This window comes from Oncorhynchus keta, chromosome 3 (assembly GCF_023373465.1).
Source record: "Oncorhynchus keta strain PuntledgeMale-10-30-2019 chromosome 3, Oket_V2, whole genome shotgun sequence".
Taxonomy (NCBI): Eukaryota; Metazoa; Chordata; class Actinopteri; order Salmoniformes; family Salmonidae; genus Oncorhynchus; species Oncorhynchus keta.
Genome location: NC_068423.1, coordinates 10,438,062 through 10,499,009, shown reverse-complemented (window position 1 = coordinate 10,499,009; position 60,948 = coordinate 10,438,062). Strand labels below are relative to the sequence as shown.

Sequence of the window (60,948 nt, the reverse complement as noted above, 5' to 3'; positions counted from 1 at the left end):
TTTTATCTCCCATAAGAAATAGTGTCGAACTTGTATGTATCTGTAAAAATCTTGTTTATCCAAGCCATGGTCTTTACTTAGGTCCTGGAAGTTATCTAGTTTCCCATTCCTTATAATTGTACTGAATGATGTGATGCCTTTCTGCGTCCATAGTTTAAACCTGCTGTCCTGAGTTGCAGGGATGAAGCTGGGGTCGTATGTAGGCCAACTCAGCCTCTAGGCTATGTTTGAGCTATTTGACCAAGAAGCAGGGTGATGGAGTGCCGCATCAGATGACCTGGCCTCTACAATCACCGACATCAACCCAATATATATGGTTTGGGATGAGTTGGACCACAGAGTGAAGGAAAAGCAGCCAACAAGTGCTCATCATATGTGGGAACTCCATCAAGACTGTTGGAAAAGCATTCCAGGTGAAGCTGGTTAAGAGAAATCCAAGAGTGTGCAAAGCTGTCAAGGCAAAGGGTGGCTACTTTGAAGAATCTCATATAAAATATATTTTGATTTGTTTAACACTTTTATTTCATAGTTTTACTACTTTCTACATTGTACAATAAAAACAAAAGAAAAAACCCTTGAATTTGTAGATGTGTCCAAACTTTTGACTGGTACTTTGTAAGTGTGTACACATGTACATGCATACATATAGACACACACACCCATTCAAAAGTTTGGGGTCACTTAGAAATGCCCTTGCTTTTGAAAGAAAAGCAAAAATTTTTGTCAATTAAAATGACATCAAATTGATCAGAAAGTGTAGACATCGTTAATGTTATAAATGACTATTTTATCTGGAAACAGCTGATTTTCTATGGAATATCTACATAGGCCCATTGTTAGCAACCATCACTTCTGCGTTCCAATGACATGTTGTGTTAGCTAATCCAAGTGTATCATTTTAAAAGGCTAATTGATCATTAGAAAACCCTTTTGCAATTGTTAGCACAGCTGAAAACGGTTGTTCTTATTAAAGAAGCAATAACCTCCAAACGAGCTTCAATGCCATACAACACTCCTTCCGTGGCCTCCAACTGTTTTTAAATGCAAAACTAAGTGCATGCTCTTCAACCAATTGTTACCCACACCCTCCCGCCCGACTATTATCACTACTCTGGACGGTTCTGACTTAGAATATGTGGACAACTACAAATACCTAGGTGTCTGGATAGACTGTAAACTCTCCTTCCAGACTCACATTAAGCATCTCTAAATAGCACACCCAACTATTTTGCCTCTATGACCTTACCTCCCTACTCTTCTACATGTGCACACACTGTAAAGATTTTTCTATTGTGTTATTGACTGTACGTTTGTTTGTGTAACTCTTGTTTTTGGTCGCACTGCTTTGCTTTATCTTGGCCAGGTCGCAGTTGTAAATGAGAACTTGTTCTCAACTGGCCTACCTGGTTAAATAAAGGTGAAATAAAAAGTAAAACTGGCCTTTTTTAGAATAGTTGAGCATCAGCATTTCTGGGTTCGATTACAGGCTCAAAAAGGCCAGAAACAAATACCTTTCTTCTGAAAATCATCAGTCTATTCTTGTTCTGAGAAATGAAGGCTATTCCATGCGAGATCCCGTATGACGCTGTATACTACTCCCTTCACAGAACCGCGTAAACGGGCTTTAACCAGAATAGAAAGAGGAGTGGGAGGCCCCGGTGCACAACTGAACAAGAGGACAAGAACATTAGTGTCTACTTTGAGAAAGACGCCTCACAAGTCCTCAACTGGCAGCTTCATTAAATAGTACCCGCAAAACAGAAGTCTCAACGTCAACAGTGAAGAGGCGACTCCGGGATGCTGGCCTTCTAAGCAGAGTTCCTCTGTCCAGTGTCTGTTCTTTTGCCCATCTTAATGTTTTCTTTTTATTGGCCAGTCTGAGATATGGCTTTTTCTTTGCAACTCTGCTGAGAAACTTGGATTAGCTAACACAACGTGCCATTGGAACACAGGAATGATGGTTGCTGATAATGGGCCTCTGTACACCTATGTAGATATTCCATTAAAAATCTGCCGTTTCCAGCTACAATAGTCATTTACAACATTAATGTCTACAGTGTATTTATTCTCAATTTTATGTTCTTTTAATGGAAAAAAAGTGTGCATTTCTTTCAAAAACAAGGGCATTTCTAAGTGATCCCAAACTTTTGAACGGTAGTGTATGTATATGTATATATATATATATAAAATCACACACACTATTTCATTCATGCTTGAGTTAATAACAAAATGTACTAGTGCAATGTGCTACAAAATACTAGTGTGTTTAGCACTTTGCACTATTATTTTTTTGTTATTCTTTATGGTGCACCGGCTACAATCCATTGAAGCCTGAGTGCAGACCCTCACACTGGCTTTCAACATTATATCAATCACATAATTGTCAGGTCTTGTTAAGTGCTCTTTGAGGCCTAAGAAACAGTAGGAGGTCCATTTAAAAGAAATTACAGCTGCAGGTATGAGTGCAGAAGGTGAAGCACCACTTTGATCATACAGACCCATTCATTTTGTCCCTTAAAAGTGGCACTCCAGTCTCCTTTTCACCTAATTTAACACCTGATTTACTTAATAAAAAGGCACATCTCAGTGGTCCATGTATGTCATGACATAGCAGGGTGGCCTTTTGTTCTCCATTGCTCCTCAAGCATTCAGTCCTCGATTGCCCTTCTCCTTGGAGTTTGCACTTGTGTCTAAAAGACACTATCTTGCTAAAAACATTTTTTTACCCTTTCGGGTGTGTTCTTCACTGTTTATACTAGGGGTTTTGCTTTTCAACAGTAAAAGTTCAAAATACGCTTGAGTCCACTCCAACCCCTTTAACAGGAACATGAAAGGAGGGAAGCAGAGGGAGAGGAAAGCGGGGAGATGGGTTTGTTGACCGATAGTAGAATACGAATAGAAAAGGAAATACAGACAAGATGTTCATACATCTAAAGAAATATCAATTTATTTGAATACAAACTTAGCTACATGGCATGAAAAAATATATCTACCAAAGTGCATTCAATTGAAATGTACTAACACGATTACGAGGTTTAAAAAGAGCAATAAAATGACAAAAAAATGACATTCTTCAAATTCCCTTTACATGAAGTATTGATCTAGATTCATTTGGCCATAAAAACAAAAACAATGAGACATTTCAAAGCAGTTTAACAATTATTTTGATAGCAAAGCCACAAACGGTTCTATTATTTTATAAAGAGCAAATCCAGGGCAAAAACAAGGCTGTGCTATGACCACTAAACTTTAAAGAACTGGAGTGATTGTGTTGTATAGGGCAGTCCTTAAATCGTTGAAAACCACCGTCTTACGCTATTCCATGGCAAGGAGCTGATCAAAGTTAATTTGCTTCCAGCAGATTGAAAATAATATAATTGAATACAAAAGGGGACAGCCTGGTATTTGCTCTGAATTTGATCATGAACATTTCGGCAAACCTATATTTACTTCCAATTGTGTCTTTAACAGTAAATACCCCTTTTCATATGATTGGTTGTATTTATGGTTGCTTCTACAGTTCAGTTCCCCCTGAGAACATTTAAAACAAATTTACACACAAGGCTCTCACAGACATTGCTATAGTTCTTCTCTACAAAATACTCATCAGATCAGGCCTTTTTGACCTCATATAAAAGTAAAAAGGCACAATAGCAGTTTGCAAGCCAGCTAAAATACAAACGGTTTCAAATTAATACAGACCAATTTTTCCAATAATGAAAATACTATTCTTATTAAATTATAATTTCTAACAGTTTTGTGGGGGGTGGTATCATAAAATAGCTTTGTGCTTATAAAGTACTCCATAGCTCCAGGAGAGGAGAGACTCCATATGGTCTTTCATATTCCTTTTCTTCTATTCCTCAACTAATAGAATGTAAATAACATATATTCTGCCAAATGTAATAAAAAAAAATATTTAAAAAAAAAGATGGTTACAGACTGTAATCACTGGTTCATCACAAGCATTCACATTTTAACCAAACAAATCAACAGAACTTTCAGTACCGGTAACTCATGATTGCTTTTTAGATTTGTAGTCTTGTTACTTCATACACTTTCAGATAGATTTAATAAAAATAGAATATGAAGGAGAAAAAAAATGTAGGCACGAGACAGTGAAACCATGATTATGACATAGTAGTAAAACTAGTGCAACATTTACTGGGAATTATGATGTAGGGAATGTAAAAGCATGGCAATTCGTAACACATTTACAAAAATGGTGCTGGTCCCTTATCTAGTGGGAGATCCCCATTCAAAAACACAGACAAAAGAACACAATGTCTGAAAAAAGACAGGCAGGACAACTTCCCTTCACTCACCAGCGTTAAAGAATGCTCCTTCACACGCACACACACACACACACACACACACACACACACACACACACACACACACACACACACACACACACACACACACACACACACACACACACACACACACACACACACACACTTAAAGTTCAGAAAGTCCCTCTCCATGCTCATTCAACTCCATGGAGTAATAGTCCAGTGGTCGCCTAAGGACAAAAAGCATCCACAGGTTTTGACAACTGCTACAACGGCACAATTATTAAGTGAATAAACTGAAGTATATTGTTTTCTCAGAAGGGTTGAGGCAAGATAATGATAGCGAATCATGTTTCTATTCACATTGGCGTAAAAGGGCCATCTGTGTAACTATTATGTACAGCTGCATACAGTGAAATGAGGCCTCTTCACTTAACCACTGAGGCAGGATGTGTGCGTACATAAGCACGTCTGAGTATGTATGCACATTGGAGACTGTGCGTGTGTGGCTTGAATGTGTGTTTGTGTATGGTCTCACCTCTTTTTGTAGAGGTAGGTAAAGAGGGCTGCCCCCAGTCCCAGTAGCAGTAGAGCTCCAAGCACCAGGCCAATATGAAGGCCCAGGGCAGACTCTGAAAAGAACCAAAAGCATCAGTCAGCTAAGCCTAAAAAGCCATTTAAATGGAGATTCTCTAAGCTTACAGAGAAGGCTTAGTCTGTGTCTAGGAAACCAGCCCATAGGAAATAAACCTGCACACTGAACTATGCTCCCAAAATGAGCACATTCGACTCACATTGTCAGCCATGCTTATCTTAAAAATAAAAAAAAAACACCAGGAGAGCTCTGTGCATGCTAGGGTCCATGAACTCATATCTGAAGTCTCCAATATCTGGTATGACCATTGGCTATGTCTAAATCTGTACAAAGATCGCCACCTTCTGGACAATAATGGTCATGTGAGTTAAGAATCTGTCCTTCATGGGAAAACCTTTGCACATATTTCCACAGTTAATAACTGAAATACTCAATCTTGACATAGCAGCTACAGATAATCTATCCGACTGGACTGAGTAAAGGGTACAGATGATCTGTAAAAATACAGTGTAATGCTGGAGGACTAAACTAAATGCCTCCAGCGCTGTCCTGTGGGTTGGTTTGTTTTCATTCCATCCAATATCCTTGTCTTTGATTGGCTCTTCACCAATATCTTTAGTCTTCATTTGTTGTTAGTTGAGTTGTAGAAGGCCTAAGTACAAATTAACACTAGTGGTCAGTGTGTGGTGTGTTCTCCGGGGGTATTTTCCTTAGTCGATGAGTGTAGCAAAACATTTTGCACCGTAGCAAAAAGCTTTACTCCAAATGGAAACAATTTTGGTCCGAAAACTACATTATCTATTGGACAAATTCAGGAAGGTCCCTCCCTGTTTCTGTCCGTTTAGTTATGTTTGCTTACTCGTGAATATACCCATGTTAAGGCAATGAGATATTTCCTCCAACCAACGTTTGCTCACACATATCAAGAGGATCAACTGAACTTTATATATGGTTGCAAGAGATTGCCTTTCTGTTGTGAGTCTCTCATACACAATCAATCTTAAACTTCTATTCTAAACTTTTATATAAATGTAGATTTTGTTTAAACTATTTCAAAAAATGTTCTGTCTATAGGTATTCAATAAAGCTTTATAAGTGTGGTGTGTTCAGGCGGTTTGAGTATGCCGGGTTAAGACCAGGGTTGTGTTCAATAGGGAAAACTGTAGCAAAACATTTCAGGACGCTGTGCAGCCAAAAATGAAAACTTAGGTACATTAACCTGAAGAAAATAAATAAAAAGACCCTGGGCAGGCTAAGGGCAGTCACATAGGGAGGTTAAGGGCAGTCACATAGGGAGGCTAAGGGCAGTCACATAGGGAGGTTAAGGGCAGTCACATAGGGAGGTTAAGGGCAGTCACATAGGGAGGTTAAGGGCAGTCACATAGGGAGGTTAAGGGCAGTCACATAGGGAGGTTAAGGGCAGTCACATAGGGAGGTTAAGGGCAGTCACATAGGGAGGTTAAGGGCAGTCACATAGGGAGGTTAAGGGCAGTCACATAGGGAGGTTAAGGGCAGTCACACAGGGAGGTTAAGGGCAGTCACACAGGGAGGTTAAGGGCAGTCACACAGGGAGGCTAAAGGCAGGGAGGTTAAGGGCAGTCACACAGGGAGGTTAAGGGCAGTCACACAGGGAGGTTAAGGGCAGTCACACAGGGAGGTTAAGGGCAGTCACATAGGGAGGTTAAGGGCAGTCACATAGGGAGGTTAAGGGCAGTCACACAGGGAGGTTAAGGGCAGTCACACAGGGAGGTTAAGGGCAGTCACACAGGGAGGCTAAGGGCAGTCACACAGGGAGGCTAAAGGCAGTCACACGGGGAGGTTAAGGGCAGTCACACGGGAGGTTAAGGGCAGTCACACAGGGAGGTTAAGGGCAGTCACACAGGGAGGTTAAGGGCAGTCACATAGGGAGGTTAAGGGCAGTCACATAGGGAGGTTAAGGGCAGTCACATAGGGAGGTTAAGGGCAGTCACATAGGGAGGTTAAGGGCAGTCACACAGGGAGGTTAAGGGCAGTCACACAGGGAGGTTAATGGCAGTCACACAGGGAGGTTAAGGGCAGTCACATAGGGAGGTTAAGGGCAGTCACATAGGGAGGCTAAGGGCAGTCACATAGGGAGGTTAAGGGCAGTCACATAGGGAGGTTAAGGGCAGTCACATAGGGAGGTTAAGGGCAGTCACATAGGGAGGTTAAGGGCAGTCACATAGGGAGGTTAAGGGCAGTCACATAGGGAGGCTAAGGGCAGTCACATAGGGAGGCTAAGGGCAGTCACATAGGGAGGTTAAGGGCAGTCACATAGGGAGGTTAAGGGCAGTCACATAGGGAGGTTAAGGGCAGTCACATAGGGAGGTTAAGGGCAGTAGTAAAACCAAAGATGGACGAATATTACATCTCCAGTCTTTTCAGCGGCTAGTACAGTGCCTATAGAGTTGCGTTCCAACGTGGGATTGAAATAGATGTTATTGTAATTTTGTCATTGATCTAAAATACTCCATAATGTCAAAGTGAAAAGAAAATTCCACAAATTAACACAAATGTAATCATTTCTAATTGTATAAAGACAATTATTTGGTTGCAATTTTGTAATATTTTATATCAAGGGCGGTCAAACATCCTCCAGGAGAGCTACTGGATGTACAGGCTTTTGTTCAAGCCCCGCTCTAACGCACCTCATTGTAGCCTAAACATCAGCTGCTCAACAGGGCCTTGATAAGCAGACTCGGGTGTGTGTTAGGGCTAGATCTAAAGCCTGCACACCCAGTAGCTTCCAGATGGATGGTTGACCATGTGTTTTATACAGTAGCCTAACAGTGCAGTTATTCTACTTTTTGGTGGGTTTGGTGCCTTGATCAAGGACACAACGTCAGGAGATCGTAGGCAAACATGGGATTAGAGACCAGTGGCCTTCTAATGTCAATACCAGATTATTCAGACTTTCATGTAGGCTACATAGACGCCACCAATTATTGGTCAAGGAGATTTGGTTAAAAGTCATGAAATTCCATCTGCCAAAATGTGTATAAACCCTTAACAGTGAATAATCAAAAATGTCTCTATAGCAGAATGTAATTTGGGAATTTCTGTGAACATAGTTTAAATGGACCAACTGGAGAAAAGACAGTTCCTGCACCTCTTTCATCCCAAGTCAAGCACTGGTTACGTAAGTATTCTAGGGCCCTATAAAACACAGAAGGAATCCAGACAAAAACATACATTAGTAAAGGTCTGTCAGTCAAGTATTCAAAAGCCCAGGGAACTTTTTGAAAGCCTCATAAAAAAAAGAGAAGTGATTGGTCGATGGGTAACAATAACAAAACAGACATTGAATACATATTTAAGCTTGGTCAAGTTAATAATTATTCTGTGGATGATGTATTAAACCACCCAGACACTAGAAAGATAAAGTTGTCCTTCTGAGCTGCTGGGGGGGGGAAGGAAACTCCTTAGGGAGGTCACCATGTCACCATGAGGCCAGTATGGTCTAGTACGGTGTCATGGCAAAATAAATAGTGGGGGTACGCCGTACCGGTAAAACATGAGCCCATCACAATAGTGAAAACAATATGTCAGGAAAACTGTAGGCTATTACACCATGATGTATCATTACCATTTGTCAGAGGCATGAAATATTAGCGAATGGCATATAGCCTATGCTATAAAATGCGATGTGAACACTTACATTTTGCCAAGGCAGATATGAGTGGCCGACACAGACAGCAGTGGACGCATAAATTCGGGCCTAATGACAAATCGCCAAATGTCATTATACTTTTGGGTGTTTTGTGTAACAGATGTCTCTTTCCATTCACCACTGTTTGGAGGCTGGAAATATGCTGCGAGTGGATGAACGTGCGCAGGTAGCCTAGTAAAGGATCCCTTTGAAGTGTTTTGACAATTAGATGAAAACATCATGACTGGTTGTGTTTATGCCACAACAAAAAGGTAATAAATACATTTTAAAAGTTAAATGATACATCTTTATGACTTTATAGGGATTCTAAATATAATTATATGATAAGGCCCAACAGCCTGCCGGCCTGCCCATATAGCAGCTCTCAGCCGCCTAAACGAATGCAGAATTTTCTGAGCTGAACTTCCCAAGATGCACCTCCAACAACACATAACACCTCACATTAGTCTGCCCAAAAACAATGATAACTTCTCCCGCCCAGTGGCATGAGGGCTATTTAGGTGAACGTTGATGTCGCACCATAAGCAGTGCCCACTTTACCAAAGGCAGGGGCAGAAAATATACTTAACAAAAATATTAAAAGGCAACAGGTAAAGGGTTGGTCCCATGTTTTATGAGCTGAAATAAAAGATCCCAGAAATTCTCCATACGCACAAGAAGCTTATTTCTCTCAAATGTTAAGCACAAAGTTGTTAAGCATTTCTCCTTTGCCAAGATAATCCATCCAACTGACAAGTGTGGCATATCAATATGCTGATTAAACAACATTATCATTACACAGGTTCACCTCGAGCTGGGGACAAAAGGCCACACTAAAATGTGCAGTTTTGTCAACACAATGCCACAGATGTCTCAAGTTTTGAGGGAGTGTACAATTGGCATGCTGACTGCAGGAATGTCCACAAGAGCTGTTGCCAGAGAGATGCAGCACTCCACCAAATGTATTTAACATAAATTATGTAGCCTACGGTAGAAAGAGTTATATATACCCTGTGGTTTTTCTGTAACCCATAGACTGGAGACCAGAAAGCAATTCAGTCTATGGGTAAAAGTTCAGCAGTTCAGAAAGCAATTCATTTCAACAAACGTCTTAATTTGAATTAAACTTAACTAAAAACAAGGAGGGCTTTGTTGGAGCATAATTCTTCCTTTAAAAAATTAAATAAATAAAAAATAGAGGTAGGCCTACCTGTTTGACGGACGCAATTATGCAAATCCATAGATTTGTCGTATAACCAAATCCTTGAATATCGGTCACCATGCACTCTTTAAATGCCTCCGTGTCTGGGTTTTGGTGTGGTACCAGATAATATAAAAGCATTCTATAACAATGCTTAAGTCCATAATACCTTATGCTAGAAACAAGCTTTACAATGCCCTCAAAAGACGTGACTGATGCACATGGGGATATATTGATTAGTCTCGATGACATTCTGAAAATGAGCCGTGGCCTTCAGCAATTGGAGACAAAAAAATATATATACGTTCCTATTTTGTCCCTATTAATTGAGCTTTTCACTTTCTGAAAATGTTAAAAACCAAGGCAGCTTTTAAGGATGCAGTTCTGTCGTTGGGTTAAGCGACGGCCGAGTCGCCAGCAGTTTTCTGCACCGGTCGAGCCTCTGTCTGTGTGGAAAGGTACATTTTGAAAGTGCAATGCTTAGATTCATAATGATGTCTAATATTTCATTATTTGCAAACAGCAACCGTTTCATTGCAAACAAGACACTCTGGTTTGACATTGGAGAAATACAGTGCCTATTTCTCTGTCCAGTCTTCCCTGAAACATCGATTTTGATTATCCACCTTTCTTTGGAGACTTTCAGAGTGACATTTTCTTGATTGCAAGCAGTTCTTCCCCAATCTATGCTCAAAGAAATATAGAAAACTAATTTCAAAAGAGACATTGGTGAATTTGTCAGTGTAATCAGAATGAAAATATTAGGATATGTTATTGACGTTGAACTAATTATATAGCCTAGTAACCAGATACTTTGAATGTATCATAGGCCTTTGAATTGGGCTGCTATTATGTTCTGCCGACTATAAGCTGAGAAACTAATTGGCCTGAGGCCAAACCCCACTGTACATTATTTTAGATTAGCAGGGATAGGAGGTGGTGGACATTTTGTGTCTCGCCTAGGGCGGCAGAACTTCCAGGGCCGGGCCGGTTAGGCAGATACATTTTTTTGAGTGCATGTGCGTGCACACATAGGTGGTCCTGTACTGGGAAGAAATGTAATCTACTTTCACCCCTGGTTCAATGGCTGTGATGGGAGAAAACTGAGGATGGATCAACAACATTGTAGTTACTCCACAATAATGACCTAAATGACAGAGTGAAAAGAATAAAAATATTCCAGAACATGCAACAAGGCACTAAAGTAATACTGCAAAGAAACAGCAAAGGAATACACTTTTTGGCCTAAATGCAAAGCCTTATGTTTGGGGACAATCCAAAAATTTAGTAACTGCCTGCTTATTTTCAAGCATGGTGATTGCTGCTTCATGGTATGGGTATGCCGGACATCGGCAAAGACGGGAGTTTTTCAGGATGAAAAAACCCCAAAATGGAGTTGAACAGGAAAAATCTGTCTGCTTTACACCAGACACTGGGAGAGAAATTCACTTTTCAGCAGGACAATAACCTACAACACAAAGTAAAATCTACACTGGAGTTGCTTACCAGTAGTGGCCAAGTTAAAGTTTTGACTTAAATCTGCATGAAAATCTATGGTAAGACTTGAAAATTGTTGTCCCCAACACCTTGACAGTGCCTGAAAATAATAATGGGCAAATATTACACAATACAGGTGTGCAAAGCTCTTAGACTTGCCTAAGAAGATTCACAGCTGTAATCGCTGCCAAAGGTGTTTCAAACATGTATTGACTCAGGGGGTGAATACTTATATAATCAAGGTATAGTAGTGTTTCATATATACACTGCTCAAACAAATAAAGGGAACACTTAAACAACACAATGTAACTCCAAGTCAATCACACTTCTGTGAAATCAAACTGTCCACTTAGGAAGCAACGCTCATTGACAATACATCTCACATGCTGTTGTGCAAATGGAATAGACAACAGGTGGAAATTATAGACAATTAGCAAGACACCCCCAATAAAGGAGTGGTTCTGCAGGTGGTGACCACAGACCACTTCTCAGTTCCTATGCTTCCTGGCTGATGTTTTGGTCACTTTTGAATGCTGGCGGTGCTTTCACTCTAGTAGCCACACAAGTGGCTCAGGTAGTGCAGCTCATCCAGGATGGCACATCAATGCGAGCTGTGGCAAGAAGGTTTGCTGTGTCTGTCAGCGTAGTGTCCAGAGCATGGAGGCGCTACCAGGAGACAGGCCAGTACATCAGGAGACATGGAGGAGGCCGTAGGAGGGCAACAACCCAGCAGCAGGACTGCTACCTCCGCCTTTGTGCAAGGAGGAGCAGGAGGAGCACTGCCAGAGCCCTGCAAAATGACCTCCAGCAGGCCACAAATGTGCATGTGTCTGCTCAAATGGTCAGAAACAGACTCCATGAGGGTGGTATGAGGGCCTGACGTCCACAGGTGGGGGTTGTGCTTACAGCCCAACACCGTGCAGGATGTTTGGCATTTGCCAGAGAACACCAAGATTGGCAAATTCACCACTGGCGCCCTGTGCTCTTCACAGATGAAAGCAGGTTCACACTGAGCACATGTGACAGACGTGACAGAGTCTGGAGACGCCGTGGAGAACGTTCTGCTGCCTGCAACATCCTCCAGCATGACCGGTTTGGCGGTGGGTCAGTCATGGTGTGGGGTGGGGTGGCATTTCTTTGGGGGGGTGCACAGCCCTCCATGTGCTCGCCAGAGGTAGCCTGACTGCCATTAGGTACCGAGATGCGATCTTCAGACCCCTTGTGAGACCATATGCTGGTGCGGTTGGCCCTGGGTTCCTCCTAATGCAAGACAATGCTAGACCTCATGTGGCTGGAGTGTGTCAGCAGTTCCTGCAAGAGGAAGGCATTGATGCTATGGACTGGCCCGCCCGTTCCCCAGACCTGAATCCAATTGAGCACATCTGGGACATCATGTCTCGCTCCATCCACCAACCACAGACTGTCCAGGAGTTGGCGGATGCTTTAGTCCAGGTCTGGGAGGGGATCCCTCATGAGACCATCTGCCACCTCATCAGGAGCATGCCCAGGCGTTGTAGGGAGATCATACAGGCACGTGGAGGCCACACACACTACTGAGCCTCATTTTGACAATACATCAAAGCTGGATCAGCCTATAGTGTGGTGTTCCACTCTAATTTTGAGTGTGACTCCAAATCCAGACCTCCATGGGTTGATAAATTTGATTTTATATATACACAAAATCCTACAATGTGATTTTCTGGATTTTTTCCCCTCATTTTGTCTTTCATGGTTGAAGTGTACCTATGATGAAAATTACAGGGCTCTCATCTTTTTATGTGGGAGAACTTGCACAATTGGTGGCTGACTAAATACTTTTTTGCCACACTATGTGTGTGTGTGTGTATATATCACACACACACACACACACACACACACACACACACACACACACACACACACACACACACACACACACACACACACACACACACACACACACACACACACACACACACACAGTACCAAATCTACACACACCCCATAATGACAAAGCGAAAACAGGTTTTTAGAGTTTTTTGCAAATTACAAATAAATAACACAAATACCTTATTTACATAAGTATTCCGACCCTTTGCTATGAGACTCGAAATTGAACTCAGGTGCATTATGTTTCCTTTGATTATCCTTGACATGTTTCTGCAACTTGATTTGAGTCCACCTGTGGTAAAATGATTGGACATGATTTGGAAAGGCATGCATGTCAGAGCAAAAACCAAGCCATGAGGTCAAAGGAATTGTCCGTAGAGCTCCAAGACAGGAGATTGTGTCGAAGCACAGATCTGGGGAAGGATACCAAAACATTTTTGCAGCATTGAAGGTCCCCAAGAACACAGTGGCCTCCATCCATCAAAGTGGCCAGTGATTTCAAGACAGTTGAAGTCAGATGTTGACATACACCTTAGCCAAATACATTTAAACTCATTTTTCACAATTCCTGACATTTAATCCTAGTAAAAATTCCCTGTCTTGGGTCAGTTAGGATCATCACTTTATTTTAAGAATGTGAAAAGTCAGAATAATAGTAGATAAATATTTCTTTCAGCTTTTATTTCTTTCATCACATTCCCAGTGGGTCAAAAGTTTACATACACTCAATTAGTATTTAGTAGCATTGTCTTTAAATTGTTTAACTTGAGTCAAACATTTCAGGTAGCCTTCCACAAGCTTCCCACAATAAGTTGGGTGAATTTTGGCCAATTCCTCCTGACAGATCTGGTGTAACTGAGTCAGATTTGAAGGCCTCCTTGCTCGCACACGCTTTTTCAGTTCTGCCAACAAATGTTCTTTGGGATTGAGGTCAGGGCTTTGTGATATCTTGACTTTGTTGTCCTTAAGCCATTTTGCCACAACTTTGAAAGTATGCTTGGGGTCATTGTCCATTTGGAAGACCCATTTGTGACCAAGCTTTATCTTCCTGACTGATGTCTTGAGATGTTGCTTCAATATATCCACATAATTTTCCAACCTCATGATGCCTTCTATTTTGTGAAGTGCACCAGTCCCTCCTGCAGCAAAGCACCCCCACAACATGATGCCGCCACCATTGTGCTTCACGGTTGGGATGGTGTTCTTCGGCTTGCAAGCCTCCCCCTTTCTCCTCCAAACATAACGATGGTCATTATGGCCAAACAGTTCTATTTTCGTTTCCTCAGACCAGAGGACATTTCTCCAAAAAGTATGATCTGTGTCCCCATGTGCAGATGCAAACCGTAGTCTGGCTTTTTTATGCCGGTTTTGGAGCAGTGGCTTCTTCCTTGCTGAGCAGCCTTTCAGGTTATGTCGATATAGGACTTGTTTTACTGTGGATATAGATACTTTTGTACCTGTTTCCTCCAGCATCTTCACAAGGTCCTTTGCTGTTGTTCTGGGATGGATTTGCACTTTTCGCACCAAAGTACGCTCATCTCTAGGAGACAGAACGCGGCTCCTTCCTGAGCGGTATGACGGCTGCGTGGTCCCATGGTGTTTATACTTGCATACTATTGTTTGTACAGATGAATGTGGTACCTTCAGGCATTTGGAAATTGCTCCCAAGGATGAAACAGACTTGTGGAGGTCTACCATTTGTTTCTGAGGTCTTGGCTGATTTCTTTTAATTTTCCCATGATGTCAAGCAAAGAGGCACTGAGCTTGAAGGTAGGCCTTGAAATACATCCACAGGTACACCTTTCAATTGACTCAAATGATGTCAATAAGCCTATCAGAAGCTTCTAAAGCCATGCCATCAATTTTCCAAGCTGTTTAAATGCACAGTCAACTTAGTGTATGTAAACTTCTGATCCACTGGAATTGTGATAGTGAATTATAAGTGAAATAATCTGTCTGTAAACAAATTACACGTGTCATGCACAAAATAGATGTCCTAACTGATCCACCCTCTAAAAAGTCCTCTCCTGTTCCCAGTGTCAATTCCTTCCTGATATGAACTGAAGCCATGTCTCATTTGTCGTCTAATCCAGTGGCGCAATGAATGTTTCCTCTCCAAGCACCGAGTAGCCCTGTCCATTTTCTCTCATTACCTAACCGACTTCCCAAAACTATAGCTTTTTAGCAAGAAATTTGTGGAGTGGTTGAAAAACGAGTTAATGACTCCATCCTAATTGTATGTGAACTTCCGACTTCAAAAGTTACATTACATTTAACATTTACATTTAAGTCATTTAGCAGACGCTCTTATCCAGAGCGACTTACAAATTGGTGCATTCACCTTATGACATCCAGTGGAACAGCCACTTTACAATAGTGCATCTAAATCTTTTGGGGGGGGGGGTGTGAGAAGGATTACTTATCCTATCCTAGGTATTCCTTAAAGAGGTGGGGTTTCAACACACCTACTCATTCAAGGGTTTTTCTTTATTTTCACTATTTTCTACATTGTAGAATAGTGAAAACACTATGAAATAACACATATGGAATCATGTAGTAACCAGAAAGTGTTAAACAAATGAACATTTATTTAATGAGATTCTTCAAAGTAGCCATCCTATACAGAAGATAGCCCTATTTAAAAAAAAAGTTTACTTCTGACTTCAACTGTATATAGGCAGCGGCCTCTATGTTCTAGTGATGGCTATTTAGCAGTCTGATGGCCTTGAGATAGAAGCTGTTTTTCAGTCTCTCGGTCCCAGCTTTGATGCACCTGTACTGACCTCGCCTTCTGGATGATAGCAGGGTGAACAAGCAGTGACTTGGGTGGCTGTTGTCCTTGCTGATCTTTTCGGCCTTCCTGTGACATCAGGTGCTGTAGGTGTCCTGGAGGGCAGATGGTTTGCTCCCGGTGATGCGTTGGACAGACTGCACTACCTTCTGGAAAGCCCTGCGGTTGCGGGTGGTGCAGTTGCCATACCAAGCAGCGATACAGCACTACAGGATGCTCTCAATTGTGCATCTGTAAAAGTTTGTGAGGGTTTTAGGTGCCAAGCCACATTTCTTTAGCCTCCTGAGGTTGAAGAGGCGCTGTTTCGCCTTCTTCACCACACTGCTTGTGTAGGTGAGCCATTTCAGTTTGTCTGTGATGTGTAAGCCGAGGAACTTGAAGCTTTCCACCTTCTCCACTGCGGTCCCGTCGATGTGAATAGGGTCGTGCTCCCTCTGCTGTTTCCTGAAGGCAGCAATCATCTCCTTTGTTTTGATGATGTTGAATGAGAGGTTATTGCATCTGTTGGTGACAAATACCTTAAAAAAAAGGAAGTGGCGTGGATCGGGAAAAACAGTCAGTATTTGGTGTGACCATTTGCCTCACTCAGCACGACACATCTCCTTTGCATAGAATTGATCAAGCTGTTGATTGTGGCCTGTGGAATGTTGTCCCACTCCTCTTCAATGGCTGTGCGAAGTTGCTGGATATTGCCAGAGCATACTAAACATGCTCAATGGGTGACATGTCTGGTAAGTATGCAGGTCATGTAAGAACTGGGACATATTCGGCTTCCAGGAAATATGTACAGATCCTTGGAACATGGGGCTGTGCATTATTATGCTGAAACATGAGGTGATGGCGGCAGATGAATGGCACAATAGTTGGCCTCAGGATCTCGTCATGGTATCTATGTGCATTCAAATTGACATTGATAAAATGCAAATGTGTTCATTGTCCATAGCTTATGCCTGCCCATACCATAACCCCACATGGGGCACTCTGTTCACAATGTTGACATCAGCAAACCGCTCGCCCACACAACGCCATTCAGGTGAAATGAAGAACGCTATCTTCTTCATCACCTAACGTATTGCACAAGTTGACTGCAGGTAATTTACTTAAAAAGTAGCTACAATTATACAAAGTGTATTAAAACACTTCAAAAGAAAGTTTCAAATGGTATTGACAAACACCTGGTATACCTACCGCCCAAGTCTAACACTCACTCGTCTTTCCCTTTCATTTTAGTAGACACATTTTGTCAAAATGATAAAATCACACAATGCAACAAGGGATGTAGCCTACAGTCAGAGATATACCATGTTGATTGGCAGGTCGAATGATGTACAATGGGGTTGCAATGTAAAAGTGGGAGGCAAAGATCAGGTCGGTTCCATTCCTCCTCGCTCGGCAGAGATTTCAGAAAAGCTAAAATTGTGAGCTATGTCAGGGGGGCTGACATAGTAAGGAAGAGAAGCAAGAATAACCAGAGGATGGGAAGGAGTGGCTCACCTCATTTGCCACTCTACTCTCCAACAGACACTTTTGATAGGATCACCTACTTTCGAAAGAACCTAATGAATCCCTACATGCAAAATATCAAATAAAATAATTGAAAGAGAACCTCCCTATTGCGGATAGTTTTCTTCCGCTTTGTGCCTCGTTAACACAACCCAGTTTAGTGAATGTTGTTCAAGCGGGGGCTCACCAGTGCTCATGCGTCGGTCAGTAGCCGGGCCGTTACAGGTGTCCCCCTGGGTGGGGGAGGTCTGGAGTATGAGGGCCCTCTGGTGGTCCGACAGGGCCTGGATGTTTCCCTGCACACGCAGCCACCCGGCAGCACAGGAGAAGTTGGCCACTGACACACACACACACACACACACACACACAAATGACTCTACTATTATAGAAAACATAAAACCAAATCCCACATCCTATTGCACAATGTTATGTGCGGGTATATCAATTAGGAAATGTATTATGAGTGTGCCCCAGTGGACGCTCATGAGAGGAGGAAGGGGAGGACCATCCTACTCAGTACATATTTTTTTTTATATATATATTTTTACATTATCCTTATTAATCAGACTGGTTTTTACATGGACGATACATTGGAGATAATATAAGACAAGTACTGGATACAATAGAACACTAGGAAATATCTGGGAAACCAGGCCTGGTATTCATAGCTGAATTTGAAAAGGCCTTAAAGTACGACTGGAGTTAAAGTACGACTGGAGTTTATATACAAATGCCTGCAATACTTCAATTTTGGAGAATCTCTTATAAAATGGGTTGAAGTTATATATTGTAACCCTAGGGGTAAAATAGTAAATAATGGCCACACTTCAGAAAGATTTAAACTGTCAAGAGGAATAAAACAAGGTTGTCCACCATTGGCATATCTATTCATCATTGCCATCAAAATGAAATGTTTGCTGTTAAAATCAGAGCCAACAATAATATGAAGGAATTAGAAATCCAGGGTTTAAAAACACAGGTGTCATTGTAAACTGATTATTGATGTTGTTTTCTTTTAAATCCACAAATAGAATCCCTCCACAGCTTCATATATGATCTAGATACTTTTTCTAACATCTCTGGATTAAAACCAAATTATGATAAGTATGATTAAGTATTGGATCACAAAAAAAAATACTTTTACATTACCGTGTAGATTACCAATAAAATGGTCAGATGGGTATGTGGACATACTCGGTATAGATATCCCGAAAGAAAGACATTCTCTCACAACATTACATTTGAATAGAAAGTCAACAAAAATAGACAAGATCTAGCTACCATGGAAAGGAAAATACAGTTGAAGTCGGAAGTTGACATACACCTTAGCCAAATACATTTAAACTCAGTGTTTCACAATTCCAGACATTTAATCCTAGTAAAAAAATCCCTGTGTTTGGTCAGTTAGGATCACCACTTTATTTTAAGAATGTGAAATTGTCAGAATAATAGTAGAGAGAAATATTTCTCTCAGCTATTATTTCTTCCATCACATTCTCAGTGGGTCAGTGGTTTGCATACACTCAATTAGTATTTGGTAGGATTGCCTTTAAATGATTTTACTTGGGTCAAATGTTTCAGGTAGCCTTCCACAAGCTTCCCACAATAAATTGGGTGAATTTTGGCCCATTCCTCCTGACAGAGCTGGTGTAACTGAATCAGGTTTTGTAGGCCTCCTTGCTCGCACACACTTTTTCAGTTCTGCCCACAAATGTTCTATGGGATTGAGGTCAGGGCTTTGTGATGTCCACTTCAATACCTTGACTTTGTTGCCCTTAAGCCAATTTTGCCACAACTTTGGAAGTATGCTTGGGGTCATTGACCATTTGGAAGACCCATTTGCAACCAAGCTTTATCTTCCTGACTAATGTCTTGAGATGTTGCTTCACTATATCCACATAATTTTCCATCCTCATGGCGCCATCTATTTTGCGAAGTGTACCAGTCCCTCCTGCAGCAAAGCACCCCCACAACACGATGCTGCCACCCCCATGTTTCACGGTTGGCATGGTGTTCTTTGGCTTGCAAGCCTCCCCCTTTTTACTCCAAATATGACAATGGTCATTATGGCCAAACAGTTACATTTTTGTTTCATCAGACCAGAGGGCAGTTCTCCAAAAAGCACAATCTTTGTCCCCATGTGCAGTTGCAAACCGTAGTCAGGCTTTTTATGGCGGTTTTGGAGCAGTGGCTTCTTCCTTGCTGAGCGGACTTTCAGGTTACATCAATATAGGACTCATTTTACTGTGGATATAGACTCTTTGTTACCTGTGTCCATCTCTAGGAGATGACCAAATACTTATTTTCAACCATAATTTGCAAATAAATAAATTAAAAATCCTACAATGTGATTTTTTTTCTAATTTTGTCTGTCATAGTTGAAGTGTACCTATGATGAAAATTACAGGCCTCTCATCTTTTTAAGTGGGAGAACATGCATAATTGGTGGCTGACTAAATTATTTTTTGCCCCACTGTATGTATGTATTTTTTTATTTCACCTTTATTTAACCAGGTAGGCTAGTTGAGAACAAGTTCTCATTTGCAACTGCGACCTGGCCAAGATAAAGCATAGCAGTGTGAACAGACAACACAGAGTTACACATGGAGTAAACAATTTAGCAAGTCAATAACACAGTAGAAAAAAATGGGCAGTCTATATACAATGTGTGCAAAAGGCATGAGGAGGTAGGCGAATAATACAATTTTGCAGATTAACACTGGTGATAAATGATCAGATGGGCATGTACAGGTAGAGATATTGGTGTGCAAAAGAGCAGAAAAGTAAATAAATAAAAACAGTATAAAAACAGTATGGGAATGAGGTAGGTGAAAAGGGTGAGCTATTTACCAATAGACTATGTACAGCTGCAGCGATCGGTTAGCTGCTCGGATAGCTGATGTTTGAAGTTGGTGAGGGAGATAAAAGTCTCCAACTTCAGCGATTTTTGCAATTCGTTCCAGTCACAGGCAGCAGAGTACTGGAACGAAAGGCGGCCAAATGAGGTGTTGGCTTTAGGGATGATCAGTGAGATACACCTGCTGGAGCGCGTGCTACGGATGGGTGTTGCCATCGTGACCAGTGAACTGAGATAAGGCGGAGCTTTACCTAGCATGGACTTGTAGATGACCTGAGCCAGTGGGTCTGGCGACGAATAAGTAGTGAGGGCCAGCCGACTAGAGCATACAAGTCGCAGTGGTGGGTGGTATAAGGTGCTTTAGTGACAAAACGGATGGCACTGTGATAGACTGCATCCAGTTTGCTGAGTAGAGTGTTGGAAGCCATTTTGTAGATGACATCGCCGAAGTCGAGGATCGGTAGGATAGTCAGTTTTACTAGGGTAAGCTTGGCAGCGTGAGTGAAGGAGGCTTTGTTGCGGAATAGAAAGCCGACTCTGGATTTGATTTTTGATTGGAGATGTTTGATGTGAGTCTGGAAGGAGAGTTTGCAGTCTAGCCAGACACCTAGGTACTTATAGATGTCCACATATTCAAGGTTGGAACCATCCAGGGTGGTGATGCTAGTCGGGCATGCGGGTGCAGGCAGCGATCGGTTGAAAAGCATGCATTTGGTTTTACTCGCGTTTAGGAGCAGTTGGAGGCCACGGAAGGAGTGCTGTATGGCATTGAAGCTCGTTTGGAGGTTGGATAGCACAGTGTCCAATGACGGGCCGAAAGTATATAGAATGGTGTCGTCTGCGTAGAGGTGGATCAGGGAATCGCCCGCAGCAAGAGCAACATCATTGATATATACAGAGAAAAGAGTCGGCCCGAGAATTGAACCCTGTGGCACCCCCATAGAGACTGCCAGAGGACCGGACAGCATGCCCTCCGATTTGACACACTGAACTCTGTCTGCAAAGTAATTGGTGAACCAGGCAAGGCAGTCATCCGAAAAACCGAGGCTGTTGAGTCTGCCGATAAGAATTTGGTGATTGACAGAGTCGAAAGCCTTGGCGAGGTCGATGAAGACGGCTGCACAGTACTGTCTTTTATCGATGGCGGTTATGATATCATTTAGTACCTTGAGTGTGGCTGAGGTGCACCCGTGACCGGCTCGGAAACCAGATTGCACAGCGGAGAAGGTACGGTGGGATTCGAGATGGTCAGTGACCTGTTTGTTGACTTGGCTTTCAAGACCTTAGATAGGCAGGGCAGGATGGATATAGGTCTATAGCAGTTTGGGTCCAGGGTGTCTCCCCTTTGAAGAGGGGATGACTGCGGCAGCTTTGTATGCATGTATGCATGTATGTATGTATGTATGTATGTATGTATGTATATGTATGTATATGTATATATGTATATATATATATGTATGTATATGTATATATATATATATGTATATATATATATATATATATATATATATATATATATATGTATATATATGTATATATATATGTATATATATGTATATATGTATATATGTATATATATGTATATATATATATATATGTATATATATATATATATGTATATATATATATATATATATATATATATATATATATATATATATATATATATATATGTATATATATATATATATATGTATATATATATATATATATGTATATATATATATATATATGTATATATATATATATATATGTATATATATATATATATATATATATATATATATGTATATATATATATATATATATATATATATATATATATATGTATATATATATATATATATATATATATATATATATATATATATATATATATATATATATATATATGTATATATATATATATGTATATATATATATATATATATATATATATATATATATATATATATATATATATATATGGGATTGGAAATGATGCAGACAATTACATTAGTCGTCTCATCCAGTGGCGCAATGAATGTTTCCGCTCCAAGCACCGAGTAGCCCTGTCCATTTTCTCTCATTAATGTATGTAGAGTCTTCCCAGTCAAATCCTGTCCTGCCCTCAGTGGAAGTGTTGGAACTCTTTTCCAACACCATCCATCCATGATGAGCCTGTCCTCCACAGAACACCTCAACTCATGCCTCATTCAATCACGGCTGTGATCCCATCCCCACACTAAGTAGCCCTCTCATTCCCCATAATATGTCTATTAAATGTTTTAGATTAAAATAAAACAATGTTTTTTTTAAAACACACTTTGTCCTCTCTGTGCATTCTGCACCTATACCGTGAGTCTGCCATGTTCAAGTCACCAGCCTCCACTGGTGTGCCCTTGTTTTGCAACCCTGTGTGTTTGTTGTCTCTGTAATGTAAGAGTGTTGTGTCTCACCCTGCAGGTAGAGGGCAGAGATACCACAGTGACATCTTTCTTCCAGGTAGCCAGCCACATCCATCTCACTGTGACTCTGCACCAGCCCACTGCAGTCTGACACAGAAAGAGAGCAACAGATAGAGAGAAAGAAGAAAAGAGTGAGCTTTAGTATGGTTAAGAACGGTACATAAGCCATTAGAGATACTAATGATTTGAGACCACTTGATTGAACATTATACTATGTATTACGCACTTAAAAATGCAACACCTCGAATACGCTATATCAGACAAACTGTCTAGTCATGCAGCAGAATTATTCCTCTAATCATTCCGGAAATGTGTGCTACTAGCGTCAATTTCCATTTACACTTCCCTTTTCTTAAAATACTCATAAAAAGCCCAATTTCCCAAGAACTATGGATGACATGGCTTACTTCCTGGGTGCTCCTGCCAATCACCGGAGAGGGGTGCCAAGCATAGGTCGATGTCGCTGGAGAAGGCGGGGCTGGGGCAGATGTTGGTCAAGCGTGGGGTGGGGGAGGAGCTGGTCCAGGAGGAAGGGCTTCTCGCCTCACAGCAGGAGCAACGGCTGAGAGACACAGGACCTTCCTCCACTGACCTGTAGCGTACACAGAGATGCGCGTGCACACACATGCAAGGTATATTTATTGACACTAAGGCCTAGATTCAATCAGATTGATGTTAACTGGCGATAGTAGACACCCACATAGCTGATGTTCGAGATGTCGGAGGAGCTGCGTTTGAGCTGTCAAATCGGTGAGCAGCTGTTCTTGTGATCATTGCAACGAAGCCATACCTGTCCCACTCGCGTTAGAAGTTCAAAACGAGAAAGCGTAGCCTATATAGAAATAGGGCCGGGACGATACCAGTATCACTGGAAACCAGCTTTAACGTTGGAAACAAACATCATTATGTTGTCATCCAGAGTCACCTTTAATTTATTTTCCAAACTATAGCACACAATATTTTACATACAGCAGGTTTATAAAGGACCAAAGAGTTGTCTAATTCGTGTTTTCATTTTTGCCATGGAAAGAATATTGCGATACTGGTATCGTCTTGGCCCCAATAGAAATAATGATGCTCAAATTGAAAATCATTCAACAACAAAAAATAACGAGAATTTCTATCAGCCTAATTGTGGTGTAGATTACATCTCACATTCCATTGTTTGAACTTGTAAACAAGGCTGCATGCTATTTCTCTTAATCCGACTCGGTGCAGTCAATGGCAATGTCCGGTTTAGATATAATTGCGGCAGCCGCTTGTGGATTTGACAGCTTTCTAACGCATTTCCACCTCTGACACTGTAAAAAACATCAGCTATGCGGATGTCAGCTAAAGCGGATCGGACTGAACCGGGCCCGAAGAAAAGACTGTCTAGCTTCACTTGACCTATATACCTTTATGAAGAGTTTTATTCTCAGTAGTAAAGACAAGTGGATTTCATTCCTACCTGAGTACAGGCATCACCTGCTGCCCTCTGGTGGCTGAGAGTTTAATGAGAAGTCTCAGGTCATTACTGAACACTAGGGTGTCTCGGAGAGTGCTGTTGGTTAGGGTGGTACCAGCTCTACACACAGTGACTGTGTCAGAACACAGCACTACGGCTCCATTGGCCGGAATTGTGGCCCCCTCGGGAAACACCTGGTCTGTGAGAGAGATAGCGGAGAGATTATAGACCAGATGAGGGAGGGAACGTGTGAGAGAAATATACATTTTTCGTTCTATTTGTTCCGTTTATTTCTTTCCAGGTTAATGTTTATTAGGGCAACAAAACGTTTCAAAATGTTGTGCAAATAGTCCCTCCCCGTTTCACACCATTTCTTTTTGATTCAAGCCTAGTGAACATCACCCTGCTCTCACCTGCTCCGGTGACGTTCCCGATGAGGTAGAAGCCGTTGTGGTCGGTGAAACTGGTCAGGGGTAGGGCCATGGTCGTACCGGTGCGATTCTCTTCAAACACTGTCAGGACCAGGCCCTGTAGGGAGGTCAGGGGCGGTCCTAGCAGCTCCACAAACCCCCTCTGCCGGCTGTGGTTGGTCCAGCGAGCACCGCCCACCTCACTGATGACCACACCCTCAGGGGGAGGGGGTGGGCGGGGACAAGAGTTCTCCCTCAGAGGTGTGGGTGGGGCCACCTGAAGAACAATATAATTGATAGGCGTTCAATGGTACAATAGCTTGCCAATTGAACAGGTGCCCTGGCTATCTAATAGACAGACTGGGACCACCTCTGAAATATCTTCTTTCTAGTACACGGGAAGATGCCAGATAAGTGTTTTCATGTTTTCTTTCTAGTTAAGCAATGGCCAAACAATGAGCAAAATACAACTGGTTAGAGCAGGGTTGTGCCGATGTTGTCATACTTGTATTTGTGATCGTATCCATTTGTAAAATCACACCTGATACTCGTAATCAGATTTACTCGTGATCGGAAAACCCAGAAGTGTGGTTTAAATGCCGGTAAAGCCGATACCACAAGTGCACATTACTGCACTATCACTCAGAGTGCATCTCAGAGCACATCGTTATGTTCCTTCACACACATTGTTAAACGACCCGACATATGAAAATGCACATGATTTACTTACTCAGTCCAATTATCAACAGGCGGCTAATAAATAGCCTAATGCATGGCTGGCTTCTACTGCCTGCATTTATTCCAGGATTTAGAGATGAAGCTAGGCTAATTTACTTGCCCCATATATTGTTTCACTTTTTCACCCATATATTGTTTTCACTTCTTATGCCACAACATTTGATAAATTAAAATAAAAACCTACATTTGTCATTTTACTTTCTAATGATCTGACGCTCGGTAAACATGCCTGGGTGAGAAGAAATAATAATAGCAAGCAAGCATGCATGCATGCAGTGGCTTGGATCACGACAGACGACATCAGCAATGGACAGACAAAGTAGACCTACTAAACAACCCCGAGTAGACAGACTAAAACCACCACACAGCCTGAGCAAAGTCAACAGGAAATAACTAGATTGAACAACAACGACTAGCTACGGATTCTGATTTATACACAATGTCTGGAGAAGGGGAGACTTGTCCTAAGACGACTGACTGTGTGAGTGTCTGTTCAGGGGGAAAATGAGAGTGGCTTGTTCTAATCCAACCGCCCCGTTTCCTTACAGACAGAAGAACTAGCCAATAGTTGTTTGGAGCACACAGCACTTCACACTGTATGAGGGAGAGAGAGACGCGTGCTGGCAAGTGAAAACGTATTTTTTCCCCCAATCACGGATAATTACAAAAATACCCGTGTCATATTCGTATTTGGGAAATTCTCCATATCCGTTACAATACTTGTTTTGTCTGAGTACTCGACACAAGCATTTCGCTGCACTCGCAATAACATCTGCTAACCATGTGTATATGAACAATACATTTGATTTAGAGTGGTTCCATTCCAATAAGTTAACAAAATTGGAAGAGAGATAGATTTTTATAGTGAAAAGACTGCAAGTATCATTGAGGGCAAAGGGCATGGCATATTATGGTTGTTTTAGCATCCTTATTTATGCAATTATACTGAACAATAAATATAAAATGCAACAGCTTCAAATATTTTACTGAGTTAAGGTTTATATAAGGAAATCAGACAATTGAAATGAATTCTTTAGGCCCTAACCTATTGATTTCACGACTGGGAATACAGATATGCATAGGTTGGTACCTTAAAAAAAAAAAGATGGTGAGCCACACCCCTATCTGGTGTGACCACAGTTTGCCTCACGCAGCGCAACACATCTCCTTTGCATGTTTATTGTGGTCTGTGGAATGTTGTCCCACTCCTCTTCAATGGCTGTGCGAAGTTGCTGGATATTAGCGGGAACTGGAACACACGGTCGTACACGTCGATCCAGAGAATCCCAAACATACTCAATGGGTGATATGTCTGGTGAATATGCAGGCCATGGAAGAACAGGGACATTTTAAGCTTCCATGAATCGTGCAGAGATCCTTGCATCAAGGGGTTGTGCATTATCATGCTGAAACATGAGGTGATGGCGTCAGATGAATGGCACGACAATGGGCCTCAGGATCTCGTCACGGTATCTCTCTGCATTCAAATTGCCATTGATAAAATGCAAATGTCTTGGTTGTCCATAGCTTATGCCTGCCCATACCATAACCCCACTGCCACCATGGGGCACTCTGTTCACAACGTTGACATCAGCAAACCACTCGCCCCTACTACGCCATACACGTACGTACATTTACCAATTCTATTCTCTGACAACAGCTTTGGTGGACATTACTGCAGTCAGCATGCGAATTGCACTCTCCCTCAAAAGTTGAGACATCTGTGGCATTGTGTCGTGAGACAAAACTGCACAATTTAGAGTGGCCTTTTATTGTCCCCAGCACAAGGTGCACCTGTATAATGAATAGGGTTGCAAAGGGTCGGAAACTTTCCGGTAAATTTCAATACATTTGCCGGAGTGACCCTTTTTTTGTGGGATACACACAAGGCAATTCTAGGTCTTGTGGCATATTTTGGTTAAACTATCCCCAATTCAATGGAATTGCAACCCTGTGCGTGCACAGTGCATTCTTCCATCACATGTACAGCTGATTCTCAAGATCTTGCACACTAATGAGATATTATTGAGCCCACACTGCTACACTGTCTGAGCCAAGGACTACATGCTTTCTGGTAAGTTTGGACTATAATACTGGGTGGGGTGAATATATCTTATACGACATACATTATTTTTTTGTTAACTAGTAAATAGTAGCCTACAGCATTGTGTGTTTAAATCATTTCTAAGTTGTTAACAATTTCTGCTAGTTAGTTTTTGCTACCATGTGGGTTTTAGCTTGCTTAAGCCTGCTAACTAAGGAGTGTTCATTCACCTGTTTCCATACATGTTTAATTTAAAAACATTTCTTACAAAGGAGTTAATCTAACTGTTTAACTATTTATATGTACATTGTATTTGTTACAGGAAAATGCCACGGGCACTATCTGATGTGTGGAGACATTTACCTGCAGCTAATGTAGAACATTTACCTGCAGCTAATGTAGAAGGAAAAGCTGTTTACGTTTGCAAATACTGTGCCAAATCATATGCGAAGAATGCAACAAAGATGCAGAATCATCTGGCCAAGTGCATAAAGTTCCCTCAGAACTCACAACAAGCAACCTATGACAAAAGTCCTTCTACCTCTATTCGAGGTGAAAATTATGAATCAGACACCTTACCAATAGCAAAAGCTCATGGTCCTCCTGAATCAAAGTTTTTTGACTCAATGGAGAAACGTAGTCAGAGAAATGCTGATGAATGTCTTGCTCGAGCTGTGTATTCAACTGGTTCACCTCTGATGCACACAGGCAATGTGTATTGGAAGTAGAGGTCGACCAATTAATCGGAATGGCCAATTAATTAGGGACGATTTCAAGGTTTCATAACAATTGGAAATGTGTATTTTTGAACACCGATTTGGCCAATTTAATTATTATTATTTTTACACCTTTATTTAACTAGGCAAGTCAGTTAAGAACACATTCTTATTTTCAATCATGGCCTAAGAACGGGTGGGTTAACTGCCTTGTTCAGGGGCAGAATGACAGATTTTTACCTTGTCAGCTCGGGGATTCAATCTTGCAACCTTCCGGTTAACTAGTCCAACACTCTAACCACCTGCCTTACATTGCACTCCACGAGGAGCCTGCCTGTTACGTGAATGCAGTAAGAAGCAAAGGTAAGTTGCTAGCTAGCATTAAACTTATCTTATAAAAAACAATCAATCATAATCACTAGTTAACTACACATGGTTGATGATATTACCTGTCCTGCGTTGCATATAATCGATGCGGTGCGCATTCGCGAAAAAGGACTGTCGTTACTCTGTGTACCTAACCATAAACATAAACACATTAAAATCAATACACAAGTATATATTTTTTAAACCTGCATATTTAGTTAATATTGCTTGCTAACATGAATTTCTTTTAACTTGTGTCACTTCTCTTGCAACAGAGTCAGGGAATATGCAGCAGTTTGGGCTGCCGGGCTCGTTGCGAACTGTGTGAAGACTATTTCTTCCAAACAAAGACAGCCAACTTCGTCAAACGGGGGATGATTTAACAAAAGCGCATTTGCGAAAAAAAGCACAATCGTTGCACGAATGTACCTAACCATAAACATCAATGTCTTTCTTAAAATCAATACACAGAAGTATATATTTTTAAACCTGCATATTTATCTAAAATAAATCCAGGTTAGCAGGCAATATTAACCAGGTAATATCGTGTCACTTCTCTTGCGTTTTTTTGCACGCAGAGTCAGGGTATATGCAACAGTTTGGGCCGCCTGGCTCGTTGTGAACTAATTTGCCAGAATTTTACGTAATTATGACATAACATTGAAGGTTGTACAATGTAACAGCAATATTTAGACTTAGGGTTGCCACCCGTTAGATAAAATATGCAACGGTTCCGTATTTCACTGAAATAATAAATGTTTTGTTTTCGAAATGATAGTTTCCGGATTCGACCATATTAATGACCAAAGGCTCATATTTCTGTGTGTTATTATGTTATAATTAAGTCCATGATTTGATATTTGATAGAGCAGTCTGACTGAGCGATGGTAGAAAGCAATGAGCTGTTTATGACGTCAAGCCTATCAACTCCCGATGTTAGGTGTAACCGATGTGAAATGGCTAGCTAATTAGCGAGGTGCGCGCTAATACCGTTTCAAACGTCACTCGCTCTGAGACTTGGAGTAGTTGTTCACCTTGCTCTGCAAGGGCCGCGGATTTTGTGGAGCAATGGGTAACGATGCTTCGAGGGTGGCTGTTGTCGATGTGTTCCTGGTTCGAGCCCAGGTAGGGGCGAGGAGAGGGATGGAAGCTATACTGTTACACTGGCAATACTAAAGTGCCTATCCAATAGTCAAAGGTATATGAAATACAAATGGTATAGAGAGAAATAGTCCTATAATTCTTATAACAACTACAACCTAAAACTTCTAACCTGGGAATATTGAAGACTCATGTTAAAAGGAACCACCAGCTTTCATATGTTCTCATGTTCTGAGCAAGGAACTTAACCATTAGCTTTTTTACATGACAGATATTGCACTTTTACTTTCTTCTCCAACACTTTGTTTTTGCATTATTTAAACCAAATTTAACATGTTTCATTATTTATTTGAGGCTAAATTGATTTTATTGATGTATTATATTAAGTTAAAATAGGTGTTCATTCAATATTATTGTAATTGTCATTATTACAAATACATTTCTTTATTTTAAATCGGCCAATAAATCGGTATCGTTTTTTTTTTTTAGCAGTAGCCATTGCACGGATTGAGGGAGACAATGCCATCCTGTCTGATGTTCAGACTCGGCTTGTAATATAAGAAAATAAATATATATGTATGCTGGCAAGAGCATCCTGTCTGGTGCAGAGATCAACAAGGCCTATGGTATCATCACTACCATGTCTCGCCACCTTGGCCTGGATGAAGGCAAGGTTCTTGGCAGTCTGGCGAAGTACACTTCCAAGTAAGGGCTTTGGAATGGAGATGCAATATGGCAGTCGTGCCAACATATCTCATCAGCCACCTGGTGGAATGGACTTTGTGGATGTGAGGCTCTTTCCTCTGTTGCCTCTATCATCCTCCAAATCCCACAAACATCAGCCGCCTCAGAGCGCAACTGGTCCTTGTTTGGGAACACGAACACCAAGGGTTGAACAACTGGTTGCCATCCGGGTAAATTTGAGGCTTATTGAGCTAGACAACAAGCTAACCTCAACAAGGTTGGAAAATGACAATGAAGATGAGACCTCAGGGTCTGATGTTCAAGAGGTGGACATTGAGGAGGTCCAGGGAGAAGACACGGAAGCCTGAGAGGAAGACAACCAAAGCTTTAGTTTCTAGACTATCATTTTACGTTGAAAACGTTTTTGGGAGATGCGATGGATCAGTGGGGATCATTCAATATTCCCTTTCTTTTGTTGTTCAGTGAAATCATCCCATGTGAAGAGTCAACTCATTTAATTAAAGTTCAATTCGTAACTAAATCGTTTTATTTCTATTGGAAGGATATGTTAATTTGCAATTAGGTCTACTTATGACCAGTATCTCTACCTGCACCTGACCATCTGATAATTTATCACTCCAGTGTTAATCTGCAAAATTGTAATTATTCGCCTACCTCCTCATGCCTTTTGCACACAATGTATATAGACTTTTTTTCTTTCTACTGTGTTATTGACTTGTTTATTGTTTACTCCATGTGTAACTCTGTGTTGTTGTCTGTTCACACTTCTATGCTTTATCTTGGCCAGGTCGCAGTTGTAAATGAGAACTTGTTCTCAACTAGCCTACCTGGTTAAATAAAGGTGAAATTTAAAAAAAAATAAAAATAAAAATATGGTAAAAGGTTTATGTTTATGTCTCCATATGACATCTACATTTAAATGGTATTAATATTAATTTGCATAAATTCCCATGTACTCCCACAGAAAGTTTCCACCTCTGAATATTCCCCAAAATGTGCAACCCTAGTAATGATCATATTGTTGAATCAGCTTCTTTATATGCCACACCTGTCAGCTGGATGGATTATCTTGGCAAAGGAGAAATTCTCACTAACAGGGATTTGCTAACAAATTATTATTAAATTATTAAATTGCTCACTAACAAATGTGCACACACAATTTGATAGAATACGTTTTTTTGTGCGTTTGAAAAATGTCTGGGATCTTTTTCAGCTCATGAAACATGGGCCCAACACTTTACATGTTGTGTTTATCTTTTTGTTCAGTGTACCATTGCTAAGGCACTCTGGAAAATAGCCTCTGCTGATGTAGAAAGGGGTCCTCACCACGAAAGCAGACTGGTCGGCGGGCAGGAGGCCGTTACAGCGGCTCAAGGCCTCATCACCTGGCTGCACGTCCGAGTCCTCCAGCAGGGGGAGCTGTCCTGGGGTCAACGCATCGCTCAGCTCCTGGGTGTCCTTGTCCGAGCCCCTCAGCCGGTACACCACCGCGTCTAGCAACCCCTGGGTGGGGATCCCTGTCTGAAAGGCAGAGGGCGGGCCGAAGGGGCTGCGGTACAGGGCCACTGCGTCCGGTCCGTTCTGGATGGTGTTGGGTGGCAGGCGGATCGAGGGGGCTGGGACCAGCCTATCACTGCCCACCAGGAAGTAGCCCTGGGCAGTGGTGAAGTGGCCTGTGAGGCTGATCTCGCGGTAGGGCTTGCTGTTGTGTTCGCTGAACAGGAGGAGCCACACGGCCTGCAGAGAGACGCGGCGGCCCGACGGGTGCCACAGCTCAATGAACTCGCCATCCTCAGCTGAGCCTGGGTTGTCAGCATTTACCTCGCTGATTAGAAAGTCTCCCCGACCCCAGGGAGGGAGGTGAGGGGGCACTTCCGTACCTCCAGGGACCACTGAAGAGCGGAAAAATGAGATTTACCAAATAGCAACAGGTTAAAACTCACTACTATTTGGATACATTATATTGTCTCCTCAATTTGGTAACTATTTACATTAAATTGCTCTTATACACATGTTTATAAACACATATTGTTAGATAGCAATTATACTCTATTCAATGTATGTTCATTATCCTAAATGTTTATTGAATTTAATTGGCTATGATTGATTAGAAGCTAATCGATTTGCCTATAAGCACTAATGTGTATCACCAATCGAAAGCATCCCCAATGTAAAGGTGTCAGTGTGATAGTGAAATATGTAACACTCACCAGTGGCGTGAGGGCAGATCTTTGGCCATGGGCACTGGTTGGGCTGTCCGGGGGTTTGTGGCGCTTCCCAGAATACACCAGGGTCTCTGGTCCAACTGGCCACACCACAGCGACTTAGGTAGAGGCCTCCTTCCCCAAACCTGAGAAAGACCAGCAAGGTTAGTACTTCAGCCTAAGAAATATAAATGGATGGATGGGTGATAGATGGATGGGTCGCTGGCTGGATGAGTATGGGTGGGTGGATTACCTGGCGCTGAGCTGATAGGGCTGTCTGCCTGGTATAAGGGTCTCTGTGAGGTTGGCGCTTGGTTGGTTTCCTGGTCCAGCGAACACAAAGGCGTCTAGGGGCTGCGTCTGGCTCAGGGGGCTGCCTACAGGGAAGTCCGAGGCCTTGCCACTGTACAACGCCACTGCCCCCGACTCATCTCCTAATGTATAACATTGTAGAACTTAATCACTCAACATAGCTTCCACACCAACAAACACGGCACTTTTCATACACAGGACGTGAAACAATTTGCGTAGATATAATTTCACACACAAAATACACAGGTCCAGCTCCTCGACTCATAGAAATCTCTGCAAGACCTCCCAATGAAGAGATATGAAGCTTTTCTCAGCCCTGAAGACCAGTAGGAGCTCCTCCAGGTACAGGTTCACTGACCTTTCATGTTGTTCTTGTCGATGGTGATGGAGATCAGGCCTTCCCTGGAGGTGTGCACGTCGACACTCTCGCTGACCATGTCCGTCCGCCCGTCCAGCACCAGCAGCACCAGAGGCCCTGCAGCCTGGGATTCGCTTAGCTCCACAAACCCATCCACCTGTCCCCCTCCCAGCTTCAGCTCGCTGATACGCGTGGTGGCAGTGCTGGGATCAGGGGGGATGCAGCGGTTGCGTTGGCCAGGTGATGGCAGGTCCACCTGGAAACCCCAGCTTTCCCCAGAGATCAAGCACCTTTCGATGGACTCATCCCCCTCATGGGCCCCCTCGTCCTCCACGAAGGCCGATTCCCCAGGTGTCAACGTCTCAGCCAGGACCTCTGCGCCCCCGGACCGCCGCGTCATGTACACGATGGCATCCACCAGCCCCACGGCTGTGGCGTTCATCTTCTCCCCGTAGCGTGCCGCAGACGTGTGGTAGAGCGCGATGGCATCCGGGCCATTCTGGACGGTGTTGGGTGGGAGGGGGATGGCCGGTTTTGGCCGCATGTCCACCGAGCCAACCAGGAAGAAGCCCCGGTCGTCTGTGGTGTGGCCCTTCAGGTCCAATACTTTGTAGGCTATGTTTCCGTTTCCATTGTAGAATACCAGGGTGTAGCCTTCCAGTGAGGCCCTCTGGCCACTGGTGTGGTAGAGCTCAACAAACTCAGTGGTGTCCAGTTTGGGGTTGTCTGCGTTGACTTCACTGATGATGAGGCAGGGATCTCCCCGGACTGACGCAACCGGACACACGGACAGGCAGACAGCGTATGTTGCGACCAGGCGAAGGGTCAGTCTTACCATCATGGTTAACTACTTCCCCAAAAATGTCAGTGCTAAAATGCATTAAGGGTTGAAAGTCTGAAAGATGAAGAAAATTAAGAAGAAACTTTTGAGGCACAAAAACAACAAATATTGACTAGAAATCACAGAAGGTGAAATGTCATAAGGTGTATGCACCAATTTGTAAGTCGCTCTGGATAAGAGCGTCTGCTAAATGACTTAAATGTAAATGTAAATGTAATGTGATGATATCATAACGGTCTTCACCACCCAGACAAGGGGTAAACTCAAAACTACATTACTGTTTATCGGTTTTTACAAAAATAGACAGAATGCATGTTGCATTCTAGGCTAGTAGTATCTGATGATTGATTCGCCAAAAACAGGAATTTGATCGGGAATGTATGTCTCTTATGAGTTACAGTGTGGGTAAATCCTGCATTTCTTGGAAAGCACACGTAGACTAAGGATACATTTATTTCATCCAAATTAATTTAGGCCGTGGTTGCGGATTAATGCAAAAATTGTTCAACTGTGATTTGTATTTTGTTTTTCCCTCACTAGTACTAGGACAAAAACATGTTTTATAGGTTCCTGGACCTTTAATTAACCAAATCGTAGCTGTAATCTTCGGTAGACAACGTTAAAATAAAAATGTGCGTAATTAAATTTTCGATCGTTTCTTACCAAACGGTAGACCAGGGAATCACAACGACAGTGAATTTTGGCTCGAGCATCATAGCGCATAGAAAACGAAGAAAGTTGCCTGCTAATTATTTATTTTTTAAATGCTTAACTAGGCTGCTACTATACGTGCTCTGTAGCTATAGAGTGTAAATACTGGAACGGAATATCTTCAGTTAAAACCCCATTCAAGACCACTACTTGTTGCATAGAAGACGATATTCAAGTCACGGCTATCGCTATCTCAGCGACGAAACGGTTGTCATTCGAGTTCATCTGTGCCACACAGGGTTAGGGTTACAAAGTAGCGACGTGACTTACTGTATTTCAGTGTCCCAGTCTACGACGAAGGGAGTATTGAAACAATGTTTCCAATCCAAACAAATCTGCTTTATTATTCCGAGAGATATAATAGTAAACTTTGTTTCAATCTCTGCCGCTCCCAGCGTCGTCTGTCCACATTGACAAAGCACTTTCTCCCCCCTCTCCCGTGCGTGGGCGTTCGGGGGGCGATGATCCTCGGGTATCCTTCTCGTGCTGCGTAACATTCCATCCCATTCAAATTCAGCTCTGTGGTCTGCCTGTGTTTTACACACAAAAAAAGATATAGTGGCCTTATGTTTAGAAAAGTGATTTTATTAGATTTTGGCGTGTTTACATTTTTATTAAAGGAGGTAAGGTGGGACTTTTTACATTTTCAAATATTTTAATTTTCAAATATTTTCAAATATTTTGGGGGAATGTTGACCTACACCGTGATTTATATGGCCTGTAGGACCCTGAGAATCCACAAGGACTGCGAAACACCTTGGCCACGGAGCACCAACAAGTTGGCTATTCCTAGCTGGGTGACCTCATCTAATATGTTCTTGGTTAACGAGCATGAAGAAAAATATGAATCACACATATTTTTACGATTCACAAGTGTCTCTAAATGTAGGGCCAAGTCGAACCCCTGACTTTGCACATCTGCCATTTTACATTGTAGTTTGGACATTAAAGTTACTTTATTTTATTCAAATCAAATCAGTTGTATTTGTCACATACACTGAATACAACAGGTGTATAATATTGTCTAAACAACAACGTCTAGTCGTATATCTGCGCTGAATAACTTTTCCTATTGAGGTTTTGAAAACGGCTGACTTCCACGAGTGAATGCACCTTAATTAAAGCAACTTATCGTTTGGAAAATGTAATATGTGGCATTGATATGAGTAAGAAACATGTATTATACTGTCAAAATTGACTACAGTGTAAATATGATCATTTTGGTCATAAAGTCGTTCTCGTCCAAAACGGATATTTGCTAAATAATACGAAAACATGGTGTCACAGAATGAAGGGTATTGTACGTTTTCCCGTGGGTTGGGTTTGTGGAATTCTTCCCTCATGCCCACAGCTGGCAGCACCCATGTAATCATATATTCTGTGCACAGATGCAAATGAGCATTCTGATCATAATACCCATGGTCAATTTGGTGTGACATTTGATATCCCTATGGGCTAGTTAGGGACCGTCAGTAAATTACACAATATACATGGGATACTTTTTAAAAGGTCAATAGCTCCAAATTTCAATGACCTCAAAACCTCAAACCAACTATACATTGAGACAACTAAAAGACGTGCAACATGAAAATATTGTCCCATTTTCATTGTGTAATTTATTGAATGGGTTATTTTTCATAAAACCCTGCCAAGAGTGGCTAAAAGGGTGTTTAGCGTCCCCAGTGGTTCTGCAAGTGTATAGAGGATATTTTCCGCTACTCTCCGGTGTTTATATGCTGTTTAATATGACATGTCGCCTATTTGAAATGATGAGCACTGCTTACATTCACCTTTTCATGTTTATTAAAATAATTTTCATTCAAATCATATGGATTGGTTTCAATACTTCAAAACTAAATAGTAGATCCAGGTAGTGACACAAATAGAGGGAATTTGGAGCCATTTCCCCCCCTGTGAGCACAGAGCGGTTTTTGAAATGCTAATTTAAAAATTAATGGTGAAAAAATGATTGGAACCATTTCGCTGTTTGACCAACTTGTTTTATGGGTATTATGACACCTCCGCTGCTGCTAGCATTTCTTAATCAACCAAATCTCAAACAAAGCCAAATCAGGAACTGCAGTCATCCTTTAAAGGGAACTGAAATTCCTGATTTAGCCTTGGTTTCAACTTCTCATTAGGGAATGGGAAAAGGTTATAAAGGCATGCCTCACACCCAAACCGATATTTAATTTCAGAATAATTTTGGGGGATAAAAGTTAGGTTAAGGGTTTGGTGAAGGTCAAGGTCAGTTTTAGGTTTTTGCTAGGTTTGAGTTTTTTTTTTTACAGGTTTTGAGATAAAATCAAAACTGCTACGGTATCCTTCATTCAGCAAAATACATATTTTTTTCCTAATTATCTTGCAAATCTCAATTTTGGATGAGACTGACTTTATGACCAACATGATCCTATTTACACTTTGTAGTACATTTTGACACTATAATAAACGTTTGACTAATATCGATCCCACATAGGCCATTTTCTAAGAGAAGTTGTTTGCCTTCAGTTGCTGTTGAAGTATGATCTAGTTTCCAGAGAAATGAGGAATCTGTGGTCAAATTGCATCTTCTTTGAGGTTTTAAATGATCTCACCCTTTAGTACACATCAAACCCAAAAATGATTCATTCACATTTCTCATTTTATAAAGGTACCCTTTCTCCAATATGAGCTAGGATATTTGGTTGCAAGATGTCCATTTACAAAGGGTATATCAACTGTTAATTACTTGCTGTTCCCTACAAAGCTGGGTCTCTTCATCCTGGGTCTTGGTTAATGATCTCGTGGCGGCAGGGTAGCCTAGTGGTTCGAGCGTTGAACTAGTAACCGAAAGATTGCAAGTTTGAATCCCTGAGCTGACAAGGTACAAATCTGTCGTTCTGCCCCTGAACAGGCAGTTAACCCACTGTTCCTAGGCCGTCATTGAAAATAAGAATTTGTTCTTAACTGACTTGCCTAGTAAAATAAAGGTAAAATAAAAATAAAACAAAAAAATCTTGGACTGGACTGTGGTATAGCCCTTTTTTTCAAATTAACACATCTGTAACACAACCAGAAGTGTTTGTTGTCCTCCCATAATACCAAGATGTGTAAAGATATGTACCACATGTTAAATTCACTTCAGACAGATATATCTGCAATATGTTTTGTGTACACCTATAAGGATCGGGAAATTAACCTGCTTTGGTATGTGAAAGGGTTAAAATAAATTTAGTATGAATCTATGTTCAAAACAAGAATAAAACGAAATACTTTCTAACACGGTGTTCAATTTATATAGTATGAGCCCATACTCCATGCACTTCTGTTTCTGGGCTAAGCCTTTGATTACTATCACCTGAATCCCCTGAGCTACTCTAATTGGAACAACCAATCAGCTCACTGGAACAATTCATGCAGTTTAGAATAAGATAACCGAAAACCAGTGCATGACAGTGTTTTTGTCACGTCATTACATTGTATTTCATTTTAAAACCTCAAGATGGCCCTATATGCACAGTCCTGATGCAGTAGCACAACAGACCCGATGGTCTCAAGGCATTCAGGACATGTGTAATGTGTTGAAGAAATGCCAATTATTTTTGAAAGCCTTTGGGTTCAAACATTGCAACTGAAAAATGTATTGCCTTATAAAGGATTATAATACTTTATTACCAGTTAATTCCTTATGTTCTCTTTGTGGCTTATTACATGTATCTTATGCATACATTTAAATATGCATTTGTAGGCATACGTGTTCCCCTTAACCCTGGTAGGTTTTAAACATTAACTGTTGTAGCCTGATATATCAAAGGCCCATTTCAAAGCCTTCCCCTTTGGTGTAAAAAAAAGAAAGAAAAGGTTTTCAGAGTCATATTCCAGACGAAAAATACATGTAGGCCAGACACACAGACACTCATTCTGGTCGTAGTTTACCTCAGGGATGGCCTCTGCAAAATGAAAATGTTATTTATTGTCTGCTACCAGTTGGAAGCCGTAAGCGTCAGCGGGCTTGTTAATGTTCCAGGCTGTATCACAACCGGGCTGTGATTGGTCCCATAGGGCGGTGCACAATTGGCCCAGCTTCGTCTGAGTTTGTCCGGTGTAGAACGTCATTGTAAATAAGAATGTGTTCTTAACTGACTTGCCTGGTTAAAAATAAAGGCTACTTTTAAAAATAATAATTCTGGAGACAAATCACTTTCTGTAGAATTGTGCAACATGTATGTCATCACTCTCAATGGTATTTACATGTGTTACATTTGAGTGAGTTGTTGGCTTTGCTTTCCCCAATACACTCAACAACAGTGAAGTCTCCACTTTTTGGAGCAGAAGATGCAGATGCTGGTTACAGTAAATCAAAAGAGGGGGCTCATGGGTAGGTGTCAGTAAGAGGGTGACAATAATTGGAGGGAGAAAGGCAGAGAGAGAGGGAGAGCAAAAGGTTGTCCAGATTGTTTTCACACTCTTGCCTTGACCACCAGAAGATAGAAAGAGAAAGAGAACAACTGTATGCCAGTGCAAGGGAGGACAGTAGCAGGTGACCCAACCCTGGTTTGTAGCTACTATGATTTACCATTATAGCCCATTTAATTGCAGTAACTCTGTTACTGATTTGTAGGTAATTCTGTTACCGATTTGGTAATAAAATTGGTTTATCACTTAATTTAAATGAAATTGATATGAGTACAAGCACTACACCTAATTGTTAGGTCTACCTTTACTAGATACTACTGTGAACTTTCATTATCCTCCCTCCTCGTTGGGGAGAGAAATTAGAAAAGATATGTGGGTTTTTGGTAACGGAATGACAAGACACTAAGCAATGTTTAGAAGGCATATTATTTCTCCAAAACTAAGTATAAGTGTTGATATTACACTGAACAAAAATATAAAGTGGCAGTACCGTGTTTCATGAGCTGAATAACATTTCCCAGAAATGTTCCTTACGCACAAAAAGCTTATTTCTCTCAAATGTTGTGCACAAATTTGTTTACATCCATGTTAGTGAGCATTTCTGCTTTGCCAAGATAATCCACCTGACAGGTGTGGCATATCAAGAATCTGACTAAACAGCATGATCATTCTACAGGTGCACCTTGTGCTGGGAAAATGAAAGGCCACTAAAATGTGCAGTTTTGTCACACAACGCCACAGATGTATCAAGTTGAGGGAGCGTCCAATTGGCATTCTGACTGCAGGAATGTCCACCAGAGCTGTTGCCAGATACTTGAATGTTCATTTTCAACCATAAGCCACCTCCATAGTCATTTTAGAGAATTTGGCAGTACGTCCAACCAGCCTCCCAAACACAGACCACGTGTAACCACACCAGCCTAGGACCTCCACACCCGGCTTCTTCACAACAAACACAATTGCATGTTATCGATGGCAATTTTAATACACAGAGATACCGTGAAGAGATCGTGAGGCCCATTGTCGTGCCATTCATCTCCGCCATCACCTCATGTTTCAGCATGATAATACACAGCCCCATGTCACAAGGATCTGTACATGATTCCTGGAAGCTGAAAATGTCTCAATTCTTCCATGGCCTGCATACTGAGGCATGTTACCCATTGAGCATGTTTGGGATGCTCTGTATCAACGTGTATGACAGCATTTTCACAGTCCCCTCCAATATTCAGCAACTTCGCACAGCCATTGAAGATGAGTGGGTCAACATTCCACAGGCCAAAATCAACAGCCTGATCAACTCTGTGCGAAAGAGATGTGTCGCTCTGCATGAGACAAATGTTGGTCACACCAGATACTGACTGGTTCTGATCCACACCCTACCTTTTTAAAAATGTATCTGTGACCAACAGATGCATATATATATATTCATAGTCATGTGAAACCCATAAATAAGGACCTAATGAATTCATTTCAATTGACTGATATAAACTGTAACTCAGTAGTATTTGAAATTGTTGCATGTTGCGTTTATATTTTTGTTGAGTATAGTTGACAAGGGTCTGTACTTCAACATTGTGTTTAGAAAATTTTCTAATACCTTAAGAATTTTTCTGATATGTTTTCTTAGACCCCTTTTCCATCCGTTTGACCAGAAATCAAAGCCTTCAATTATTATTATTTTTTAAGATGGAAATTATTTTTTTTTTAAATGCTTTAATTTCCTAAAAATTTATACTCTTAGCTTTCACTTGACACCCATTTTGAAATACTCCTATCAACTTCACATGTTGGTCGTCGTGGGTCCTTTACATGGAAATGCCGAAGTCTCAAACCCATTGACTGGGACTCCATTGTGGGTCTGCCAAGAGGTAAATTAAACTGTCAAGCAAGGAAAATGAGCAAGACTTGTCTCCTGTGGTGGGCAGACAGATTCCTGGGAGGGAAGTGATTCATATCCTCTGTTGATGATGACACTTCTCACTGGGCTCAGACGTAATTTCAATGTCTAGTTGATTTATATTTGGTTCAGTTGTCAACTGAAGTGAATTCAACACAAAAAGAAATAATGAAATGTCACCATGTCATTGGATTTAGGTCAACAGTTGGGTGGAAAAAAAGACATTTCCCTTACACTGATAACTTTTTGTAAATCTGGTCATATTCCCATGTGTACTGAGCAAAAATATAAACGCAACATCAAATCAAATCAAATGTTATTTGTCACATGGGCTGAATACAACAGTGAAATGCTTTCAAGCCCTTAACCAACAATGCAGTTTTTAGAAAAATAAGTGTTAATTAAGTTTTAAAAAATAGATAAGTTAAAAATGATATATAAAAATGTAAAAAATCTTAGAAAAATAACAAATATTTAAAGAGCAGCAGTAAAATAACATTAGCGAGGGGGGGGACAATCCAATTAGTTCGGGTAGCCTTTTGATTAGCTGTTCAGGAGTCTTATGTCTTGGGGGTAGAAGTTGTTAAGAAGCCTTTTGGACCTAGACTTGGTACTCCGGTACAACGTTCTGTGTGGTAGCAGAGAGAACAGTCTATGACCATGTTGGCTGGAGTTTTAGACAATTTTAGGGTTGCTTACACTGCATGGTATAGAGGTCCTGGATGGCAGGAAACTTGGCCCCAGTGATGTACTGGGCCGTACGTACTACCCTCTGTAGTGCCTTGCGGTCAGATCTGAGAACCCATGCCAAATCTTTTCAGTCTCCTGAGGGGGAATAAGCATTGTCGTGCCCTCTTCACGACTGTCTTGGTGTGCTTGGACCATGACAGTTGGTTGGTGATGTGGACACCAAGGAACTTAAAGCTCTCAACCTGCTCCACTACAGCCCCGTCGATGAGAATGGGGACATGCTCGGTCCTCCTTTTCCTGTAGTCCACAATCATCTCCTTTGTCTTGATCATGTTGAGGGAGAGGTTGTCATCCTTGCACCACACGGCCATGTCTCTGATCAGTCAATTGAAATAAATTCATTAGGGCCTAATCTATGGATTTCACATAACTGGGCAGGAGTGCAGCCATGGGTGGGCATAGGCCAGGCCCACCCACTTGGAAGCCAGGACTAGCCAATCAGAATGGGTTTTTCCTCAAACACAGGCTTTATTACAGACAGAAATACACCTCAGTTTCATCAGCTGTCCGGGGTCGCTGGTCTCAGACGATCCCGCAGGTGAAGAAGTCGGATGTGGAGGTCCACATGTGGTTACACATGGTCTGCAGGTGTAAGGCCGGTTGGACGTTATGCCAAATTCTCTGAAACGACGTCGGCAGAGAAATGAACATTAAATTCTCTGGCAACAGCTCTGAAGGACATTCCTGCAGTCAGCATACCAATTGCATGCTCCCTCAAAACATCTGTGGCATTGTGCTGTGTGATAAAACTGAACATTTTAGAGTGGCCATTTATTGTCCCCAGCATTAGGTGCACCTGTGTAATGATCATGCTGTTTTATCAGCTTTTTGATATGCCACACCTGTCAGTTAGATGGATCATCTTGACAAAGGAGAAATGCTCACTAACAAATATGTAAATAAATGTGTGCAGAGAAATACATTTGAGAGAAATACGTTTTAGAAAAATTCTGGAATATTTTATTTCAGCTCATGAAACACGGGACCAACACTTTACATGTTGCATTTATATTTTTGTTCAGTGTAGACTGAACATCACCAATTTTTATTTTTGTGTGGAAATGGCATGGTAACAGTGTTGATTCAACCAGTTTTTGAGGAGGTTCTGTTCCTCGTCTGTAGGAAAGCCTCTGATGTTGACAGGAAAAAGGTCAATAGAAATGTTTGTTGTACAAATTTGTTTGGGCATCAGATTAATACAGCAAACTGCAACTCCTCTAGTCTAGGACTTTCATGTGAGGTTCATGTGGGTTCATGTGCATCTCAATTTCCTTCCTGTCAAAACAACTTCCACTCCTCAAAATGTCCAAGCCAAGACAAACTTGCAAGGTATGTTTCCTGATAACTCCCTCCCTCCCTCCCTCCATTCAGTCTTTCAGTTTTGTTTGTCCTTCAGACTGCACTCACAGGGTTCTATCATCCTAACTCAGAGGCTTCCTGCGGTTTTGTAGTATTGTCAAACCATAAAGCAAGAGAACACAAAAGCCTCAAAGTCCTCTGTTTCCTTCAAATCTGCATTGCAGTAGAACAGCATTCAACCTATCGCCACTCACACAGGGAATCCTGTTGGTCTCTGTCTAGTGGATGGATATCAGGTCGCTCAATTGATCACAGTGAGTGTGACTGCGTTTTGGATCTGAACAGAGCGTTGGCTCACTCTAGTGGCAGAAAGACAAAGATTGCCATCCCTGAATCATCAGATAGATTTCAGCTGCACCAGTCTGGCCTGTGGGTAGAGCATATGCGCCAGCCTGGAGTATTTAGCCAACCACAAGATAACATTGATCAAACAACATACGCAAGACCAGAACCCTACTCAGCCCCCCATAAACTCCACCCATGAAGCTGCTTTGATCAGAAGCTTTGGACTCATAATGTATGATCTATGGGAATTATATTGTTAAACTGATATGGAATAGCTATCTAGGGGAAAAACATTGATTTTGACTGAAGTCTGTCAGTCAGTGCATACTGTAAATCACCCACCCCCCCCGGCATGTTTGTATGCCCTTTCATTCAAATGACCCCAATGACTTTCCCCGAGTGTCCCTCATCCTAATTTTCCTCCTCATTAGCTCACACTGGAGAAATTTGCAATTTTGAGGACAGAGGAGAGCAGCTTGAGTGCCCACCAGAGGAGAACATGGATTAAACTTGCTAGAGTAGTGTGTAGTGAGTGTGTTGTGAAGTGGATGGGAACCTCTAAGGGTTTGCACCACAACAGATATGTGATAGGATAACGCAGCGAAGCCTCACACAGACAAACTAAGACTGTGTGTGTATAGTGGTTCATACATAAGTGCATTTTGCATGCCTTTTCCAAGTGTGTGTGTGCGTGTGTGTGTGTGTGTGTAGGGTCTACCCAGGGGAGGCATAGGGATGACGCTGGTATTTGACATTGATAAATGAGGGAGAGACTGTACTCTACCCTTACAGCACATCTCAGCAAGCACACCTCATCAGCATTCAACATGCATCATTAGCTCATCCATCCATCCAATCACGTGAGATTTCCCCTGTAGAGTGTGTGTGTTTTTGTGTGTGTGTGTGTGTGTGTGAGTGTGAGTGTGTGTGCATACGTGTACTGGTGAGTGTTTGCGCACACTCGTGCGTGTATGTGTAAGGAAGAGACTGAGGGAGAATCCCTTTGTGTTCCTCCCTCTGTATTCCCAAGGTCATCTGTAGGAAATGTGATCAGCTACAAGACAGTCAATGCATTCAATTCAAGGGATAGATGGCATTTAAGGTCAGTAAGCACATAGAATTGACACATACACATTTATTACAAGCCAAATAGCCTACATGTTGGATTGCTGATATATTATCCAATAAATGCAAAATGCCAATTGCTTTTCCTCAACAGAGTAGAAAACATACCATCACAAACTAATGGTACCAGTGTTTATTTTCATATCGGATTGGAATCCCAACATCGGATGGCATGATCCGAAAGGGTTAAATCCTAAGAGTGGGGTTGAGCGAGTGCATCCAGAGCCTCAGCCAGCGAGAGAGAAAGATGATTTTGACAGGAGATTGCATTCAGACATATTTGATACCCAGTTCCCATGGTAACCAGCTACCATGGTGCACCTGACCTACATATGTGGCGTATGTACACAAACACATGCAAACCATCTGTTAGCGCTGCTCAACACGGGCTCGCAGGGAGTCTCACTGTCTGTCGTTTGAAAAGCCTTCAGAGCTTCAAGTGCAAACACACCGGCTCTGTTGTCGTCTTTAGATCTGTGCAGGTTGGTGGAAACCTGCAGAGAAGAAGCATTGCCAAGACGACTGCGAGCAATTTGAAGACAAACGACAGACCCCATGTATAATGTAAACTGTTTACTAGAGACTAACCATTCCCTCAACCTGTTCTCATTTGAAATGATTTCATGATAAACACACATTAAGGCTTAGAGCATGTTTTTATGATATATTATCAATCCTTGATGAATGAGAGTGGAGGCTTTGGATTGGTGCTAAGTGCATAAGTTAAGGTGTTGTGATTTATTGCCATTAGGACTTTATTGTACTTCTTTCATTGTGATGTAGTGGCTTTTCCATTTCATGGCTTTTAGCTACAGTATAACAAACATCACATCCATGAACAATTCTGCTCTGTGCTAAATGTGGGTCTCTTGAGTTAAAAAACGAAATAGTGAGACCTCCATCCTTAGGCTGTGTGCAATGATTATTGTGTGAGTTATGTGTCAAAGCTATGCATGCACTAGGCCCGTGAGGAATTTATAGAAACATACTTTGCATGCTAATGCATACACTGACACAAGGAAAGGAGTCAAAGAGCACCGATGCATGAACTCATGTGTCAACATACTTGCCTTCTCCACTCCGACACACAGAGAAAAGTCACTCACTAGCGTCATTAGGGCGTAGTCAAACTTGACCAAAGGTCAAGTGTTAAGAGAAGCTGTAACCACTTTTACACGATCTCACCCCTCCATCCTCTTTCTCTCTTATCTTGGTGTCCTGCTTTCAAAAATAGCCGCCATCTTCTCTTTTCACCCCCTTTGTCTCATCGATTCTGTCATGACAGGGCAGGGGACAGTGGACTCCCAGGGGGTATGCTGGGTAATAAATCTAATTCCTGTCTGCGTGTGGAGGCTCATGGGAAGGGCCTGGCCCACTTTCACTCAGACAAATATATCCACAATATGGTGGAAAGTGGGCCATAAAAGGGCTATAGACCTGGATCACTTGCCAAGTCTGCTTGCCAAAAAGTCACATCCCAATTAGGACTCTGTCAACAAGTAACTTTTTTGGGGCTAGAGCTATTAGTATTTATAAACATTGTTGTTGTCATTTGGCTGACAGATAAAGAGGATTATGCATCCTTAAGGGATGTGTGAAGTTTGCTTCTTGTAAAAGCAATCAGCTGTTAGAGTTCGCAGCGTCACTCGCATGGGAAAAGCAGCAGAAAAGATTATCTGCACATTGTTGGAAAGCTCTCAAGTGAGTGCTTGGATCTCTTGTCAAACAAAATACTTTTGGCTCGATGTCAAGACGTTTGCCCACCCCTAACATAACCAGTACGTTAGGTGCGTGGGTAAAATCACTGAGGAAGCCAAGCCAGTGAAAAAAGCCACATTACAACCTGTGTTGTGATAATTGCGATGTTTGCTCTATAACCCATTCGTTCGTACGCCACAGTGATACACAATAAGGCTGGAATAACAAAAAGACAACAGTCACACAGTGGCGGAATAAATCCAACTAAACATACAGGGGCAAGAAAAAGTATGTGAACCCCTTAGAATTACCTGGATTTCTTCATACATTTGTCATAAAATGTGATCTGATCTTGATCTAAGTCACAACAATGGACAAACACAGTGTGCTTAAACTAATAACTTATTGTATTTTTCTTGTCTATTTTGAAAACATAATTTAAACATTCACAGTGTAGACTGGAAAAAGTATGTGAACCCCTAGTCTAATGACTTCTCCAAAAGCTCATTGGAGTCAGGAGTCAGCTAACCTGGAGTCCAATCAATGAGACGAGATTGGAGATGTTGGTTAGAGCTGCCTTGCCCTATAAAAAACACACACAACATGTGAGTTTGCTATTCACAAGGAGCATTGCCTGATGTGAACCATGCCTCGAACAAAATAGATCCCAGAAGACTAAGAATTGTTGAATTGCATAAAGCTGGAAAGGTTTACAAAAATATCTCTAAAAGCCTTGATGTTCATCAGTCCACGGTAAGACAAATTGTCTGTAAATGGAGAAAGTTCAGCACTGTTGCTACTCTCCCTAGGAGTGGCCGTCCTGCAAGGATGACTGCAAGAGCACAGAGCAGAATGCTCAATGAGGTTAAGAAGAAGACTTACGGAAATCTCTGGAACATGACAAGTCTACAATATGTAAAACACTAAACAAGAATGATGATCATGGGAGGACACCACGGAAGAACCCATTGCAGTCCAAAAAAACCCATTGCTGCACGTCTGAAGTTCACAAAAGAGCACCTGGATGTTCCAGAGTGATACTGGCAAAATATTAGGTGGACAGAGTTAACTATAGTTGAGTTGTTTGGAAGGAACACACAACACAATGTGTGGAGGCAAATAAGGCACAGCACACAAACATCAAAGCCTCATCCCAACTGTAAAGTATGGTGGAGGGAGCGTCATGGTTTGGTACTTCTTTGCTGCCTCAGGGCCTGGACAGCTTGCTATCATCGACAGAAAAATGAATTCCCAAGATTATCAAGACATTTTGCAGGAGAATCTAAGGCTATCTGTCTGCCAATTGAAGCTCAATAGAAGTTGGGTGATGCAACAGGACAACGACCCAAAACACAGAAGTAAATCAACAACAGAATGGCTTCAACAGAAGAAAATGTGCCTTCTGGAGTGGCCCAGTCAGAGTCCTGACCTCAACCCGATTGAGATGCTGTGGCATGACCTCAAGAGAATGATTCACACCAGACATCCCAAGAATGTGGCTGAACTGAAACAGTTTTGTAAAGATGAATGATCCAAAATTCCACCTAAACGTTGTGCAGGTCTGATCCGTAACTACAGAAAATGTTTGATTGAGGTTATTGCTGCCAAATGAGGGTCAACCAGTTATTAAATCCAAGGGTTCACATACATTTCCATCCTGCACTGTGAATGTTTATACTGTGTGTTCAATAAAGACATGAAAAAGTATAATTGTTTGCGTGTTATTAGTTTAAGCAGACTGTTAGTCTATTGGCGTGACTAAGATGAAGATCTGTTCACATTTTATGACCAATTTATGCAGAAATCCAGGTCATTCCAAAGGGTTCACATACTTTTTCTTGCCACTGGATGTTTCATGCGGTGAAGTCCACAAAGCAAATATTGCATGCAAAAAACAGCTATATCACCCGCTGCATGACCAAGCAAGTTATTGTTTTTACAGTTTACTAAACTACTGATTTAGAACCACAGAGTCAGCACAAAGACAACAGGAGCACTGTCTCAGATAATCCAGCACCATTTCAATTTAAACATTTAAACATCATTAAATCAAGTCTACATACAGTGCATTCGGAAAGTATTACAGATCCCTTGACTTTTTCCACATTTTGTTGCAATACAGCCTTATTCTAAAATTGGATGAACCCCCAATATACACACAATACCCCATAAGGGCAAAGCAAAAACAGGTTTTTAGAAATGTTTGTAAATAATGTGAGAGTTCAGTGACCAGCCGGAGGAAGACTACACGACAGCACCGTCTTCAAGGAATAGTTACTCAGTGTAATGCCAATTAGTACACAGCTGTGCCCACTAATTGCTTTGTGCCTTCCTCTATAAAGGTGTGCCAGGAAAGGAGCTAGGGGAGGATGGGAAGTAGCTGTTTCCTTTCCCTTTTTGGCCACAGCCTTTTGGTCAATGGCTTAGTTTATGTTGATTTGTTTGGTTACGCTGGTTTTTCAGACGTTCCCTGTGCTGGAGTTATTTTGTCAGGCAAAAGAAGACCCGTTTTAGTTAACAAAAAAAAGAAAAGGAACCACAACCACTGCCTCTGATTTGTTCATTTTATGCCTCCCACCTGTGTTAAGGTGCTTCGGAAAAGCTGAGCCGTCCTCAACTGGTGGAGAATGCTAGCACTTTGAGGGAAAACCACAACCTTTCCGGTGGCTGTGATGTATTTCCTTAAGGTTTCAAAGGTTTCATGACTAGAAGTACGCCGAAGAGGAGTCACAGACGGGCCAACTCTACCAACTTATCCGTCTGGTAAGGGATGACTCACAAAAACCATGGCCGAAATGTTAGAAACCCTGGTCCCATAGACAAGTGTTTGAGGGAATTACCCGTCACCATGCAGAGGACAGTCAGTCAGGCAAATCCAGTTGCAGTTGACCACCAAGTCCAGCACATTGAGTTATACTTGTCTACTAAAAGCCTTGCTGCCATTAGTAGGGGCGAGAAGAAAACTCCAGTGGTACGCCCCATGGCTAGCAGGAGGGTAGACAAGGCCAGCACCTATCCCCATATCCACCTATCCCCTTTAAGTAAGGCCACGGCTCAGAGCTCTATGCAGTGTTTCAAGTGCAACACATATGGTCATATGGCTAGACACTGGCCAATGTAGACGTCCCTATGCCCACTGAATCATCAGCCACCCCCCGTGACCAGGTGGAATGTCCCGCGCCACAGGTATGTTGGCATGTGGAGCTGGCCCTGGCTCGGGGAATGCCAGTGCACGTAAGAGTGATGGACTTGGAAGCCTTCCTGGATTCGGGAAGCATGGTGTCTCTGGTACGGGAGGAGGTCCTCGTCAACGCGCCCTGCCTCGATTCCCTACCCCTGTCGTGAAGACCACCCTGATCGTTGGGGGCGAGGGAGTGGCCCCGATAGAGCACTGAGTCCGAACAACTCTAATCGCCAAGCACTGGCACACTCAGAGCCCACCCGGAGATGCACTCGATGGCGTACACTGCAGGGGAAGGAACAAGATGAAGCTATAAGGAGGCGTGGCAGGGCAACCGGAATTCCTTGTCAGACCAGGGAGAGACAGAAGACTCCCCCGATGACCGTCTGAGGCACTTGTTCCAGGACACCACGGAGGAAAACACCTGGAGGGGGTTAGAGAGCGACCCATGGGAGCCAGATCTAATCAGACCCCCATCCTGAGTCAAATCAACGAGCTCCAGAGGGAGCAGATATGCCAGGTGTTTCAGGAGTCATCGAGGGAGAGCACCCCAACCAGGAGCGCCCCTTCCCTCGCTCCAACACGCACAACTTAACCCTGTCAGAAGAGCTAATGGCCCAATTCGGAACCGCCCAACACCGGGACCTCGACCTTCGCCAGGCGATGTGGAAGGTCAAAGAGGATAGATGGGAGGAGTATCGACTTGGAAGGTGAGTTAACCATCAAGTGGGGTCTCTTGTACTGGGTGGCCAAAAATAGAGGGGTAGAACAGGAACTGCTAATAGTGCCCTGTTCATACAGAGATGTGGTGTTACACATGGCCCATAAACATGTACTAGGGGGCCACCTCACCAGGGAGAAGAGAACAGAATGTTTGCTGGGGTGTTTCTATTGGACATGGATTACCCAAGATGTTGCTAAGCATTCAAATCTTGTGACACCTGCTAACGCACTGCTCCCAAGCGAACATACCGTAACCCTCTTATCCCTCTCCCAATTATAGAGGGCCATTGGAGTCCATAGCCATAAACCTGGTGAGACCCCTTCCTTGTTCGGTGCACAGACATGAGTAAATCTTGGTGGTGGTGGACTATGCAACAAAGTACCCAGAAGCTATTCCCATGAGGTCAATGGCAACGAAATCCATGGCAAAGGAACCTGAGTGGGCCTCCCGACCACCACCATCCTGACCGACCAGGGCATGCCTGTCATGTGCAGACTGATGAAGGAACTCTGTCAGTTATACCGGGTCAAACCAATAAGGACCAGTGTGTACCATCCCCAGACGGATGGGCTGTGTAAACGACTGAATTAAACCATCAAAAGTATGCTACGCCGGGTGGTGGACCGGGATGGGAGGTCCCTCAGGCATCCATTGGCTTCGCGCCTTTTGAGCTGCTCTATGGGAGGCCCTGCCGCAGCAACCTTGACTTGGCCTGGGGGAACCAACCCTGCCAGCACTGTTCCTTCATTGAACACGTCACCTTAACGAAGAACCAAATGGCAGTGATATGGCCGGTTGTGTGGGAACACATGGCCAAAGCGCAGGAAACCCGAAGCCCGGACGTACAATAGAATGGCACAGCTAGAACAGTTCCACCCAGGAGATAAGCTACTGTTTCTCATCCCTACGCTGGAACACAGGCTCCTGGCTCAGTGGCAGGGCCCATATATGGTGACCGAGCAAGTCGCCCCAGTCAACCACAGGGTGAGTCAGTCTGGATGACGGCACCCTCAGGAGATAGGCTTTCAACAGGTTCATGTGGTATATGTGGAACGAGAGGCATAGGTGCTGATGGGACTTAAGGCAGACGGAGAGGAAGGTCTTCCAGAAAAGGTGCCTTTTGGCACCACTCTGACGGCTCAGCAGATGCGAGACCTTGAAAAGGTTATCTGCCAGAACCAATGGATCTTCTCCTCCCTTCCCGGGACAGACTTCCTTGATCCATCATCACATAGCCACTGATCCGGGGAAGAAGGTCCATCTCCAACCCTACAGGGTACCAGATGGTACGGAAAGAGGGGATGGGGGTCATTGAACCATCCACCAGCAAATGGTTTAGCCCTATCATGCTGGTACCAAAACCCGATGGGTCTATTTGCTTCTGCAATGATTTCAGAGCCCTCAACGCCATCTCCAGCTTAAACGCCTACCCCATGCTGAGGCTTGATGAGCTGATTGAGTGGCTTGGGAAAGCCCACTATATATCAACCCTCAACCTCACAAAGGGGTACATGCAGGTGCCTCTGGCCCCTGAAGACCGCCACAAAACCGCCTTTGCCACCCCGGATGAGCTATTTCAGTACGTTCACATCCCCTTCGGCTTGCACGGAGCGGCCGCCACCTTCCAGAGGCTTATGGACATGCTGTTACGTCCTCACCAGGCCTTTGCTGTTGCCTATATTGATGATGTGGTAATACACTGAGGACTTGGGAGGACCACCTCCGCCAGCTGCGCTCTGTGCTGGCCAGCCTGGAGGTGGCCGGCCTGACAGCCAACCCGAAGAAGTGCCGCCTGGGACTGAACGAGGCTGAATACCTCAGCTACACCACCGACAGCGGTCTGATCAAAGCTCAGGTGGAGAAGACCCGGGTCATACAGGAGTGGCCATGACACAGGGACAAGAAGGGGGTCCACTCGTTCCTGAGCCAATGGGTTACTACAGGCAGTTCATCCCAGGCTATGCCACCATCACCACCGCACTGACCAACATGACAAAGAAGAGGAACCCACTGAGGGTGGTATGGACAAGCCTTCCTCCACCTCAAAGACACGCTGTGCTTGTAGCCAGTGTCGAGAGTACCAGATTTCCAGCATCCCTTCACTGTACACACCGACGCATCCAGCACCGGCTTGGGGGTTGTTCTGTCCCAAGTGGACGGGGCAGAGGGCAGAAGCCGCAAGCTGTCCGACAGGGAGCGGAAGTGGGCAACGATAGAGAGGGAGGCAGGCACTGGCAATTTAAGTGGGCCCTGGAATACCTGAGGTAATATCTCCTGGGGAGGAGATTCCGGCTGGACACGGATCATGCGCCCCCTCCAGTGGATGGTGGGTAAGCAAGACACAAACAGGCAAATAACAAGATGGTTCCTGTTGCTCCAACCCTTTAATTTCCAGGGAGTTCACTATGCTATCCCGCGCACGCCACTCTGGGTCGTTCTTGGGGTGGGAGGCATGTGAGAGTTCAGTGACCATCCGGAGGAAGACACCATCCTCCTCAGAGGTTAGTTACTCAGTGTAAAGACATTTAGTACACAGCCGGGCCAACTAATTGATTTGTGTCTTCCTCTATATAGGTGTGCCATTCTTCAATGCTGCAGAAATGTTTTGGTACCCTTCCCCAGATCTGTGCCTCGACACAATCCTGTCTCGTAGCGCTACGGACAATTCCTTCGACCTCATAGCTTAGTTTTTGCTCTGACATGCACTGTCAACTGTTGGACCTTTATATAGACAGGTGTGTGCCTTTCCAAATCATGTCCACTCAATTGAATTTACCACAGGTGGACTCCAATCAAATTGTAGAAACATCTCAAGGTTGATCAGTGGAAACAGGATGCACCTGAGCTCAATATCGAGTCTCATAGCAGAGTCTGAATATTTATGTAAATTGTGTATTTCCACAAAATAAAAAATAAACACATTTAATACATTTTATAATAAGGTTGTAAGGTAACAAAATGTGGAAAAAGTCAAGGGATCTGAATACTTTCTGAATGCACTGTATGCTTAGTTTAATACACTGAAAATAAACTTAAAGATATCAAAAACAATTTAGTCCAATCAATGTTTCTTAAAATCATGTGGCTGTCCATGGTATTGATTTATGTCTGTGTGTGCGTGCGTGCACAAGTAAAACAACACATTTGAGTCACCCTACTTGTAGACTAGTTGAACGCCAATGCCATCCTCTCTTTCATTTTGGCAAAATGGCCTATGGCTCTGTCATACAGTACACTTTTAGTTTTGTTGCCATAGGCTAGAAAGCATCCTTGCATGGCAACAATGAACCAGCTAAGTTAGCAAGTTAGCTAGTTAGATCATTAATGTGAGCCTACTAGGCTACATATTGAACTTCAATCGTCTCAGGCCGGTGGCACAACATATTATTTTATGGTTAGATCCAAATCGCCGTCATAATCATTGGCCTGTACAGAGAATTACGTCCAAATGCCCATCTCCATCCATGGCTTAGGAAAGGGCCGATTTAGCAAGCTAGCTACTGCAGGACATAACAGAAACAGAAACGTTTTTCTGAAAATGACGTTTTGCTTAGGAAGTCATTTGATTGGTGTGAAGCCATATCCAAACTGGCCTCCCTTGGGCCTTTTGCTGCACCAGGGCAACCCAGAGTTGAGCTGATTATTATTATTTTTTCTCAAGGGAGGCCAAATGCTTGCTGGCATCAATCAATCAAATGCTACACTGGCAACGTCTTATACTCTTTTTGTCCAGACAGCATCCGATACATGGGCTACACATACTGAGACAGCGATTTGGATCTAACTGTTTCCCTCACTCGGTTGCTTTCTCTGGTGAGATTCAGCCACTTACGAATTGAAGGCCAATTATGAAAACACAGAGCGAGACGAAAGAGAAATGACTTTACAATGTAAACATTTTCATAGGGAAACATTTTGGGGAAGCCTTGGCATCCATGAATACATGCCATTGAACATGACCTGTTTCCTCATAATTGTGGTATCTTGTATGGGGAGAAATTAAATCCTAGTTTTCCTACGTATTCGAAACAGCTATTAGAATGTCCATCTATCACCTGTGGCTTGTCATAATGTTGGATGTAATGGCTTTCTGTGAGGAAGACATATCGTACGTTTTGAATCCAAACAAGTTTCATAACTAGTGCCGTGAATGCCCAAAACATTTTAAAAAGTCACCCTGCGGGTTGATTTGGGTGAGAGCTTCCGCCAGTTAAGGAAAATATTCTTTAGAGAGCTCCTCTTCCTGACCTGTGAGTGAATTAGGTGAATATCCAGTCAGTGCCATCACTGTGAATGGCCTAGCATTTGACTGTGTGAAGTCTGAATGGAACCATCTAATGATGTTTCTGCAGGTGCTTAACTCTAGTTTTGCAGAATTTGACTCCAAGAAAGGACACATTTTAGCCAAAATGTCAACACCGAGGATGAGCCTGAACTTAATATAATGCATTACATGAACTCACCTACAGTACATTCAACTTATAATTGGAGCCTGTCATTCAGTAGAGCACATTGACCATAATAAGATAGAACGCGAAATGTCAGTATGCTGCTCTTGGTGAATTTAAGGCTGACTCGTTATCTTCCTTTTCGCAATTATCTCAAATGCATTATGAAACACCAATTCTGTAACTCATTCTGTTAAGTCACATGGCGTTCTTTCAGAACATCCGTTTGAGAATTCCGCTTGCTCCCATACCATTTGCATAAATCATCAGGAAGTGGGAATGAGGAAGCCAACATGTCTCTGGTGACAGAAGATGTGAAAATGTCATTTAAAGGTCCCTAGCCCAGCGTCTATTTATTGCTGCTGGTGTGCTGAAGAAATGGGTCAGGAGTGTATTGACCATGTACGGTCATGTTGCAGATCCTATCTTGAGTCCCTGCAGTCTACGGTCAGTGAGACCTTTGGAAAACCGCCAAGCGTACGACTACGACACGTTTGTCACAGCAGTTCCTTTGCACAACATGCAAAGTGGTCCCTTCCCTTTACCTCTCACCATTTACCACCCAGTGGGTGTGCAGATTTAATGAACACAATATTTCTGACATTTAAGTCTATTGGTCTATAACACAATAACATTACATCTCATGTGAAGACAAATGTGTTTTTGATCATAATGTTGAGGGTGATGATGGAGCTGTGAGTATACTGGAGGAGGCACCAATCCAAATTGGCTTGGTTGGAGGCAATTTTGTCCCAAAAGGTTTTAGCGACAAACAAATTGTCCAAAACAAACAGGCTAAATCTACCACGCACACATTGTAGCACAGCAGACGCACAAGCTATAAGATAGTCTGTGTCCACTCTTTACATTCCTGCTTCAGAATCCTCTTTTCTGTCCACAGAGGCCTAGCCCACTTTAAACAAGGCGTGAATTATGCGAAGGATATGGAGAGAGGGAAGGGGAAAATATATGCCATTTAGCAGACACTTTTATCTTAAGCAACTAACAGTCAAATGTATGCATGCATGACATTTGGGTGCCCCGGGAATCAAACCCACAATCCTGGCGGTACAAGTGCCATGCTCCACCAACTGCCATACAGGACCACACAAACCTGCCAAATATCCAAGCTCATGTGTTGAGGTGCTGTTGCTGGTAGGGGGAGAGCGTGGCAGTTGACAGATGAGACAGCACTAAAGATAGGCATGACGTCAAACTGTCCACCAATTAAAGATATATTTTTTTCAATGTGTCTTATACTGTGGAAGTTATATCTCGGGGGAACACACTCCCAATTACTGCAGACATGCTTTAAGCAAAAATTCACCCATTTTGAATGTTATGTACTTTTTGTGCATCTCTGAGCGATGTTCTATTGATTTCATGTTTATCTGAGCTTGTCACCGTTCAGAAATTCAGCCGGTATGACGAGTTTTGCATCATATAGAAAAACAATACCATATTCAAAATGGGTAAATCTTTCTTTTAAGGTCATGCAGACAAACAGATCTACCATCAGTAGGGATGCGTGGGTAAAATCACCAGGGAAGCCAAGCCCCCCCCACCCTCCAAACGTCATATTACAACCTATGTGTTGTGAAAATTGAGTTGTTTGCTCTATAACCTGTTAGTTCATATGCCTTGGCACCGTGAATATGTAGGCCTAAGGCCAAGACGAAAAGACACAGTGGCAGAAGAAATTCAACCACACATTTGTTTCATCACAAAACCGGAGAGCAACATCTGTCCAGTGAAGTCCACAAAACATATTGCATGGTCAAGCAAGTTCATGTTTGACATTTTCCGACTATTAAACCACTATTGATTTAGAACCATGGAGAGTTACCACAAGTCGCAAAGAAAACCGGAGCTGCCTCCACTATTTCAGCACCATTTCAACTTCAACATTTCAACATCACCTAATCACCTCTGCTTAGTCTAATACAGTGAAAACTAAAAGATACCAAAAACGACTTAGTCCAATCAACGTAAGCTAACTATGATGTGGCTGTCCATGGCACTGATTTGTGTGTATGTGTGTGTCTGTGGTGTGTGTGTGTGTGCATGCAAGTAGACAAACATGTTGACTCACTCTACTTGTAGAGAAACACCAATGCCATCCTCCTCTTTCATGTTGCCTAAATTGTCTATGACTCTGTCATACAGTACAGGCTTTTAGTTTTGTTGTCCTAGGCTACCTGGCTAAAATGCTTGCTCGCTAGCCTAACTTATTTTCCTTTCATGGGCAACGATGTGCCACGCCAGCTAGTTAATATTAGCATACTATACTGAACAAAAATATGCACGCAACATGTAGCATGTAGGTCCCATGTTTCATGAGGTGAAATAAAAGATGTTCCATACGAACAAAAAAAGCTTGTTTCTCTTATTTTAGGAACATATTGGTTTATATCCCTGTTAGTGAGCATTTCTCCTTTGCCAGGATAATCCATCCACCTGACAGTTGTGCATAGGTGTGGCATATCACGAAGCTGATTAAATAGCATGATCATTACACAGGTGCACCTTGTGCTGGGGAAAATAAAAGGCCACTTTGAAATGTGCAGTGCCACAGATGTCTCAAGTTTTGAGGGAGCGTGCAATTAGTATGCTGACTGCTGGAATGTCCACCAAAGTCGTTGCCAGTGAATGTAATGTTAATTTCTCTACCATAAGCCGAAGCGGAGAATTTGGCAGTGCGTCCAACTGGCCTCACAACCACAGACCGACCACATGTAACCATGCCAGCCCAGGACTTCCACATTCAGCTTCTTCACCTGCAGGATCGTCTGAGACCAGCCACCCGGACAGCTGATGAAACTGAGTATTTCTGTCTATAATAAAGCCCTTTTGTGGGACAAAGCTCAGTCCGATTGGCTGGGCCTGGCTCCCCTGTGGGTGGGCCTGAGAACGCATCGACTGTGGCTGTGCCCATTCCCAGTCATGTGAAATCCACAAATTAGGGCCTCATTTATTTATTTAAATTAAAAGAGGGGCGCTGTTTCGTTTGCTTGGATGCCTCTGTACCCTGACGCTTCAAGGTCTAAAAACAAAAACACTTGCTTTCCTATGCTAAATAGATCATTTTCTTGTCCTATGCTAACCACCTCACTGTAGAGAAAGCATTTGAAGCCAGTTTCCTGTAACTTGAAAAAGTGTGATAGAGAAACAATCAAATGCTCTCAAGTTCTTGTTTTGGCCACCCATCATTTCCCCTATGCCGCCCAAGGGAGATGCTTTCCGCTGGCACAAAAATCTACAGACGCAGAGCAGTGTGCTGATACACTACAGTATGCATGAGGACCCTGTACAATTAGCCTGGAAAGCTTCTGTTACCCAAACTGTCTTTTCCCTCTTTCATCCCCATCTCTCTCCCTCTCGCTCTCTCACTCTTTCCATTTGCAGCAGAAGAGAGCTATTTTTGTCTTCCTCAGTGGCGAGGAGTTCACCAAAAAAAGAGGACAAGAAACCTGCTTTGTGTAGTACAATGAAAGCCATCAGTTTTCCCCATTGAACAACAGTGCAGCTGGTTGACTCTATACCCAGATCAATCGTCACAATGTCTTTCTTTCAAAATGCCCCCCCACCCCCTGTTCCTCTCTGTTTCTAACCTAAGATGTTTTGACAGCTGAGGAGATATGCCAAGTTCCCTTGGAAGTATATTTTGAGTCATAGCGTGGAATGCATTTCGCATGCTTAATGAGAGGATTTGTAAGCAGATTTGTAGCATGCACACACATACAGTACACACACAAAGGGAGAAGATACAGTTATTATTCCCTGCCAGATTTTACACCACATTTTGAGTCACCGTTTATGGAAAAATCCTTTTGGATGCGTCTTACATCAACGCGAGCATCTCGTGCAATAATTAATGTGTGAGAATAAGCAGGAATCCTGTTACACAACATCCTGCCCAAATCTCTTAAAATCTACAGCTTCAACCCTTCTAACACATTCCTTCTTCACCAAGCACATTTAAAAGTTGATGTGTGCAATTCACAACATTTCCAGGTGTACAGATCTTGACCTATTTGCTACTACCTACCAGACATACAGTACATTCTGGGTATTTTGTTGTATTTTATTTTGTTGGTATTCACCAAACTGAGAAACCTGGCATTCATGTGTTAATAGATTTCCATTCCACTCAAGTCTGATTGAAATGATAATGAAATGACTAACGATGTGGATACTTCATTAATCTAATGTCAATGTAGCCCTCTATTAAATTCTTAGAGGACTGTTTACATTCATCATTTGGGAACTAAGCCCCAAGATCTCCCGCCTCAACACCTACCAGAGGCTGCCGCAGAAAGATAGAGGGTCGATAGTAATCCCTCGCCCAGTGCTCGGTCGACAGGCCCCATGATTGGTCAGTGCCTTGGGACCGGGAGCGAAGCTCACTGACTATTATAATGGCCGCCCTGGGCTGCACCTCTAACTAACCGTGTTCTTAAATCTTTAACGTTCTGAGACCAGAGTCTAAGGTAATGTCCCAAATGGCACTCTATTCCCTACATAATGCATTGCTTTTGACAAGAGCCCTACGGGCCCTGGTCAAAAGTAGTGCACTATATAGGGAATAGGGTGCCATTTAGGATGCAATCTAAGAACAGAGAAAGTCCAGCTGGAAGGTCACATACTCATAAACATGATCCTTTTCCCCATGTCTCCATATTCAATCAGCGATACTTAATGAGTTATACAAATGTAATCTGTGGCAGACCAGGGGGTTTGGTCAAGACGTTTACACAGATCAGACACGGACAGAGTAGGATTAGCTCGGTTCAAGGGTGTTTATTTAAAATAATAAATCAAAAGAAAAGGATCAATTCGTCTGGACCAACATCGGCACCTGGAAATCGGGAGTTATGAGAATCGGATGGGAGCACAGTGCTTCCTTCAGGCACCTGAACACCGCTTCTGACTCGTCCATCCATTTCTCTCTTTCTGGGAGGCGGGCCCTGGTTAGATCGGTGAGGGGGGGAAGCTATAGCCGCAAAGTTGGGGATAAACCGGCTACAGTATTTTGCCAGTCCCAGGAAGGACTTGATCTGTGTCTTGGTGCGTGGAACGGGCCAGTCACGTACCGCGTGAACCTGCTCGGGACCACCACTAGTACCATTGGCGTCCTGGGTCCCGACCATAACACGACCAAGGCTGTCCTCTCGAGCCACTTCTTCAACAGGTTCACGTGGTAAATCTGTTGGGGTTTCCGTCTCCCTGGCTGCCGTATGAGGTAATTGACGGGTCCTAGCTTCTCTATCACCTTATATGGTCTGTGCCATGTTGCCAGGAACTTACTTTCGGCCGTGGGGATTAATACCAACACCCTGTCTCCCACCTGGAATTCTCCCGGGGCTGGGTTCCTCAATTGTAGACCTGGGCTTAGGCTTGTTGGGCCTTCTCCATATGTTCCTCTTACCACTGGCCATATGGCTGACATCCGCTCCCTCATCATCTCCACATGCTCTACCGCTCTGCATAAGGGGTTGGTTGGGCTTCCCACACCTCCTTGGTGAGGTCCAGTAGACTGCGTGGCCTCCTCCCGTAGAGGTGTTCGAAAGGGAAAACCCAGTGGAGGACTGGGGTACTTCTCGGATTGAGAACATTAGGTGGGGGAGTATCTGGTCCCAGTTCTTCCCGTCCTGCTCGATGACCTTCCGCAGCATTTGTTTGAGCATTTTTATTGAACCGCTCGTCTGCAGGTGAAGCGCTCATCTGCGGGTGAAAGACAGAGGTCCGGATCTGCAGGAGAGCACACAAATCTTTCATTAGGCGGGACATAAACTCAGTACCTTGGTCTGTCAGGATCTCATTCGGTATGCCCACCCGGCTAAAGAGGTGGAACAGCTCCCGGGCGATTCCCTTGGATACCGCCGCCCGTAGGGGAATGGCCTAGGGATACCCGGTGGCATAATCTACTATCACCAGAATGTACCGGTGTCCTCGTGCTGTTTTTACCAGGGGTCCCACTATGTCCATAATGATGCATTCAAGGGCATGCACCCATCAGAACAGCAACAATAACCCAAAAAGGTTATTCTTGGTAGGGCCTACTTCAGACCAGTGAGTTTCGGAAGTGTGCTTTTGGGGCAGTGAGTTGACACTCCGGGCAGCTGCGACAGTAGTCTTCCACGGCCCTCCTCATCCCGGGCCAGTGGAACCGGGCGGCGATCCGTTCCCAGGTCTTCTCCATTCCCAGGTGCGCCCTCATCAGGTGGGTGTGGCCCAGCTGAAGAACGGTTCCCATGTCCCATCAGGGCAGCAACAATACCTCTCGTCTCCGAAGTTCCCCCTGTTGGTGCGACACCTGATACAAAAGGTTATTCTTGATTTGGAAATGGGGGTATCGCCAGTCACTCACCCCCAGAAGTAGCTGTCCATCAACCACTATCAATTGGG

At 42.7% G+C, this 60,948-nt stretch overlaps 1 protein-coding gene and 1 long non-coding RNA gene across 4 annotated transcripts; one reads left to right on the top strand and one right to left on the bottom strand.

The window, feature by feature from the left end:
* Positions 1-2,925: 2,925 nt before the first annotated feature.
* On the bottom strand, positions 2,926-35,113 carry si:ch211-183d21.1 (uncharacterized). 2 transcript variants are annotated; one of them, XM_035748270.2, is made up of 12 exons: positions 34,946-35,113; positions 33,124-34,018; positions 32,707-32,887; positions 32,460-32,599; positions 31,576-32,141; positions 24,583-24,856; positions 24,173-24,368; positions 23,130-23,314; positions 22,714-22,809; positions 17,606-17,755; positions 4,834-4,927; positions 2,926-4,525 (listed from the first exon to the last, which is right to left on the bottom strand). In XM_035748270.2, exons 2-12 carry the CDS (start codon positions 33,962-33,964, stop codon positions 4,462-4,464), a joined length of 2,787 nt encoding a protein of 928 aa, XP_035604163.1. In that variant the 5' UTR covers positions 33,965-34,018; positions 34,946-35,113; the 3' UTR covers positions 2,926-4,461. The 2 variants fall into 2 exon arrangements, with proteins under 2 accessions (XP_035604163.1, XP_035604169.1); XM_035748276.2 differs by lacking the exon at positions 17,606-17,755.
* Positions 4,934-7,473, top strand: LOC127914026 (uncharacterized). 2 transcript variants are annotated; one of them, XR_008087646.1, is made up of 5 exons: positions 4,934-6,394; positions 6,548-6,708; positions 6,754-6,868; positions 7,007-7,098; positions 7,168-7,473. It is a non-coding gene; the product is annotated as an uncharacterized LOC127914026 (long non-coding RNA). The 2 variants fall into 2 exon arrangements; XR_008087653.1 differs by lacking the exon at positions 6,548-6,708 and having other exon boundaries at positions 6,777-6,868.
* Positions 35,114-60,948: the final 25,835 nt, after the last annotated feature.

Bases quoted from the DNA above. Each gene is read 5' to 3' on its own strand.
- si:ch211-183d21.1 (XM_035748270.2), bottom strand. From the start codon at position 33,964: ATGATGGTAAGACTGACCCTTCGCCTGGTCGCAACATACGCTGTCTGC. The intron at 32,142-32,459 runs GTGAGTGTTACA...TCCGCTCTTCAG, and splicing joins GATCTGCCCTCACGCCACTG to TGGTCCCTGGAGGTACGGAA. The intron at 22,810-23,129 runs GTAAGCCATGTC...TTTCTGTGTCAG, and splicing joins TTGGCAGGAGCACCCAGGAA to ACTGCAGTGGGCTGGTGCAG.